We start from the raw sequence: 72,089 nt of genomic DNA on the forward strand, positions 1-72,089 counted from the left end.
TACTCAAAGCAATGTTTTGATAAACTCTGGACTTAAGCTCTTAAAAGAAAAAAAAACAAAAGTATTTGTGCACCAGGAGGCAGAACATGTGTTTTAGTAGTTATCCTCTTCTAGCATTTTAGAGGTCTTGTAGTTTTGCTTATCTGTTGAGCTACATCCAGGAAAGAGAAACAAACGGTACTTTCTAGATAGCCTATTATTACGTGAACAAATATCAGAAGGAGAAGGAAAGATTAAGTCTGCTTCTAATCTTTTACAGTGATCATGCTTTCTATCAAAGCTGTTGTAAGAGGAAGTTTCTGATGATACTGGTTTGGTTATCGGGTATATAGCTATGGTTATATATGGTTCTGTGAGAGGCATCTGCAGCTACAGCAAGCTCGGTAGACGACTGGGCCTTTATAAAACATAAATGTTTGTGCCTTGTGCATGCACATGGATGTATGTATGGGGAAAAATATTCTTTTAAGTAAATGCATTTCAAGGCCATTCTGGTAATGCCGTCTTACCAAATAAATTTTTTTATCCGCAAGACTGAAATCAAACCATTTTAATAATTTTCCTGTAAATCTCTCCTTTTAGGAATGGACATTGAGACTATAGAGAAGAAGGTTAAACGTGTACAATGATACCCTATTAAGACTGGACCATCTGCTGTACTTCAAAACCAAGCTATTTTAAAACTGAATAACATTCTAAAAAAAAAATCTGTCAAAATGTTTTCACCTGACTACATGTAAAAATTGCTGCAAAAGGGGTCGTATTACTGTTTTCAGTATTTCAAAGGGGCTTTTAGGCATTTAGATGTGCATCTTCTGCTTTTAGTTATATTTAGGAACTGATGGAAAGAAATGTGTATTTGTTTGTATAGTTTGCTGTGGTACCAATCATGGTACCAATTGTGGTATCAATTGGGATTTCACATTTGAGTACTTTGCTGAATCAAATCTTTTAAAGTAGCTTATCTTTTCTAAAATGCTAGCAAATGCTAGCTTTGTGCTAATGAAAGCTAGATGTTTGATTAACAGGTTTTCAGGAAAGTAAAGTGTTAACACTTTTCTGTGGCTTTATTGAGGTATAAAGTCAGATCTGACGTTATAACTGCAGCATAAAATCAGAGACTTTTTTTTTTTTTAAGCTGCATTTGTTGTTTAGGTATTCTGAAGATGATCTGTCTCCAATAAAACTGTCTAGTATTGTGGAGGAAAAATAAGTATCCATAATTATTTAGGCATATATGAGTGAGATTAATTACAGATTGTAAATGTAGAGCAGTTGGTCTGAGTGTCCTCTTGCTTTTCACCTGTCTTGAAAACGGCTTTTCCTGTACTGACAGAGCATCAGCATCTCCAATATCCCGTTAGTGTTCTCCATCTTTTCTGCTTCCTTTTCTGGGCATTTGAGTACATTCAAGTATGAGTAGCTTATGTCTATTTTGTAAACTCTTGGAACTGAGTCTATTATAAAAGCTTTTGTTATTGACATGGTTTAATGTTGCTTTTAAATATTTTAAGAAGTATCTCTGCATTAGAGGTGCACTAGAGCAACACTGAAAATATTTTATATAGTCAATCAGCTATAGAATATGTTTAATTCTTATTAAATACTCAGATTTTATTGCAGAATAAAAAGTCTTAATAGTGTAGTTTGTCTATACCTACTGTATCTGTGACAAAATCTAAAAATCCTTAAAAGATTGTTTAGATCAGCATATTTTTGAGAGATGTAAAGGAACTGCCTATACTGAAAGCTAAGCAGATTCCTATTGTTTGAAATATCTTTTTTTTTTTTCTTCTACTATGCAGAAGTTCAAAGGTGTTATACAGACAGGGCAATCATTTTGGGATGAGCCTGTCTCCTGAAATTCTTGGTATCTTTCCCTCTCTTATAGAAATGAAAGTTTTCTCCCCTTTCACATTACATCTACCAGCCTGCAGGCATGTGGTTTCTACATGACTTGTTTCTCAAGTAGTGTAGTCAATGTTGCCTGTCCCAAAGGGTGTGTGAGGAGGGGGCAGTGAGGAGGGCAGTCTAAAACTGGTGGAGAGACAGGAAAAAGAGGGTAACAAGTCTTATAGATCTGTTCCCCTCCATTCTCCCTTCTCTCTGTCTCCACAGTGTCCATTAGGACCCTTCACCATTAAGAAATGTTGACTGCTTAAGGTTGTGTTTCCTACTACACTAGGGCTATTTTCTTCTTCCAAAAACACACAGTGATTTTGGGAACTTGCTGTGTTTTTCAGGTGGGCAGTGAGAAACTGAAGTTTCAGTGGACAGTGGCATTCAGGCTTTTTAGTGCACTGTCCTCTAAAGGTACCAGAGTTAGCTCAAAGTTGTCTTTTGTGCTGGTAGCAGTCATGGTGTCAGCATTTGAGCTAACTACTCTAAAGAGAAGCTTCCTTTGGGTGTCATGGTTGTTGGTTCTTCTGCTTCCAAAACCTAGACTAGTATTTTGGAGACATACCAGGCAATTTGGGGACTTTGACAAATGGACTTTGGTGATTTACTGGGAGCACTTAGGAGTTCTGCTGTCACCCTTCTGCATTCCAGAGCTTGCCAGAAGTTCCCGCCCCAGAAGAGTAAGCTGTGTGCCAGTGCTTCTGCCACTCTCATTCACAGCTTAGCATTTCAGTTGATGCTAAGTTGGTACTAATATGCTGTGCGGTGAACTTGGGGAGCAGGGTTGCATGCATGTACCCTGCTGTGCTCTAGTGAGGGGGCAGTAATTTCCTGCAAAGGGGTGAGATGGACAACTGGGAACCTAATGTCTTTTGAAAGTGGTACTTACCCACTTCAGTTGCTTAGCTGGAAAGCTCTTGCAAAATATTTATCCAAGTGACAATATATCATAGTGCTTATTGTGTGTTCACTATTGCTGTCTTGTGGGTTAATAAGCAATAAGAGAGAGAAAGTGGGGGAAAAGAAAAAAGGATTGGAGCCGGAGAGAAAATGGAATGCTGATAAGGACAAATGCTGATGTTGGCAAAGAGGTGATGTAATTGCTCTTTGATAAGTGACATTTATGGGTTATGAAATAGCTGCAGAAAATCTCAGAGAAATAATTGAACCAGACATCTTTCAGTTCTGGTGATCTGTGAGCAAAAGATCCAATACTCCATGGTTTATACAAAAATAAGTTTATGCTTCATTTTATAATACAGATCTAATGATGAGCTGACTTTCAAATTATACAACATGCACTTTTGATATATAGCTATACAGACTGAGAGTTTTTTATTCTGAATTTTAAATTTCTAGTAGCTTTGGATTCCTTCCTATCCTTGTCCCTGTGTAATTCATGTTGTTTCCTTCCCCCATAGAGACTTATTCCTTATTAAAGAAGATAAAAGACCCAGAAAGATTCACATATGCCTAGCTCCTTGGAGGGGATGAAATAAGAACAAGATAAGTGGAAAGATTTCTTTATCAAACTAAGTAACAGCCAGACTCAAATTAAGAATTGGAAATTATTTTCTAGAAACTTGCTGCACTGAGCTGTTGATGGTCTGGACCCACGAGCTCCCTGCTCGTGGGCAGTAATGGCAGCAGAAATTTTAGAATTGGCATGAATGAAATGAAGAAAGTTCCCAACCAATTACCAGAGAAAAATGCAAAAGCACATGTGCCTTTTCCATCTGCATTATTTCAGACTCATATGTTTTCTTGGTATAACATTTCCATTTGATTGCATGGTAACATGAATTCTCTTTCCTTCCTCTCCTTACAGTTTATAGTTAATTCTAAAGTTATAATTACACTTCTTTTAAATGCCTCTGGACAAATCTTCTAGATTTGGATGAGAATCAAATACAATTATTGTTGAATTCAGTCTGTGGGAGCAAATCTTTATAATAAATACTTTACTGATGACACAAGCTTGATTACTTTCTTTTTTTTTTTTCTTTTTCTTTTCAGTGCTAATTGTAGTTGACCACAACTAGTTGGTCAAAAGGAGCACTGTTTCTCACTGTTTTCAGGAATTGGAATCTATTCCTTATTTGCTAAGGGATGAAAATTACAACAAAGTGATAGGTCTGGAATACTGTCCTATGTGCAGTAAATTTGTACAAGGGAGCTATAGAGCTATGGAGAAGCTTTTATGAAAGCCCTGAATTTAGTTTCTGTGTTCTCAGCCGTTCCTTGTTTCTGGGATTCATTTAAAAACAGTATATATCTTCACCCTTCTATTGGTTTAAGAAATGCTTCTGTACCAAAGTCTATATATGACATGGGAAGCATGCATTTCCTTCACAGTCATAACAGCAGGAAGTCATTTACATGGTTGTTCCTGATAGGGTGTTCAGTATTATTTTGGAAATGTAAAGGAGTCATCTGGTTACGTGCAATTTTGTTGATACTGATGGAACATGCCCTTTTCCAAGACAGATTATGCCTTCTTGCTTGTACACCTGTTAATGTCCCCTCAGTCTTCCCTTGGTGTAGTTTCACTGTATTACTCTAATCAGGAACCTTTCATTTTGCCCCTGGCAGTGCTGAGAAATGCAAATATTCAAATTTGATGTTGCAGCTTGGTTACCTGCCTGTTGCTAAGGTCTTAGGATATAGCCCATAGGCCTGTCTGAACACTGAGGTTAACACAGGAAAGAAAACGTAGGTGCGTTGAGTGCACATCTGGAGAGTTCTGGAGGAGTAAGTACTGTGATTTGCCACTGCTTGCTGTAACTCAGTATATCATTCAAAGAAACATTATTTGTGTTTAAACCTTGCTACAAATGGGTTTGCTGTTTTACCCACGGAAGCAGTTTAGCCATATACTGTTCTGACACTTTTCTTCTTCACAAACTAAAACTCCTGATAGCTCTAAGATATTTTTTATGCTTTTCCCTAAGCTCTTTAAAATTGATCCATTTCTACTCTGTGATCAGATCCATAAAATGGTGTATAACTGAAACCATAGCTGGGTGTTCAGAACTGAACCAGTTTATAGGTTTTCAAAAGCTATATATATTTACCATCTTCTGTTGACTTGTGAATCATTAGTCCCAACGCACTTCTGAGAAGTTGAACATCAGCTGCTTATTTCATACATATACCACTGTAGATCAGTCTATGCTTATTTGTAGACAAACCCATGGGTTTTTCTGTTTAGTTTTGTTTTGAGATTTTTTTCAGTTATAATTTTAGAGGTATGTAGGGCTGAGCAAATAATCTGTTTCCAAAGATGTTAAAAGTTTTCCAGTGTGGGGAAAATGAAGGACAAAGGCAGTATATAATCTTTGTGAGATGAATTGTAACAATGGAAAAAATAATTACACCAGAAAGTAAGATACAAAACAAAGCGAATGCAAGGACTTGTAATTATCTAATTATCTAATGATTGAACCAAGGTCCTAATGGTAGAGAAACAACAAAGATTGAGGTAAATCATAGAATTTATTTATTTATGTTCCTAGCTCATGTTGCAAAATGTACCTCCTTTGCTGTCCCATTGATGTGGTTGATCTGCAGTGGAAACCTGTGCTCTTGTCGAGCAGAATGTCAGCTCATGCGGATGTTGCAGGGCAATGGTATAGGAAAGTAGCTTAGACACTGTTCCTGCTGGTGATTTGCTTCAAAAATGGTGTAGAAGAAAGCTACTGTCTAACAAAGCCAGCGGAGAGCTATGAAGTTTTAAAGAACTGTAAATACAAATTTTAAAAAATGAGTATTCTGTATTTTGAGTGGCTATTTTGGATTTCTTTGGCTCAGATGCCCTTGTGCTGATTACTGATACTGTAAATGGGAAGAACAGGGAATGACCAGTAATTCAAGTTAAGGCACATACAAAAGGTCACAGTAATAAACTTTACTGCCATCTTTCAGAGGTAAACGAGGCACTAAAATGTTGGCTCCTCTTTCTTGTGGCAAAGATAGAAACAAATGTAGGATGTGCCCTTTCTGGTTCTGATTTGTTTGACATGAACACAAGCTTATTTAATTAGCACCTTCTAAACATGTACTTATCAGTGGCTCTTTTTAAAAGAAAAGATTAGTTTAAAAAAATTTGGCTGTCGGTCCTTCAAGCTAGTAAACTGCTAAGTAAAGACAAGAAAGACAAGGGAAAGCTGCTTAAATATATTCATGAAGGAAAAGCTAAAGAAATCTGGGACTAGGAAGCTGACTAAGGGAGAATAGCACTTAGTTAAATACTCATATGGTTCCCACAGATTATTAAAAAGCATATGGCTTTGTGAGCTAACAGTCTGGGTCCTGTGGGTTTGTGCTATTAAGCAAAAGTGTCCTGGGAAAGGGAAGGGAAACTGAAGGTTCTTTTCCCCAGACTGCAACTGCTTGCCACTGAGCAAAGCTTGATTTTATTCAATCTGAGTACTGGCTTGGATTTCCGAGAAGGAAATTTTGGAAGCCTGCCTCGTTCATCAACGATAATTTAAGGTGCCACCACAGAGGCAAGAGGGCTTCTCATTATTGTTTCCTGTATTTTATGATGTTGGCACTATTCCTGAAATAATTTGAGAATTTCAGATATAATAATATTTTGGATTGTAGAAAAGTAGATCTCAGCAATGAAATTCATATTTTATTTTATCTAGGTTTTGGTAATGTGCCTCTCCCTCAGTAAATACAACTTTTTCTGGAAAGGAAATCCTTACTCTGAACAATAGCATCATTATGTCAAGTACTTCTGTACAAAACTAAAGTATAGCGATTAGTGAGAAGTGAAACAAATAATGTGAATGCTCTTATAAACTTCTATGGACTATCAGCAAAGGACTTTAAAAGCACAACCTACTGAACTGCAGGTTCTTAAAATAAACAACTTGAACATTTCTGTGTGACAAAACCCAATTTTGTTCTCTGTAGACATTTTCCAACTGAGCTTGCCAGTGAGAATTCAAGGAAATATTTAGGAGATGGGCAGATATAGAAACATAGAACCATTTAGGTTGGAAAAGGCTTCTAAGATTGAGTCCAACTGTTAACCTCACACAGCCAAGTCTACCACTAAACCATGTCCCTAAGTGCCACATCTACACGTCTTTTAAATACCTCCAGGGATGGTGACTCAACCACTTCTCTAGGCAGCTTATTCCAATGCTTGATAACCCTTTCAGTGAACAAATTTTCCTAATATCCAATCTAAACCTCCCCTGGTACGACTTGAGGCCATTTCCTCTTGCTTGCCAATATGATGCCCATTTACAAGAAGGGTCGGAGGGAGGATCCAGGGAACTATAGGCCTGTCAGCCTGACCTTGGTACCGGGGAAGATTACGGAGTGGTTCATCTTGAGTGCGCTCACACGGCAGGTCCTGCTTGACCAACCTGATCTCCTTCTATGACCAGGTGACCTGCCTAGTGGATGAGGGAAAGGCTGTGGATGTTGTCTACCTGGACTTTAGTAAGGCCTTTGACACTGTCTTTCATGGCATACTCCTTGAGAAGCTGGCAGCTCATGGCTTAGACAAGTGTACTCTTTGCTGGGTAAAAAACTGGCTGGCTGGACGAGCCTAGAGAGTTGTGGTAAATGGAGTTAAATCCAGTTGGCAGCCGGTCACAAGTGGTGTTCCCCAGGGCTCGGTGTTGGGCCCTGTTCTGTTTAATATCTTTATCAATGATCTGGACAAGGGGGTCGAGCGCACTCTCGGTAAGTTCGCAGATGACACCAAGTTGGGAGGCAGGGTCGATCTGCTTGAGGGTAGGGAGGCTCTACAGAGAGATCTGGACAGGCTGGATCGATGGGCTGAGGCCAATCGTATGAAGTTTAACAAGGCCAAGTGCTGGGTCCTGCACTTCGGTCACGGCAACCCCATGCGGCGCTACAGGCTTGGGGAAGAGTGGCTGGAAAGCTGCCCGGCAGAGAAAAGGACCTGGGAGTGTTGGTCGACAGCTGGCTGAATATGAGCCAGCAGTGTGCCCAGGTGGCCAAGAAGGCCAACGGCATCCTGGCCTGTATCAGAAATAGTGTGGCCAGCAGGAAGAGGGAGGTGGTTGTTCCCCTGTACTGGGCACTGGTGAGGCCGCACCTCGAGTCCTGTGTTCAGTTTTGGGCCCCTCACTACAGGAAAGACATTGAGTTGCTGGAACATGTCCAGAGAAGGGCAGCCAAGCTGGTGAGGGACCTTGAGCACAAGTCTTATGAGGAGCGGCTGAGGGAGCTGGGGCTGTTTAGCCTGGAGAAAAGGAGGCTGAGGGGAGACCTTATCACTCTCTACAACTGCCTGAAAGGGGGTTGTAGTGAGGTGGGTGCTGGTCTCTTCTGTCAGGTGTCTGGAGATAGGACAAGAGGAAATGGCCTCAAGTTGCTGCAGGGGAGGTTTAGATTGGATATTAGGAAAAATTTTTTTACTGGGAGGGTTGTCAGGCATTGGAACAGGCTGCCCAGGGAAGTGGTGGCGTCATCATCCCTGGAGGTGTTCAAAAAGCACGTAGACAAGGCCCTTCAGGACATGGTTTAGTGGGCATGGTGGTGTTGGGTTGATGGTTGGACTTGATGATCTTAAAGGTCTTTTCCAACCTAAACAATTCTATGATTGTCTTGTCCTCTTACTTGTTATGTGGGAAAAAAGACTGACTCTCACCTCACTACAACCTCCTTTCAGGTAGTTACAGAGAGCAATAAGGTCTCCCCTCAGCCTCCTTTTCTCCAGGCTAAACAACCCCAGCTCCCTCAGCCGCTCCTCATAAGACTTGTGCTCCAGGCCCCTCACCAGCTTTGTTGCCCTTCTCTGGACACGCTCTAGCAGCTCAATGTCTTTCCTGTAGTGAGGGGCCCAAAACTGAACACAGGACTCGAGGTGCGGCCTCACCAGTGCCGAATACAGGGGAACAACCACCTCCCTGTTCCTGCTGGCCACACTATTTCTGATACAGGCCAGGATGCCGTTGGCCTTCTTGGCCACCTGGGCACACTGCTGGCTCGTATTCAGCCAGCTGTCAACCAGCAGCCCCAGGTCCTTTTCCTGTATATAGCTTCATCCCTAGATACATAGCTGCTTTGGGGAGAGGGAGCCTGACAAATGCAGTCTTTTTAAGTGTTTCCTTTTCTGATTCTACAGCTGTGACTCATACTAAGAAGCTCAATTAGAAATAAAAAAAATCTTGCTGCATACTTTGCAACTGCCAGTAGTCTGAGAGTGAAGCTATTTAACTTAATCACAACAGGCCTGAGTATTTTAATTATGAGCGGTCAGCAGCTGAAAATAAAGCATGGAAAGCAGCAGTAGGGCAAACTCTAAATGCTTTAAGCTTAAATGGTAGAATTATTTAGAATCTCTTTTCCCCTGACTGAGAGTGTCAACCTTTTTAAAAATTGAACTGAAACTGGAATTTTGGGAGATCTGGGAGTAAGACACTGATCAGTGATTCAGTGATGAGTCCTGGGGCAATAAAAGGGAGCAACGTTTTCATTCTTTGTCCATGTCATGATTAATAGTAGAGAATATATAATCAAGTAAACTTCAGAAATTCCTGAGAAAGAGTTAAAAAAAGGAATTGTTCTGAACATCTTTGTTAGATCCATGAAGTTCTACTCTATTTTTAAGTACCACTTTTATTGAGAACGCTAATATGTTTTAAATAACCCCTGGAAGTCCTCAGTTAATTTGTCACTAAGAGTGGTCCTGGTTTCCATTTTGGGTGAGGCAGTTTGCCATTCTGACATCTATAATAGAGCCAGACGTGAGGTGTTATTCTAAAATTATTCATCTCTCTTGAACAAAGTGATAGTGCTAAACTTGTTAAGGGGACAATTTGGAATTTCTTGAATATAATATTACAAGAAAACCACTTCCCTTGTTTTTTACTGCAGGTCTATTTACCATCTTACATGTTAGAGGTCCTTTGGAACATCAAACTATTTCTCACCTGATTCAATCTGACAAAGTTGAAACATCACTGCCCTGCCATCATCTAGGATCCAAACTGCATCACAGCAGAAGTTGAGTTTATAGGTATGCTAAGAAAAGCCTGCAGAAGATGGGTAGTAGCTCAGCACTGAGCAACAACAAGCATTTAAAATAACAGAAATTCAGCATCTCTTATTCCTTTGCACAGTTTAACCAGCTAACTTTACTATACTTCATCGATATATAAATTAGCTAAACAGAAATGTCTTTCAATGTTAAACCTAGCTGATTATGGCTAATTAAATGTCGTCTATGTTAGGGGAATTCTCTGGGAGCACAGAAAATACAAATTACTTAGTTCTTGCTGTGTTTATTACAGAGGAACCATAGGATTTTGGGCAAAAATAAGAAGAAAACTCATGCTCATTCTTAATTTAGAAAGAACAGTGCACTTTAAAATATGCTTATTCATGACAAAAGAAGACTAATGAAATTTAATTTGGTCCTATCTTAATTCTTATGGCTAGAAGATGTTGATTCATGAAATGTTTTGTGATTTAGAGTAAGAAATCCTTCAAAACCTTACAGATGCCTTAATCATATCCTAATGAAGACAGTCTCTGGGTAGGTTTGAAATTTTCTTGGTTACTTAAAGACATTTACTGGTCATTCATTTTCATTAATATATTTAGTGTATAATGATCACAGGAAGGAAACCTGGACAGGCACTTGTGGATTCCTTCAGTTCAAGGATTTATCATTCAGACTTTGTCTCTGTCTCACCCTGTGTGTATTATGATTACAACACTCCACTGCTTTTTGCTTGTTATTGTTAATGTTGTAAAACAGACTCCTGGGAAGAGAAGCTAGAGCAAGTGTCTTGTTAAAAATAGCTCTTGGGGCAATCAGGCCCCAGAAAATAAAAGAAAGAAGAAACGAGGGAAAAAGCAGAAAAGACACATTCAGGACCAGTAATATAATCATAGTGTGAAATGGAAATGAAACCTAGCATTTTAACTGAAGTTCCGTTTTGTTTTCTGTTTTCCTGCCTGCAATTTTCATCTTTATCATCAAAACGTCAAACATGCTGCTCTTCAGTCACTCTGTAACTGTGATAGCCAAGGGATGGTGTCTTTTTAAACAAAAATAGCAAACGGATTGGTTTTGATACATCATTGGAGCTGGAATAATTCATCAAAGAGTGAACCTGTTGGCCTCAAACAGTAAGTAGTCTGCGTGATTTGGTGACCGTTCTATTCTGTACCTCATGAAGGTCAATAATACTGAATCATTTGTTTCTGAAAACGTATAAAGGACACGGAGTTCAGTATATAGACAATAGTACAAGCGGCAAGCATAATCATAACATAAAACCAAACGGCATAAAAAGGTTGTAACAGATTGTAGCCTAGCTGCTGAAATATCAAAAGTTAATTGTAAGAAACCTTCTTGTGCCTAGGTTTACTCAGTATGCGGAACTTGGGAGATTAAGGAAATTAAGTCAGATGTAGTACCTGTAAAGTCTTGTGACTTTTAGATTTTGAATTAGATTTTTTCCTAAATAGACTAGCAATAACTATTCTCCACTGCAGTTGGGTAAATTAATGGATTCTCCCACTCAATAATTCAAAACAGCATAATCCCACCACCATCGTTCATGAGTTAGTTTTGCACACTGGATTATTCAGATACAGTAGATGACAACCTCTCTCGACTGATGAAATACACTGTCATGTAGGAGTGGGCCCTATCAATTTATGACCTTACTATGCAGGTTTATAATCCGTATTTTGGTTTTTCAGGATCTTTCTGCTCTCTGTAATACTTTATGCTGGGGGTTCCCTTAATCAGGAATTCCTTTTCTCATGTTCAGAGCAATAATAAATGTTTCAGTAGGACTAGATGAAGTGGATGGATTTGTTTGGAGCCAGATTTGATGATGGCACTCCAGATAATACAGTTTTCATCCAGTTTTTCTTTGTTAAGACATTTTTAAGTAAATATGTTAAAACAGACTTTCTTCATAAGAAAAGCCTATTAAGATTAGAAAGCTGGAATTCTGAGGATGCTTTGTGTTTTGTTCTCTACCCCTTTCAAGATGTTGACGATAAGCTGTCTTAAGTCAACTGTCTACAATAAAATTCTGTCTTAACTTTAAGATTCATAGTGGTGTATACACATTATGAACCTGTGATTGTCAGATGTTATGTTAAAGCATTGAAGTAACAGTTTAAATCTCATCTTCTAAAGTGACATTGGCAATGACCTTGTATCTCCTTGTCTTTCACTGAGACTCAGAACTCATCTGTAGCTGTGTAAAAGCTATGTGGTGGCATAATGGCTAACTTACAAAGTCATATGTGGTAAAGAGTCTAATTTTCATAAGATCTACAACAGTCAGCACTGTGGCATAGAGCTCTATTAAATCCCCTTGTCGGTGTCTCTGTCGGTGAGGTGGGTTAATGGGTGGCAGAAGGAAGAATCCTGCATATTTGCAGGATGTAAAGTTCTTGGGATGCAGTTGTTTCTGGTATTCACCTCGCATTGCACTGCAGGAAAAATCATATAATACATATGGTTCAGCAGTAGGTGTAGGGAGCACAGGGTACTCACCCACGATGCTGTGATTTAGATGAAGGTCTGCCATGTGGAAACAAAGATTCACAGGAAACACCTAATGCTCTTGAAATATATTTGGAATGATATTTGTGTCAACTAAAGTCATCTACCATTTTGAGTCCCCATTGAGCAAAATTGTGTATCCTAACATAAACCATTTGACTGATTAATTTTACAACTCCATTTACTCTTTGTTTCTTTGCATTTCATTTTGTTTCTTTGCCTCTCCTGGACAATCATAGGTTTCCCTGCCTATGAAATTCCAATATTAAGTTTTTTGATGAAATGGGGAGAATTTTAAGGTTTTTGAGAGTAAAGCATAACATCACCTTAAATAGATGCTTCTGAAAAACAAATTACATAGTTATTTTAACTGTAATTAATGACATATGTGCTTTTCACATCAGCTTATTATTTAGATTTCTAAGTAAAACAGCAAATTCTAGTCAGGAGTCAGTTTTATTCTTTTTGACTCCTGAGGGATGGATTTTGCTGTGTAAAAACTTCCATGAGCTGTTATACAAACAAACCAGATGACATGCTTACGATATGCCAGTATTGCCTGGTAAGTTCTTGCATTTCATATCTGTCAAGATTCCTGCCTTCCTCTTCAGTTGGCAGCCTGCATTACAATTGCAATGCTTGAAGGAAAACTCTTCCATTTCTACCCTGGAGCCATAATTACATTTAGGCCTTGAGCCAGAGATAAGCCTATGCTAGCACAATGTGTGTATCTTGGAAATATAATATCAGAATGATGTTAACTGGGTTCATGTATTACGTGTGATACAGGCAAACCCAGCAGCCTTGTTCTTTCCCAGAGCAAGTGATTATCTTTATCTGATTTATTCTCTAAAGAATTGCCAGATTCAAGAGCTATTTGATAACCAGTGAAAGGGATGTTGATGACAAAATTAAGTTACAAGCCCAAGTTTCCAATCCAAGAAAAGATGTCTAACATGTATAATTAAAATAAATGGGACAGTTCCTATGTTGTAAACGTGTTTGCTGGATTGAGGCTCAAAAGCTTAAGCAAATATTTTGAAAGGTGTGAATTTTACTCTGACTCGTATGAATTATGTGGGGAAAAAGATTACTATTTAAGTTTTAATGGCCATATGAACTTAGTCATCATGTGCAGATATTATATATTCTGATTATTCTTGATAGCAGCATAACAATATATTGCTACTTAAGCTGTAAAAAAGGGAAATTTCATTGCTTAAGCTTTATTTCTGTTTTTGTCAGAAAAAAGTACTTCAGAGTCTATAGAGGTTGTAGTGAACCACACTGTGGTTACAAATGTCAATTATAGAGAGTTTCATCTCTAAGCACTTACAGAAGTGGCAAGACTATATATGGACAGTTCTTACCAAATACTGCTTTTCCATCTTAGTTGGAATAAGACTGATGGATGGACATAATAAAGTGAAGAGAAAACTGGTTTCTCCCATGCACTCACCAACTTTTCTGTCCATCAGAGCAGACAGAGGAAAAAAATAGTTCAGACCAATGTTATCTTGCCATCCCCAAAGTGGAAGGTGGCACATGACAGAAAAAGATGGACTGCAATCATAAAGCCTGCTCAGGTTTCTGGATACTAAATGATGGGGAGATGGGAGAGGGAGAAGACTGGAAGGCAGAGAAATTTTATTTTAATTCTACCAAAAACAGATAAAATTTAGGCTGTTTGGTCTGAACTGTTTTCCATTAATGTAGGTGGAAGGCATAGGACTGGATGTATATCACAGCCTTCAGCTAGGAATTATATGAAGTATCTGTTAGCATATTAACTAAATTTTGCAGGGTAAGAGAAGGCTAGTGATCTAACTTAAGCCTATCTATAAGTGCTTGTAAAACATGTGATTTTTCCCTTTCTTTGTTTCCCAGCTAATGTGATGATTGTTATCTGTTCTTAAAAATATAATGTTTTATTTGCCTTCAGTTTGCCCAGACCTGTGTTATAAGCAATGTCAGAACAACTGATTGAACCTGAAGTGTTCCATTCTGTCAAGCAGTGATTCCAAATACGGTATGACTGTATTTTCTTGAGATGACTGGCCTTCTCATTTCTCTTCGTCAGGACAACCAAAAGGTAAGAAAGGCTATCTTCACATAGCTGCCCAACTGACGCGTGAAATTGGTAGTTTAGGGGTTGACAAAGGAGAAAATGACTTTCACTGTTAGCCAGGAAAGCTTTTTGTGTGTCTTAAGATATATGTGGAAGTACACGGTCAGACTCAGGATTGTAGAATGATGTTTAATGTAGGGTGTTCACTGAAAGAAATGAAAACTAGAGAACATTCCTCCACTGTGCCCTAGAATACGTTTTTTGTATTTCCTGCTCCCTCTGAAGGGCTTTTCAAAGAAAAGAAGTAATTTGACACAAAGGAAAACTGGGATGAGAGAATTACTAGAGGAAAAAGGATGGATTCACTAATGTTTTGATTTAAATCGGAAAATGAAATCCTAATTTATTTTCCAGTACTTAATTTTAAACCCAGTTATGATTTTCCTGGCAGAACAGCAGTGCCTTGAAAAATGTTGATTTAACAGACACGTATTTTATGTCAATTCATCAGTATTTGAAGGGAAACTGGACAGGTGAGCCAGCTGGCATGAAACAAGGATGTCAAGCTGGTTGGCTGGGAGGTTCTGTCATTATCCAGAACTCAGAGTTCCCTAACTAGCAGCTGTGCAGGCTGTCCTGTACTGCAAGTTGTCTTGTGTGCTGGCTGCCCGTCTGGTAGGGGCTGTGTGGCTGCCCAGTTGCACAGCAATGAGGCTTATCAAAGGGATAATTTTTTGTACCTAAAATTTTCTTTGTCTGAGGGATTCTTTTGAATACAAAACCAGTAGGTGCATGCTTAAAATGCAGTAAAATTAAATCTATTTTTAAAAGCTGATAGATGAAAGCCAAATAAAAATATAGGAACAGCATAAAAAATAAGTAGTTTTTTCAATTAGAAATACCTTCAGTGGGTATGATGAATTTTGCTTATTCTGGCATTGTGCTTTTCTGGTGTCATTAGACTTCTTGTGGCTAAGACCACAATATATTTATCTAGTAACTGGAGTTACTAGAAAAGACATTACACGAATGTATGACTAGTACCATTGAAACCAATACAATGAGTCATAATCTCACAATATCTGCACATATATTAGTGCTTGCTTGTGTTAGATTAGGGAATTCAAATTAAATAACAGGTGTAAGTGATACACGAAAAAAAATGATCCTAAACCTTGTAAGCTGAAAGCATATAGGGTGCATAGGAAAGTCTTTGAGAAAGAAACAGTATTTATGCTGTTCTTTTTACTGTATTATTTTGTCCCACTAAAAAAAAAAAAATCACATGGCTTGTAGTGAACATTTGGAAAAGGTAAAAGTAGAATTCTTTCAATACAGGCTAAAATTTCCTAATATTACATTAAAAAAAATGTAGTTAAAATTGATTGTGCTTTTCTCTGCTTGGTTAAATTTTTGAAATTGAATATATATGCCTGTGTTTTTGCGTTAAAACGGAGATACGTGTGTGTGTGTGTGTATATACATATGCTCTTTCTGCTGGAATAGCTTTCAAAGAAAATTGTGCATGTTCTTGTTTAATATACAAATTAGATTCTATTTCCTTTCAATTTGAAGAAATTAGTGCTGCTCCAGTAGTCATAGAAACTGCACACAAGAACAGACTGGTGAATATAACGATGGGCAGAAATTCTGAATATTGAATACAGTTTTCTTAAGTTTCTACCCACACAGGAAGCTAAAAGAACATTTCAGAAGAAAACTTTGTCAGCAATCTATCAAATATAGCAGCAGCAATTTGATTGTACTTAAGTCTTAATGGTAGCAATTGTTAGGACTTAAATAAAAGGCTATTCTGCATTTGCTATCCATCCTCTCTGAAATGAATATTGAAACATGTTATCTGACATTAACAAAAATCCCTCTAATTTGTAACACACTGCCATTTATGCCTTACAAACCAAAGAAAGATAGAAGTTGCAAGTACTCTCCTACAGTTAGATGAAAACTTTTCTTAAGAGCATATGGCCTTATCGTAATATCTGAAGTATAAAAACTGGGTATTAAAACTCTATATTAAGTATCTACATAGACTCTAAAAATGTATTAGCTGTATGTAAAATATGTAAACAAGAATATATCAAATTTGTACTTCTAAATACTTCAACTACAGACACCAATGAAGTAATTGCATATGAAATTAGTATTCATATGATTGTGTGGAATTACCTGATCTGATTTGCGTGCTTGACTGTGAAGATTTATGCACATAAATAAAGCTTAATAAATAATTCATACCTTATCCTATAGCTAACTAATTTAATGTCATTTTTCTTTTTTGCGCTTTGTGTAGGAATGCAGTATTTTCTTGAAATTAGCAGTCTTTCAATAATAATTACCAATATCTAGGAATAAGCTCTGGTTCGCAAACTTTTCAGTGCATACTAACTATTACTTATTTAATATTTGAATAGTGTTGGTTAGTTCTAATTGGTCACACAAACCTCCTTCTTCTTCTGTTTTTCTCACCTGATTAAAATAACGCTTGGATGTAGAGTACTGGTGTGAGTACATGCTTTAAAAACAGGTTTTCTGCATATATTTAATATGCTCCCCTTGCCTCTAAATCACAGCCTTTCATGTCCTAGAGAGTAAAAATAATTGATAGTGAGGAGGGGAACTGAAGATCAGCAGCTTGGTTATTGGCCATAGCAAATACCTACAGTGAAAATTAGTACTGGAAAAATGTTTTCATGGGTTTAACAGTAGAATTTGGCTTCAGGTAAATAGTTAGATACCAGTAAGGTTCACAGTATTTTAGGGGACCTACTGCTATAAATTGGGAAATTACTGGCATCTAATGATATTGCAGAAACAGCAGCAAATTTATTAATAGGGTATAGGGTTGACTACTGGGACTTGTCAATAAAAGAGAAAGCTAAATGAGGCAGTTCACTAGCAAAGTGAAGGAAAGTGTGTGAAAGGCCTTTCCACGTCTATATTTGCTACACCCTTCAGAACCTTGGGGCAAAATGAAAAAAATACTAAATATTGTAAAGGAATACATTTCTATTCCAGAAGGCTTGAAATGTAAAACTCAGCAGCCTTTTGAGAAACTCCTTGTAGTATGGTACAGAGTCCTTAAACTTTTGAAAGCAGTTGCAGGAGTTTGGATTACTATCTGGATTATTTACAAGATTTTCATAACCAGGAAATATGTCAAAATAGAATTTGGTGACAGGCAAGTAAGTAGCAGGATGTTAATTTCTCCCTTACTTTGATATTCCATGAAATGAGAACTGTATAATCTTTTCATCTTGGAATTCTCTACTTATTTCAGAGGTTATCTAGCTAGAAGAAATGTGTTCCTGATAATCTTTTTAAACTCATCCAGAACACAGTCATCTTTTCATGGGCTGAGACTCTCCCCACAGATTAAAACTCTTAGTATCACAAACTAGGGCTAATTCTGTACCAACAAGATAGTGTGTCAAGCATACTTGAATTTCCCAGTGTAAATGCAGCCAGCAGTCAGCTTCTAATGGTCTGCAATTTGTCAATGCTGTTAAATTGGGGTTTGACTCCTGTTTATGTTGGTCTGGGAGCAGAGTTCAATCTGAACAACTGGAAGTATGACAAATGCTGAATGTTTATTGACAAAAGTAGTCTCTAGCACTGAGTACCTCTCTAGTACCTGCTTTCCTGGCTTGCAAAAAGGGATGCATAGACCTCAGTGTCCTTTAGAGGGCTTGGATGGGATGACTTTGTAGTACTTTGGGTCTGGAATAGGTTGGGATATGCCAAAAAGGATATGTATCCCCACAAGCCATAGATATTTCTTTTTTATAAGACAGCTGATATAGTTGCAATAATTTCCCTGATTAACAATGAAAAAAACCCCATAAAGTGTTACCAGTATAGAATTTCTCTGACAAGAGAGGGACCAGTCTTTACTGGGAGAGAGATTTCAAGTGAAATCAACATTCAAACAAAATCAACATTCTCTTAATGGAATGTATGTTAGCTTTCTAGAGGAATACGGATTTTTGAAAAAAAATTATAAGTAAGTTTTGAAATAACTTTAATCTCAAAGAAGAGGTGAAGGAATAATCCCAGCAAAATCTTCAGTTTTGCTGTTGCAGTTCAAATAGTGAAGAGACTAAAGAGCTTTTTATTGTGTATCAAAGGATTGACAGCTTGGTGTTCAGTCAGAGCTCCAAGTTCCAATCTAAGATTAATAAACATTCAAATGCTCAGTCTTAAATAGAAAACTTGTAAGAATCCAATACTTAGTTTATGTAATTGAATGTTTGTTTGAAATGACTAGTGTATTCCAATTTAGTAAGTTGTCGTGTTGTAAAAGTTGTCAAATTCAGACCACTTACAGGCTGTTGCAATTGGAAGATATTTCAGGAAACTACAAGTTACATACACATGCTCTTTTTGAGACAAAGAACCATTCTGAATATCAAGTGAAATAAAGTAGGTCATAAAGATGCAAAGTGCCAGTTATTTATGGCATACAATATTTTTGAAACAGTGGGTGCTCACAGCTGTGGCCTCACATATTTCTCTTCTCGAGTACTGTAGGTCACTATATTACATACAAAAGATGGGACTTAGCATTCACTGGTGGTCTAAAACTACAAATGGCTTTCCAAATGCTACACTAAGTCACACCAGTTCTCTGTGTGACTGTGTGTAAACATTTGTTTATTATTATCTCATTTGTGCAAGTAGGAAGGTTCAGTCACTCTTCGAGAGAGAAAAAAAGAGAATGACTTGGCCAAAATCACAGTGAGAGCTAGGTTAGTGGACAGTAGGACAGAGTGCCAATTTTCAATGCACTTTTTCTAGGATGATGCTCAGAGCTATATAAAATTGGGATGTCTTTTACATTAAGAAAATCTTATGCATAACATAGAAATTTAATTTGCATTTTACATTTTCTTTAAAATAAAATATCTGATGCAAAGTCATCCAGTACTAGATGTTTTTTTGCTTTTGAGTATGAATAGATCTATTTGTGAAGAAAGATGTCATGTATATTGAAAATATCTCCAAGCATTTTGTTGTCATAGCTGTTTAGCTTGAAAACAGGCATTTCGTTAACAGATTTTATCAACTCTCTAGGCTGCAGTCAGGAAGTTCAGCAGAATGCAACTGACAGTTATAGGTACTTTTTCTTGAGGGAATGTATTCTACCTGTAGGCTTCATTTCAAGGTGTCATTTAAGAAATTTCTTTAAATGTATGAAATATTTTAATGGTTTGAGTCCTGGTGTCCACTGAAATTGCACTCTTTCCTATGGTATAGTGGAAGGATGAAATACTTTAAGTATGGAGCATACATAGCACAAGCAGATTTGTAAAAATACTACAATGTTAAGAATATCGTAGTGCAATGTTTTGTTGTTTGGGATTCCCATAGAACAAGAGTTCTAACTACTTCCTTTAGTTTAAGAGGGAGGAAATACTTTCAATCTTCTCAGGTTTCCCAGTTCAGTAAAGTGTGTTCTTTCTTTAAATTTTTGAGGGGTTTTATTTGAATTTTTATGAAACCCCCCAAAGCTTCTGTGAGCTTGTCATGAAGGTTTTATTATTAATGCAAGTCTAATACTTTATTTATGTTGCCTTATTATAAAGCCACTTGAGGAACAAGATGTACATACATTCAGTGACAGTCTGGCTTGTTTATTTTGAATTTGTATCTTGAAAGGGAGGGTGAAGGGTGAAAAAGCAATTTGCAGACCTTTTCACTAAGAAAATACTGCAGAGAAATTATTCCACTGCAATCTACTGCTCATGAAGGGAAGCAGCTTAGAGAAATCTTTACAACCAAGGGAATCTTAAACCCAGTGAAGCAAGAGGCTATGAAATCATCCCTAGGTTAGAAAGGGAGGCTTATAAGATTGGAATTTTAGTTAAACAAGTTTGCTGTAAGTTAGCAGTTGAATAATTTTTCTGAGTTTATGCATTTTGGATGAAGAATATAAAAATTCCCAGTGACATAACGGCTGATACTGTAGATTTGGGTTTTTCTGTGTTCCCATTTTGCATTTTTAGAATTCCATTGGGATCTGCTGCTCTTGCTGATCAACACCCAAAACATCTGGGTAATATCAGTTCTGCCCCAAGAGATCTGCAGAACTGATTTTTGGCCTAAAATATAGATATCTCTCTAGCATGTTTCATGCTTAAAATGTGTGACATTACTGTAGCCCTTATAGTCAGAGGTATGAAAATGATATTGCTATCAGAAAGAATACTAAAAATGGGATTGAGTAGATTGACACTTGTCTAAGGACATCCGTTGTAGCTGTGTCAGACCAGATTAGGCTGTGCAGAATAGAGAAGTGATGATCAGTTGAATTAGTTATCCTCCCTCTGTTTTATAGAAAGGCTTAGGGCTGGAGGGGAACTGTAATACAACTGTGAAATGCAGAAATATTCTGGTTATGAATTGTCCAGTTAAAATTTAGATAGGTAACATTTCCAGTAAAAGCTTTTTCTTCCCCTTCCAGTACCATCAAACCTATAAAGACCTTTCAGACATGTTCCAAACACAAACCAAGTTATATTTAGTCTGGATCATTTCAATCATCTGATTTACAGTTTGGCTTCAGAAGCAGCTGCATCACTGCAGCTAAGAGGAGGGAACTGAAATGCAATGGGAGGAATGAGGGCTCAGGCACAGGAATAGCAGGGGCTTCTTACCCAAACTCTAGGCACTGGAATCAATGTCTCAAGACACCACAGCTGTCATGTTTTGTAAATCACTTGATTTCACAGTACATCTGTTTTTCTTAATATATGTAAGTGGGGTGGGGTGAGAATCCTGACCCATATCCTGCCCTCTCTCCTACAGAGATTGATCTCTTTAGAGAAGGATTTTCTTTCACTGTGTGCTTAGAACAAATTGGGAGCTCAGTCTTCTCTGGAGCCTCTGTGAATTTTAACAGATCAAGAACATTTATCTAGGATGATAGATATTTGGGAAATGTTAAACATAATTTTAATAAACCTGCTTATATAACTGTTGTGGTAGCTTTTTCCTTAAAGGAAAACCCTTTATTTAAATTCCAAATTTATGGGGAAATCTTTCATAACTGCCTAATCACACCTCCAGTTGATTTCTGCTGCCATTTTCAATGTCTGTTATTGTCATACCTGTTCTTAGAAAATGACACAGTGATTGAATATAATCTTGTTTTAACAAATAGTGTTTCTGTTGATACCTTTATTCCATATTTTTTGGTTTTGCAAAAACATGCACCAATGTTTTAGGAAATGTTAGGTTCCTTGTTACAAAATCTTCTGTCTACTTCACTCCAGAAATGTTTGTAAGGGAACCAACACAGCTACCTATGTGCTCCATAGAGAGATCATTTGAGTTCTGTTAGTTTGGGCATAATTTGTTAGAAACAAAGCTAGTTTTCTGCCTGTCTTTCTTTGATCTCTAAGGAGAAAATGATGTATGCAGACAAGCATTTCCAATTATAAATTATTCCAGGTTTTCAACTGACTGGTTTGAGGCTTCATATTCTGTCGTGATTCAAAGATGAGAGGATTAGGTTAGAAAAACCTTTCTTTTAACAGCAGGTAAGCAGATAAGCAGTACAGTAAAGTAAGATGGTTACTGCAACTTAAGTGGGATTTTGCATGTGGTGAAATAATTTTTTGACAGTTACTCTGAATTTGAGACACAGGTCAGAGAAATAGTGGCAAAAATATTAAGCTTTTTCTATCTACTTTCTTGTCAGTGAAGAAGGTATTCCTTATCATAGTTGGAAAAAAAGTTTTCCTCCACAAATTTAGGCATTTGAAATTGAACATGAATTTTGAATAAACAAACGTGCAAATGCTTAATCTTAAATAGAAGACTTACTTGTGAGAATCCAATCCTTAGCTTACGTAATTGAATGTTTGTTTGAAATGACTAGTGTGTTCCAACCTGTAAGATGCGTTTTGCTGTGCTAAATTAAACAAGCAATGAAATAAGTGAGATGAGATAATGCAGGACCACTGGTAAATGAAGGCAGACAAAAATATTTTTCATATGTTGTGAATATTTTCAAGATGCTAAATATTTTTTATACTACATCAGGCTGATATTTTCAACATATGAGTGAGAGGGTATAGCCAGAATATGGTGCAATGGGGATTTGAACTCCATAGTTCAAGGGGGATTGCTCTAAGGTAGCCCAAGACTTTTAAAATACTTTTTTTCCTGGCTATCCTGAGGGAAGCAGAGGGACAAGGGGAAAGATAGGGCCTGACATATTCATGCTAGTGCTGAGGGATGGAATGGGAGGGTAACTTTTACTGGTGGAAGAAGTCTTTTCTTTCAATCCCACCTCCTTGATGAGCTCCTGTTTCACTCGTAGCTTTTCCTTCCCTGGCAGCAAAGGCAAGAGCGGGGAGAGATTCAGCTAGGGCTGTGGTGGAGGGGGCTTGGGCCCTGGGCCCTTAGTGGTGTGTTGCTCCCATCACTCCATAGCACCAGGCCAGAACCTGCTTTGTCCGCCCCTAGAACCAGCCTTGGTTGTACCAACCAGGTGCTTTTCTCCCCACTCCTGCAGATAGGTATCTTTCTATATGACCACACATGGGTTATTCACTGACTTTTACCTTTAGTAAATTGAAAAAAAAAAAAAAAATTCTTAAAAAGCAGCACAATCCAGTATTTTCTGACAAATAAAACCAACCATCTCATTAAAGGGCTCCTGAGTGGCATGGACATGACATTATGTGAAAAGTGGGACCACATTGAAACCAAAGCTAAGGGGAGAAAAGGGACTGCTTGTAAGATCTCAGATGAGTGGTATTTGGCTCTGAGCTTATATGACTGTATTTTTAAAAAGGCAGACAGATTAGAAATGTTAGATTTAAAGCCTTAAATATATGCTTAGCTATCTTCATGATATCAGTATAGCCTTCTTTCTGTTTGCTGATGAATTACATGAGTAATCAACATAGGACCTATTTCTAATACCATACTGAAGTTTTATTTCACAAGTTTGCTGTTGACCATAGACAGTTTGTGAGCAGAAGAGAGTTCAGTGTTTTAGCAATATCTTCTTAAATCTTAAGTTTAAATCTACATATTTGTGTTGTGGAGTCAGCATATTAGTTTTGTGAAATCTGCATAAAACTGGTGTAACAGAGTGACAGTCAGGCCTATTAACATCAGCCAGAGATTTAATCTTTTCTTTTACAGAGATTTTTATATGGAGAGGTCTAGGCTTTCACACTACTCTTTTCTCTAAATTTTGGGACGAATCACAGTAAGAAATGTATTCACTCGTTTCAGTCAAAAGGATTCAGTAAGAGATCCATTAATTTATTTTCTGAATCCCACTATTTCATACTAACCCTAACCATCTAACAAAAATGTAACATTGCCTTAGAGTTAAAGCTATTGGTACATAAATGAGAAAGGTGAAAAAGAACTGTATGTTTTCTTGCAACATAGCCTTGTTTGAACTTCGTTGTCTTGTGGTACCACACCTAGTTTATCATGTACATTGGTATTAACTAAATCTGCAGCCAGGAGAAACTTACATAGTCATCAGCAATAATTTGCAGAATTGCCTGAAAATGAACTTTCTTAGGAGTTTGCTTTAATTTGGTCATTTGCATGAAGCAGTTTCAACGATGCTTGCATTAAGGAAGTGGTATTTATCTCCCATCCTGTTCTGGACAGATTATTGTGCAGTTTGACTAATTTTGTAATTCATGTCTCTCACACCCATCTTGTGTGAAGATCAGCAAATATTCTTTAGGAAGAACTCAGATGTGATAAGAGCCAACAAAGCTGAAAAGGATAGGCTGTGAAATAGCAATGTGATAAGTACGCTTAATTTTCAACTATTGCTTATAATCCTGTGGCATTCCATAAATACTAAGAGCTGATTATGAGTTTGTCACTTACTGTTTTGGATTCTAATTAATGTAAGCCAATATATTCAGTGTGCTAACCTAAAGGATAATATGAACAAGAACTGAAATACTCTCTATAGCTGCGGGGATAAGAACCGCCCCCCCTCCCCAGCCTTCTAGTAGTTTGCAAAATTTCCAGAGGCTGTAGGATAAAGCCAAACCTCCATAGATGTTCTTCATGGAGGCTGTCTATGAAGAGACTAAACCACTTGAATTGGACTGTTTCCAATATGTTGAAGGAAATGAAATATTAAGGAGGACTCAAATGGTGGAAGTGACTCTACAACCATGAAAAAATAAGGAAACAAAACCAGAGTGAATACATGGCAACTCTCACCCCTTGAAAAGTTCTTTTTGTAGTACATCAGGGCAGTAGTACACTTCCTGGGGAAAAGGTGCATGTCAGGCTGAAAATGAACAATGTGGACCTGCGTTGTAAAGAGAGTGATTCCTTGACTTGCTGTAGAGGTGATCGGAATGTTTCCTGTGAACTTTTTTTCTCCTTTGCCAGTGGCCTTTTCATGAAAAATGTTAATATTTAACATTTTAACCATTTTCTTTTTTTCAAGTAATATTAGTTGAAAATTCATAGTCATTACCTCAACAGTGAGGGATGTTCTATGATTCAGTGCCAGTCAAAGCTTTTTTTTAATGTAATTTCTGACTTTAAAGTAATAATTCAAGACATAATTTTAATATCAATTTTCATACAAACACAAAATAATTTTATTACAGTGGCAATGTTTCAAAACATGTCTTTTTGTGAAAATTGTTTCTTTTGAAAAGAAACATTTCTTTTGAAAAGCCAATGGGTGACTGAGAACTGGCACAGGTTTCCCAGAGAGGTTGTAGAGTCTCTATCTTTGGAGATATTAAAAAGCTGTCTGGACATGGTCCTGGGCAACCTTTTCTAGGTGAACCTGCTTGAGCAAGTGGGTGACAAGAAGACAGCCAGAGGTCACTCTCTACCTCAGCCATTCAGTAATTCTGTGAAAAGTCAATTAATTGGTCAGCATTGTTTCAGAGTACTCAAAGCAACAATGCTTAAGTACACACTGATCCTGTAGTATAGTTCTTCTCTCTGCTTTTCACAGGCCACTTAAAGTTTTGTTTTCTTCTTCTTTCATTTGTTCATCTCTTTTTGTCTCCATTTTTTCTGTGTGCACATCATTTTCATTTCATTTCTGTTTCCTATTTTTCTTTTTTGTTTGTTTTTATTGAAATGTATCTTCTCTCTTGTTCTGAATGCAGTAAGTCTGTCTTGTGGGTCTCCTCTGATAAAGAATTTAAAAGCTTCCTGCTGTGAAAAACCAGTCCCATCCTTGCAAATTTCATTCTTGACTGTGAAGAGCTTCAGGGTTTGTTGCTTTGGGAAATAAGGTCTATGCCAAGCTCACTGAAAATTAGTGACAAAGTTTAATGACTTCAGATGCAGGATGAATCCATCACAAAAGGCAGAGAGAGAGTGATACAGTGTAGCTATCTCACTCCAAAAAGCAAAATTTGATTTAGCGTAAATCCCTCTTTTTTTTTTTTTTTTTTTCCCCCCCTTATTTTTTTTTTCTTCCAGGACATCCTTAAAATTAGAAAAAAAGAAACACACAGTGGTCAACTTCCCAGAAAGCCTAACAAAGCTTGCTATTGAATAATTAATGAAAATGACTGGTGTCAAAGCTTGTCAAAATTATTAGCCTCCATTCCAGGCTTGGTATACCTTCAAATAATTGAAAATAATATCAGACTTTGCAACTATAGTTTAATTATGCTATTAATATTACCATAGCTTTACTACTTTATCAGTATAGACTTGTTGGTCTTAGAAGTAAAATTAATTTGTTTATGCTTTCCTTCTGATTCTGTTTGTTTCAATAAATTGCAAAATGGGAGCCTAATCAACCATGAGGCAGTCAGCTCAACTGCATTTAATTTCTTCAGTAGAGCAAGCACCCTATGATATCTGATGGACCAAAATAGACATTTTATTAGTTTACATTCTGAATGCACACACGATAAATAGTTATAAACTCAGTATAGTGTGAAATATCTAACAAAAAGTGTCATTTCCCAAAGAATTTTGGAAGAAGCAGTATAATATACTTGCAAATTTATTCCAAGAACTGGATTTTTTTGTGTACTGTAAAAGGATGAAGAGTTGGAAGAGAAAGCTGTAAGAATTGTTCCATATTTACTTCCCTTTTCCATCTACATGGCTAATATGACAACAGAACATACTCAGATATGAAGAATATGCCTTGAAAATTATATAAATGCAACCAAGATAAGGCAAAACATACCTTTGTGAAACAAGATTCTGTTTATTTTCCTCAAACTGCTCTGCATACTGGCACAACACGATGTTAGAGATTATTTGTTCTAGAAAATTTCTGTAGTAGTTTCTGCAATGAAATCTATGCAAAAGACTTATTATTTTAAGGCAGATATATCAGATAATTTAGTCTGCTGGTCTTTATAGGTTTTAATCATTTTACAGGCATCTGCCTATTCTAACTTTTAGAAATTTACATAGACTGTTATGACATTTAGGTAGCTAATGATCACAGTATGATCCAGTGCTGCTTTTAATGAAGACTTCTTTCAGTATTCCAATTTCCTTACTTTATGCCATTTTAGGATCTTTAGTGACTCATTGTTTCCTGCAGAAAAGCACTGAATCACGTTTATACTATCCAGAAATAGACCCACTAAGGTCACTCTAAGCAGCCAATAGATTTGTCAGCACTGAGTAAGTACTTAGAAAAGCAAGACCTTTCAAATAAGGGTTCAGAGTCTGCTGTAACTCTTCATTCTTGTGCCTAGCAACTCTTAAGAAGTTTTAAACAGCAAATACCCTTTAGCAATATGCAATCTACAGGTTAGGCAAAGAAAAACAGGATGGGTTGAAGTTTGTTTCATTCAGTCTTGCTGTGGCGGGACTGGATTCTTTGGAGCGTTTTGTTTATATTGTGTTATCTTTGGAGGTAGTCAGCTTCCTTTTGCTTGTAAGTCACTTCTCTATGCGGCTGCTATCTCTATATAGGGGCCAAGCTGGATAAAGAGCAGATACTCTGGCTTTGAGACTGGTAGGAAATGGGTTGATAAGAACTTTCTCTAAATTTTTCCCTCAGTATTTAAGACTTATGTGCACACAAATGCACCTTAGCTTTCATAGAATATATAAATGTATACTGTGTCAATTAGTCCGTGATAACTATGTACATATATACTCTGACCTCTGGGTAAATGCAACGTCACTATCACTGTGGTTGAGCTGCTTCACATTTTCTGTGGTACTAGAATATGAACACAGACTGTTACTGTCAAGTTGTTGATGTGCTGTCAGTTGACATCCTAGCTTTCCCTAGGGGGTCAAGGACAATGTATGTTTGGAACCTGTGCCCCTACTGATACTAGGTTAAAAGCAGTTGAGAGCTGCTTTAACCTTGGCTGGGGCTGGGCTATACACCATCAGTGACCTGCTGTCAAAGACTTTCTGATCTCAGCTGGTGCTGAGTAGCACTTGACTACAGGAGAGAATCTTCTGAATTTCCAAACCTGAAGGACGTATGGCTCTTTTGGCATTACTGTTTTAAAACTTTTTCTTTGTTTACTTAGCAGACTGAGACAATCCAGTGTAGTTTCTACAGATGACTGCCCACTGAAATGAAAAATAACAAGTTGTGGGGCATTTGAGAGCCTTACATTGGTATGACAGTGTTTGCCACTGACTCATCTTCTCCAGGAGGTTTGTTAGCTGAGTCCTGTTTCTGACTTTGAGGACACGTTCATTTTATTTGTTTACAGTTGTAGCTTGTTAATGGACCAAATTTTGTCCCTGTTCAAATTAGTGAGAGTTTTGCCATTAGCTTAAAAGTATCAGGATTTGGTGCTGTGCAAATTATACAGTAACTCTGGAGCTTTGTGTGTGGTGGGGGTGGGAAGAGGGAGAGTGAAGTCTCTTGCATAACAATAATTTGGTAGCTTTAAAAATATCAGAGCAAAAAAGTACCGTGTGTACTTGTCTTTACTCTTCTGATTCTCCAAAGAGGCAGACTGAATCCTTCAACAGTCACCCTAGTGCAGACACATATACCCAATACAACCTTCATTGTCATCTTCCAAAGCTGAATCTTAAACAACTGTTAAGACTTGTACAGTTCTTGGTAGAATTCCAGTCAATTTCAGCAAAGTGGTTTCTTTCTTTTTTCTTCTAATTTATTTAAATATCAGTCTCTCTGCATTGTTCTCTGTCATGGGTCTGGAAGGTTCAAATTGGGTAAAGTAGCAATGAACAACATGTACTGTATTTATTTTAACCTAATAGTTTTACTGTGTGACAGAACTTGTCATTACAATTTCTAAAGTTTGTGCAACCAGTTGTAGTAGTACATATGTATCTGTGTGCATGTACATATAAATTCGTAGACCCAGGCTGGCGCTTTATGCATAAAAAATTATTTTTCTCTTACCCGTGTGGTTATTTGACAGATTATTTATGTACGTTTAGACTGAAAACAGTAAGCAGAGTGTATGTCTTCTCTTCCCTTTATAAGTGCCTACAGCATGAAAGATACTGTAATGGATGATGTTTGTGCTTTGCAAGATGCAGTATAAAGTAAATCCTTAACTGTCTTTGTAGATCCACATTTTTTTTAATGTTTTTACAAAACTGCAGCATCATCTATTGTGTGCACATCCAGAGAATTAAGACAAAAATAACCTCTTAATTACACTTTCACTGAATCTTTTACAGTGTATTTATAAACTGCAGGGGGATAAGGTGTCTCTGTATCTTCTGTTCTCTGCATAAAAGCTGGTAGAAATGTCCTGCATGATTAGCCACTCCAGCACTGCATTTACACTGTAATTTATTTTCAGCTGAGAGAAGGTAGATGATTGTCCTGGTTTTGGCTGGGATAGAGTTAATTTTCTTTCTAGTAGCTGGTATAGTGTTACTGTTTGGGTTCAGTATGAGAAGAATGTTGGTAACACACTGATGTTTTCAGTTGTTGCTAAGTAGTTTTTAGACTAAAAGTCAAGGATTTTTCAGCTTCTCATGCCCAGCCAGCAAGAAGGCTGGAGGGGCACAAGAAGTTGGGAGGGGACACAGCCAGGACAGCTGACCCAGACTGGCCAAAGGGGTATTCCATGCTGTGTGACATCATGCCCAGTATATAAACGGGGGAGTTGGGCAGGGAGGGATCGCTGCTCGGGAACTAACTGGGCATCGGTCAGCGGGTGGTGAGCAATTGCATTGTGCATCACTTGCTTTCTATATTCCAATCCTTTTATTATGATTATTGTCATTTTAATATTGTTATTACTATCATTATTAGTTTCTTCTTTTCTGTTCTCTTAAACTGTTCTTATCTCAACCCACGAGTTCTACTTTTTTTCCGATTCTCTCCCCCATCCCACTGGGGAGCGGGGAGTGAGTGAATGACTGTGTGGTGCTTAGTTGCTGGCTGGGGTTAAGCAGGATTTTATTTTCAATTTGTCAGTCTTACTGGTCAATTTGACAGTGGGAGAAAAACTTCCCTTACTCTTCTTCTATTACCGTGTTCAAGGCTTTACGGTGAAATAATGCTTCTAATGCAGCTAGAGCCCTGTGCATTATATTCATGTTACATTTGTTTAACTCCTTGATGTGAAGTGGGGTTAGGACCTGATTTTCCTGTAAATCAAAACGTTGTTATATTGCTAGAGAGATGTAAAATACCATTCATCCTGGATGAATGTTCTCTTTGGCATCTGTCTAGACTTCCATACTTTAGACATCCTTATAGCAGAACAGAGAGAAGTTATGATTAACAGTTGGACTCACATTCTGTTGCTGAGGAGGGCAAAACTCTGGAAAACTGCTATCTCATCATTACTGCCTTGCAGGTGCAAGAAGGCCATGGCTAGGCATGCACAGCTGCATCTTACGTTTATTTTGTTGTGCTTTGCACTTGCATTCTGTCATTCTTGGCTGTCATCCTAGCTGAAGTAGATCAGACAGAGAATGATAAATTTCATATTAAACATAGCGCTCAGACTGCAGGTGAGGAAAAAAACTGTACACTGTTCCAAGATGTTCACAAGGCATATGCCAAACTAATGTAGGAATGGCATGCATGGATATGAAAACATATTTTTACTCTGCTGCTTTTTGCTTCAAAAAACTTTGTGCAATCTCCTTTAGAAGGGTGAAAAGTCTTTGAACTTAAAAGACTGGTTTTTGGGAGAAAATGTTATTATAAGGAGGAGTAAACTTAAACTTCCCATAGGATTTCTTGATGTAAATGATTTGAATTAAAATTTTGAAATATTCTGTCTCAGTCCAAAGGAGAATGATGACACTAATATAGGTGAAGTAGCACAGAAGTAATGATAATACTTCTTGGCTAAGATTAGGGCTTTATTTAACTCTGTTTTGCACATACATGCTTTATGATAGTTTTTTAGCTTGCTGTTTCATTTAGCTACACGTGCTATTTGGCATTCTTAGCTGAGTACTATAAGAATTTAGTGGGAAAACAATTTTTAGTTTTATGAAGTCAAAACCAGTTTTTTTTCTGAACGTTTGAAGGAACTTTTCTTCTGAAAAAGTAGTTTTCAGGCCAGATTTCTGCTTTCCAGTTCTCTGTCATTTTAGCTTCAGAGTGATCTGAAATCATAGCCATTATTGATTTGTTTTAAGAAATATTCTTTATAGTCATAAATGTTCAAATTCTCTAAATCAATTCATTGATGAAAACATGCATTGTTTTATTCAATACTTTTAGGAAATATGCTGAACAATTTTCTTAAGCAGTATGTGACAAAGGCTTAAGATGAAAAATACTCATACATACTTAAATTTTCAATCTTGCCATAATAGCTGCTACATTCTGTGTGTACTAGTAGAAGCGTATGCAATCCTGCAAGTCATTAAGCACATACACAACTTTATACATTTAAGTAATTGTATTTGCTACAGTGGGGCCATTACGTTACATGAGTCAGACTATTTGGCTTCTGTAAAAGTCTCTGCAGGACTTTGATCAGCCCTCAGTGAAGTCTTTATAGCGTGGTTAGCATTGAAATTAGTGGACATTTTACTTTCAGCATAGATTTAAAAAAAAAATTGGGATGAAATTTCTTGGGATCCCAAGAGATTATAATGGTCTGCGTTTTAAAATCTTGCCCTGGAATCTGCACTGCAGAAGAAATGATACTATATCTACTCTGACATAGAGCCCTGAACAGAAGTATACATGCATAGAATTACAGTGAGGAGACTGCAAAAACCTAAGCTGCATCTAGGATATCGGAGGAGGCAGAGGGGAGGGGCACATAAGGTCCTTGATTCAATAGTACTGATTCCAAACATGAACATCCATTGAGCCAATCTTAAGTCTCTTAAATATTCTCAGCTCTTTAGCTGCCACATTAATAGCTTATGTTGCCTAGTACTGCAGTACAGTGACTCATAGTTCCCCTTCCTTGTAGATACATTCCACTTGACCTGAATTAAATGATCCTGAATTTGACTGCATAAAAAATTTCAATACTCATGCCATAATCATATCTGGATGTAATTAAACTAGTTCAAATTTTTATATTCTCAATGAAGCAACAATATTGTTCTCCATGTGTGATTTTCTTGTTATGCACAAATGTTCATGCATTTCTAGGTGTATTAAATAAATTCCAAAGTCATTACAAAGATTAGGCTAACAACAAACTTGAATCCCACTACTGTACATTGTGGTACTGAAGAAAAGTTTGCATAGGACGAGAGAGGAAGAAGAGAATAAGTAGGATAAGAAAAAATGTCTTCTAACTGGATTGACAAGTAAGATGATGTTCTGATGGGAAAACTAATATTCTAATGACAGACTCTCGGTGGGATGCTTACCATATGTAAGGAAAGCATTAGTCATAGTTTAGACACTTTTTTTGCCCTAATCAAGGGTGATATTGGTGGAGACAGGAGAAGGAACATTGCACAGAGCTAATACATTTGGTGCTGTCTTAAGTGCTTAGAACATGGGGCTACACTGAACTCCTAAGCTCCCTCTGTAAAGAAACCCCTTTTCAAAATTAACATGATGAAGAGTAACTAGAAGTGTTTATAATTTCTTAAGGTTCTAAGGAGAGACTGGATTTTGGTCTGGCTGGTTTTCTTGTTTTACAATTGCCTGAATCAAAAGGAAATAGTAAATATTTACTGCATGGGGGCATTGTCTTGACAGCACATGTTGCTTTTCCTATGTTCAAAGAGTGCTGTAGCCTAATCTATGCCTCAGAGTTTAAAGGGAAGATTTCAGTGATCATGCCCCTTACTGGTGGACTGGAAGTGGAGAGTTAAGTAATTTATTCAATATTTTGGATAGTTTAATATAACCTTAATGCCAATCCCATCTCAGGCCCTATGTTGGCAGAATCTGTCAGACTCTGCCTTATGAAAGTTCTGCAAAAGGGTAGTAAAAGATGGTGAGATTCCCTGCGTTGTATGATCTTAGGTGAAATATGTCTAGAAAAGACATCAAGAAATCATATAGCCTATACTTTTTCTTGAGCGCAAGATGAGCTATTCTTACAGAATTCGTGACAGAGATCTATCTGGTCTGCTCTGTAAAAACCTGTGGCTATGGAGAATCACAACCTTGCTGGGCAGTATTGTCTTGTACTTCCCTATTCTTTCTATTACTAAGTCTTTCATATAGCCTGATTTTAAACACACCCCTCACCCTTCTTGCATTTGAAAGACATTCTTTCCTGTCTATCTAAGCAGGACATGGAGAATTGTTAATTTCTTTTCATAAATTTGAAGTCTTGTCTTCTCTCCTTCTTTCCTGTTTAGACTATAGAAAGCCCAGTGCACTTAGTCTTTCCATGTGTCATGCATTGTCTCCTCTTGGGATTCCAGTGCTTACATCCATTTGTATTTTTTTGTCAAGTCTGGTTCTCCAAATGAAACATGTTACTGTGAACAGCTGGGTGGATTTAGCTGGCTGTGTTTAGTGTTCCAGTAAAGATCAGCTTAAAATTACATTTAGTGGGGTATATTCCATAGCTGGGGCAATGATTAGTGAAGGAAATGTGTCTGAAGTGGCTGTACCCTTTACTGGATTCTTTTCCACTTTTTACACTATTTTGTTGCTTCTACTGTTTTGAAATTTCCATTTAAAATAAAAAAGAAAAATGTGAATATTTTATTTTAGTTATTCTATTTAAATTATCTTTGAGTTTTTAACTGAACATTTTGCTTTTATTTCTGTGTAAAAGTGCCTATCGATGTGATATTCTAAATATTCTGAACTCCTTGTTCTATGTATTAAAAAGCAAATCCCTTTTTGGTCCCTTTTAATCTCTCATAATCTTATATCTTTCTTCCCAAATAGATGGAAGCATTTTTACTGGGTAATGTCTCCCTAGCCAGAGTATTTGATATTAAAGATTGATTCGATAGGTCTTCCGATGCGTCAGAGACAATGTGCCTCTGTTTAGCTTGCATACTTGTTTCATAAAATCTTCTTGTTGGAATGCATTTGCTTTTTCCCAGGTTTGACCTTAACAAGCAAGTATGTGAGATTACCTGGGGAAACAAAATGCAGATGTGCTGAAGTGTTTGACAAATAATCATATATCAAAGGAGGTAAACCCCCTCCTTCGCCCCCAAATCTTTCAGAAAGCTTGCAGATTGATACCACTGCAAAAATTAGCATGTCTATAAAGTTAGCACTTCTGTATAGTTCTGACAACACGCAGAAACAATGAAATTGAGTGAATGTTCAGATGTCTGGTAACTTCAGTAGATTTTCACAGAACGTGAAACTATTTTCTGTAGTGTCATAATTCAGGGTGAACCTGTATATTCTATCTTGATGGCAGTGCTATAACAAAGTAGAGACCTTTTATTAATTTTCCCTTGGGCAAAATTCATAATAGAATCTATAAACCACATTCAGCCAGAACAAGAGCCAACAGCATTGTCAGGAACAAATTCAGCCTGTTGTGTCCGTGGGTCTGTTGGCATTGCACTCTGGAGAATGTTCAAAGGACAGGTTTTCCCAAGAGCTAAGTACAGCCCAGCTCTTTACTCTTTTCTTACAACAAAACAGTGTGAAAGAAATAAAATGCCCTTCACATTCAGAGCTCAGCAGGTCAGTATGTTTTGTTTTGGCGTTGTCATTAACTGTTTCAAAATAAGCCAAGCAGTCTGTGCTAATGCTTTCACCTCTGAATACTTTGCTGCTTCCAAAGGAAACTTTTTTACAAGTTAGAGTTCATGAAAAACAAACTTCAGGTGGACAGAACAATTGTTTCCATGATGAACAACATTTCAAAAATTGCAAGTTTTTGGATGGCAGAAATTACATTTTCTTCCCTCCTTGATTTTTAATCTTTGTTTCAGTCACCCTGGAATTAAAGGAAAATTGGAAATGTTAGCAGGCTGGAACAGGATGGATGAAAGCAGTATACATTTCACTCCTTGTCTGTGTTATTTTACTCTTCAGTTTCCTTTGATTCTTCAGCAGATAGTGATGGAGATGTCAAATGTTTCTGCAGTTTATGTGGATCACAGAACTAACACAAGGGGTACCCAATAGATAATACTCAAGAAATTCCTCCTCCTCTTCACAGTAAAACAGTCTTATTTATCTTGATTGGTAGCACATTGTGTTCTAGTATGAAAGACAGGCTCTGTTCTGAAGAGATATTTAATTTTACTAAACTATATATTATATCATCAAAGTGACTTTGTGTTTTAAAGCAAAAAAACCAATTCAGAGCAGTAATTAACCACTTTATCATCAGACACTATAAATTATGTTATGCCTGATGTTGGATCTATTTGGTTTTGGGTTTGTTTTTTTTTACAATAGCTAATCCCACAAAATAGAGGTACTTCTGGACATATGTGCTTATACAGTTGTTTATCCCTTTTGTTAATTTCCAAGGGTCAAGACTCTATTGATCAACAGAAAGAATAGACTTAAAAGAATAGTAAATTTTTTCCACCGGAGGCTTAATAAAATGCATGTTTTTGGTTAACCCACAGCTCTAGGTAGTTGAAAGTAGCTTCCATTTAGAAGCATGTATGTGTTCAGGGAGTAAAGCAACAGCCCAGTTTTTACAAAGATAATATATAGTCTCTGGCCTACTTTAGAAATGGATAATATGAGTCAAGTCCTGCTGAGATCTTTCAGATGAGGAAGGGACACTGGTAATTTAATATTACAAGAAACACTAGAAATGGAGTCTATTGGATCTAATGGAGTGAAATTTGTCTATTGGATTTAGTAGCACTGATAGAAGCAGTCTATTGCCCAACCTAAAATCTTCATGAGTGCTAAAAAAACCAGGTGACCATAGATTTTCTTTTCCACGTCTATGTTGGCTTGGTTTTATAGACTTTTAAATTTCCATGGCCATTGTGGTAAGTATCATATTGAATGTTCCTGACGAATGCTATTGGCTTTCTAGTTACACAGCTTTTTACATGTGCTATATCTGCTGAACATATTGGCTGGTTTGATCCAAAGTTTAAGAACTTCTTTATTCAAGATATTTGTGATCCCAGTTATTTTAATTTCTAAAAAGATTAAAGCTTTAATAGGAATACCCTTAGAACTGAGAGCAGATAGTTCTCTATCATCTTCTCTATCTCTATACCTCTAGCAGCCAGAGCCCTAGGGAGAAGGTATAGTGTTGCACATGCCAGTTGGCTCTGAAGACTAAAGAGGGGCTGCAAGAAGGGGAAGCCACTTTAACCCTTTAACTGGTATTTTAATTCTTTTAGCTGGATGTCTCAGAACTCCATCCAGGTCAGGGGCCTGCATAGTTACGCACTAGACATATAAGGAAGAGTTTTCAGTCTTCAACAGATACAGTCTAAACAACTAGGCAGAGAAGGTAAATGAAACCAACAGATGGAAGGAAGTGTAGGAAGAGAACAAGTAACAGAAATAGCTGCATATTTTGCAATAAATGAATTGGATTCACTGTTCTTGACATATCACTGTCTATGACTACAATAGGACTATATGTTCAGTGTAAGTAATTAGCATCTCTTCAGCCACTAAACCAAGGTTCACATGGCATCTTTTGCTGAATACCATCCTTTAGTTTTACATTTTAAAATGTTGCTTTTATCGTCAGTACCAATGCAAGTTGCTGACTTTGAATGTAAAAAGTAACAATTGTGGAAATTTTTAGCACTAGCTTTTGATATACCTGAAAAATGTCAGCTTGTGTTCAGGAAGGAAAACTGTCTGTTTCCAGCTGAATTTGCAGTTCTGCTTTCAGTGTAGTAAGATACTGTCACAGGATACTGGATTCATGCCAGAGTTAAAGGTTTCCTAAAAAAAAAAAAAAAAAAAAAAGACCTGAACCACTGACAATACTTTTTTATTGAATGTATTATTATTTAAGATGACCGAAGAGCTGTAAATTGTTGTCTGATAAATAGGAACACACTAGAATGACAGATTTTTCAGTGTTAAGCCAATGTATCATAACAATGTGCAATAACCCAACTTAGGAAGTGATTGCGTCCAAGAAGTTCTTCTGAAGATATCAAGTACTGTTCTAATGGAAGAAAGACTGGATAGGCACATTGTTTTATAAGCAAGCCATGCTTATACATAGAAGCTAGTTTTGACTTCTATGTAGCCTTATATTACTGAATATTTAACTAGCCACAATAATGTCAGAGAAAGCTGGCATTAGACTTGCTCTGGAACTGTCTGGTTTTTTCTCTCTCTATTGACTAGAGAGGGAGATCTCCCTCCCTAAGCAGGAGCATCCAGTTTAGGCTAGATGTCTAAATTCTAGGTGTCAAATATTGGTCAAATGAATCCCTCACTTAAACTTTATAGTTAAAATGTAAGGATATCAGGAATTATCTTCAGCTGAACTCATAAATTGAGTTTAAGTTTAATGAAGCAAAAAGTGCCAAATCCTTAGGTATTCTGCAATTGCTTTATCTATATACTCAATCTGAAGCAAAATCTAAGTAGTCCAATGAGTTCTGGTCTATTAGGCTTCCCTTTGAAACCATGAAGAATATAAACCTATGTAGGAAGCAGATACTCCTGTTTGCAAGCGCTTACTTTTCAAGAGCAGTTTGTGTTTGGTTGGTTGGTTTTGCAGCTTTTGCAACAGGCACATAGGATTCCAAGTACATGGGCCTTCTGTTATCCTGATTGTAAGTCTTGCCTATGAAGTCAATAGGATTGTATGCATTTTCTAGGCTTAGTTCTTCATATATTTTTATGCTATGTCCTCTTGGAACTTCTCTTCAACTTAACACCCTTGCACCCTATTTATAAAAGTCCTTACATTTCTTTCCATTTTCATAAGTGTCCTGCATATAAAGGAAAATAATTGGCTGCCTTGGTCTGAACCTTTGCGTTAGTTTCCTTTCCAAGCTGTTATGAATAATTGTTCCTTCTTGGTGTTTAAACTAACATGCTGATATTTTTGGTTGTTGATTGATTAGTAACCTGTTTAATATCTCTTCATCATACGAACAGCTACACTCTTGATCTTAAGTCATACTTACCTTCCCTCTTTCCTGGAGCCTGCATAGTATTTTCAGACTCCTAAAGAAGGCAGTTCATCAGCAAGTATTGGCTCAATCTGCTTGAATTCATCCCATTATGAAAATGACACAGTGAAGGCATTACTTTTTCCATGGTCATGTTAAATAGTATCAAGGATAGGGGATCTCTCCTCATTATTTTCATACTGGTATTAAATGAGACAAATTTTTACTTTCTCATACACCAATTTTTATAAACAAGCAGTTGTGCTGTCTAAATATATAATAATGATCCTTTAATACTGTGCTATGATATAAGGACTATTTCACAATGTATTGGGGGGTGGTGGTGCCTGAAAAACTGTGTATTCTGACATGTTCCTTTCCTTCTTTGAATCATCATCAGTTTAAAATATTTTTTTCAGCACTGGACTAATATCTGTAGTCCAGACTGAGATTCCCTCTGTCTTTACTGCATACCTATTTATTCAGTTAGGATTTTAAAAGCTGCTGTAAGGAGAGGATGCCTCTGTAGTTTTACATTAAATGGGCCTGATTTCTGAAGTGTAGGGTGCCAGAATTAATTTGTGATTTTTTTTTTTTAACCTATTACTACTCATTATTACTACATATTATTTCTCCTTATTATTTTAATAATTTGGTGGAAACACTGTCAACAATGGATGCTTTTGTTATTTCTGATCATTCTAGAAACTCTTTGAAGCTGCATTTCCTGTAGATAATTAATTGAAAACCAACCACTTGTTCTTGCCCTGTAGCAATTTCAGCATTGAAGAACTCATTAAAGTACTAGATTGAGCTTTCTAGGGATGTATTTTTTGAAACTGAATTTTTCCCCTCATTTTCTACCAGTCTTCCTTTCAGTCAATGTAATTTCCTTCGTATATTAGTACCTTATATAATGCTTTACATTATTTTTCTTTCTGTTACACTTCATTTTTTCTAACAAGTCATGAAAATTCTGGATTTTGTGTGTTATTTTGTACTGTATTTGTGTAGCTTGATGCCTGCAACAGATCATGGCTAATTCTGTTCTGAGTGGGGCATGCCAACCTGACTGTATATTCACACTCGGTTCTTTTGTCAGTCTTAAACCGTGCCCGCTTATTTTTTTACTTGAAATTCTTGCAGTTGTCTCTTCTGTGGTTCTTCTGACTGTATCACTGATTATACTCCAACAATTTCATTATGTTTTTCATGTTACCATGTTTTTCATCTTCAGAGCTATTCTTTACTACTACCTGGAATTTGTATCTGTACATTGGCTTCCTCAGAAATTCACATTGCCTGTTCTTTCCATTGTTCTTGCGAGAGATAGCAGGAGTCGAAGCTGCCTTTCTGTTCTCTTTAAAGATTCTGGACAGTGCATTTGTATCCTGAGTCAATAATTAATTACTGTGGGATTTTCTGTGCATGCTTGTGAAAGTTTTAATCAGAGATAACGGTATTTTTTGTAAGTGTAACTTCAGCTACAGTAACACTAATCTTACCATGTTTTCCTTAAGTGCATCATGAAGGACCTTATTCCCTAAAGTTCATTTCCGCAAACAGAATTCCTGTATTCTTTTGCAATGTAGTCACTTGGAGTAATTCTTATGATGTATCCTGGGCACGTTCACTACCTTCATTCAAGTTTTCTACAAAGCATTATAGTGTATGGAGAATATGTCATCTCTTGTTTCTTCCCTGTAAACATATTGATGTCATCCCATCTTAATGGGTAGCATAATATCCTTCACTATAGAGCTTATGCTCCCTAATCTTTCGTCCCTAATAAAAGAGTCTAATTTTGCTAATTTTGAGAGGCTCAATTCTCCAAAATACTGCTTTTTTTTTTTTTTTTTTTTTGGCAAGGCTATGATATAATACATGTTGCCTCCAAATTTTGGAGGGATCAAAACATTGATACTAATATACTAATTGTCATCTCTTTGTTTCTGAGGCTTACTTAAACATTTCTTAACAGTTATGCTTTTCATAAAATAACCAGTCTCAATTTCTAAAGTGGGGGAGAGAGTAGATTTCTCCATAATCTTTCCTGTGTTGTTTCATCTATAAAAGAGGAAAATATCCATAGGCAGACCTCTTTAAGTTAGGAGAGAAAAAACCAGCATGTCCCATCCGTCAAGTATGTGCAGTTTCTTGAGAGATCCTGTGTAAAACACCAAGTATCTGCCAGTTTTCATGCTTACAATATCAGGAGTATACTCATGGACAGAGAAAATATGTAATTTCAGGGCTTCCAGAAGTTCATATACTGTTAATTAGGACCCGTACAAAAATGTGGCAATTCAATTAGAAATATAGCTGGATAAGTAAAAGCCTGGATGGCGAAGTAAAGCCACATTTCTGCAGTTGTTTCTTCACACAGATCCTTACGCCTGTGCCAAGATTCATGGAGGTCATTGAGGTTCTGTGTGTATTGAACAGCAACAGTCTCAAGCTCTAAAGACTTCTTTGATTCAGAGGTTTAGCAAAAAATTATGTGCGTGTGCATTTCTTGTTCATTTGAGTTAGAAAACTAAACATAAAGCCAATTCTTTCTAATTCTGAATCAAGTCAAGTGATGCAAACTCCGCTGAATGAATTTTCCATATAATTAGCTTTATGAGACTATAGTGTAACACTACTTTTTGTTATACTTAACAGTAAAATGTATCTACTTAATACATACGAGTTATGTAGTTTCAAAATGAACAGAGATAACTTAATTTTACAGAAATCCTGCTGTATTAGTTCTGTTTTGTGCAAGATGGCAAACAGTAATGTTAATTAAAATGCATCAATGACAAATAATATTTCTGTTAAATTTTATAGAAATAATTTCCTCAAATATATTTATAACTGAGATGTATACAAGCTAACAACTATGATTTCCAAACCCTTTGCTCTTCTGAAAGTGTCATAAACCTTACCGACAGGTTCTAAGCTTTATTAAAGTAATTGGCACCAAGCAATGCATAACATTCAGCTCAAGATCTTTGAGAGATCCAGGCTTGTAACATTATTTGTATGTAGAAAACATAATGACTGGCTGGAAGTGCCAGCTTCTAACTGGTTATAGTACATACATGTGTTACTAAGTGATTGTTGACTTCAGTGGGACAATCTGCATGCTTCAGGTGGGACATAAATGTGGTGTACAAAGTTTCTAGTGTACCATGAGAAACTAAGAAGTAAATGAGTATCTGAAGGTTAAAGACTAATGTAACAGCTAAACATGCACATCTCTGGGTTGCTCTTTTTTAGGTAGGAGAAATACATGTATGAAATACAGTTTCTTTTAAACCTTACTGGTTACTTTTTACCACCAGTAAATTATTTCACAGGCTCAAATTTTTCACATTTGCTTTTGGCCCAGGTATGCTATATAAAAAACTATCTTGTCTATCCTGTATCCTTTTTTTGCTGCATGAGTATTGAGACTAATGGGTCCAACCCCTGCATGTGTTTGGCTTTACTAGAAGCTTCCTCTGTTTTTCCAGACACAATTTTCTTTCCAGATGTTACTTTGTTGGAATTTATTTTCTGTTCCAGCTTCCTGTATGGATTTCATCAGCAGGACACCTGGTTTGAGTCAAATTATACATAAGCACGCAGTAGGCTTCTGATTTCCTGGAATAGCTCAAAGATGGTTTCGCTAAACAATAAAATCTTTAGGCTGTGAATGATTTGAGTTTTCTGCATTGATTAGAGACAGTGATTATTTTAATCAGTGAATTATAAGAGGCATTTGGCTGAGTTGATTGAAAAATATATTTAAATATCTCCTGCAAGGATATAGGGACATACCTCAAGATTCCTTTTGATAGATTTTTTTTTTTTTTTGAAGATGCAAGTAATAAGTAGTCATATTTTTAGTCAACATTTTAGTTATTTTTCTAGACATGAAAATAAAAGCATGTAGATAAAGTGCTCAGAGTGCAAAATAATGAGAAAATGATAAAATATGGACAATTACACAAGTACATACACTAGATAAGGGGAGTGGGTAGCTTAAAGTGAATGAACTATTTACCGCGAGGGCACTGAGCACTGGCTTCTGTGTAGTGGTAAATGCAGTTACAATATTGTTTGTGTAGCATTGAAAGAATTTAACCTTAGGAGTCACAAATGTATTCTAAAAAGAGTATTACCTGTGTTACTATGCCCTCAAAATTCTACAGCAAAAAGCAAGTCAAAATATGCCAAAAATAAATACCAGTCCTGAAGCACTTCACCACTGGATCTTGCCTGCTAATGTGTAGCAGCAGAATGGTGTGGTGATTAAAGCACAAGCTTAGGACTCAAGATATTTGAGGTTAAATGCTCAACCAGCATAGAAATTTCTTATATGACTTTGGGCAAACCTTTTAGTCTCTGTGTGCCTCAGTGTCCTTCCATGAAAGGGGTACAATGATTCTCTTACAATTTGTCTGTTCCACACATATGCATTATAAGCTTTTCAGTGTAGGGTCTGTCTCTTTCACATGTGCAGCATTTGGCACCATGATACACTGTTTTGTGAGACAAAAGGGCCCTGTGTGCACTTAAAGCCCAAAGACAATTCTCTAATAATGTTTTAGATGGAAAATCTTAATTCAGCTTAGCAATAAGACTTCACAGAGCCTTACTAAGGATTAGTCTTCCATGCAGTCTTCCCACATAAATGTATGTATGGAGGAGTCAGCACATCTGTGTTCTTTACATTCTTTGCATTGCTTACAGCCTTTGTCAACAGGCTCTGGGCAAATATGACACTGTATATCAAACTTGTTGTTTTTGATGATAGCCAGGAGTCGAAAGAGCTTTTGTAAGTGGCATGATGAAATGACGGAAAGTGAGGAAGCAGATCTGAGAAAGTGTATGTACCTGAAAATCTCATTGCTTTTTTCCAGCAGTTATCAATCAGTATAAGACAAGATACTGCCTCTTTTAATAAGTCTTGCCTAATTTTGTAGGTATTCTAATAAAAAAAAAAATGAATACCACCTTTTTTGGCAAAGTTGTTGTAGAAGCAGAAATACGTTTATCGAAAAATAGTTTGCAATGCCAGGAACATGAATCATGTTAGGAAAAGAATGATAGGTCAGCAAATTATCCCTTTCCACTGAGATGATTTCATGCTGACCCATTGACAATATTGTAACCATAGACTCACACGTTACTGGAGTACATTATGAGTTACAAGATGGATCAGAAATAAAAAACATCTATGACCTTATTTCTCTGCTGTGGTGGGAAAGAAAAGCTGCTTTCATTATATTGTTTCACTGTAGGTCAAATTCTCCTAGAGAAGATGTTCAGCAACCTGCAAAATGACAAGAAAGGTACTCTCAGGTACGCTTCTTGCACCAAATCTGAAGTATAACTTTAACCGTGTAGGAGCAGGTCCCATTCAGGTGATCGTATTTCAAAGCATTACAAGTTTGAAGCCAGATTTTGATTCCATATTCTGTTGGTTTACCCAGGATAGTTAATCTAAAAGGATATTGACTTTTAAAAGGTGCCAGCTGTTCCTCAACAGTTAAACCTGCTCAAAGGTATGAAACATTCAGAATGGCAGCATAAAAATAAGCCATATGTTTTGAAATGCAGCTGACTACACTGGCACTGCATGTTGTTATTGTCAGTTCTTAGGTGCTGGACATCCTGAATCACTTCTGAGTCATCATTGGCAGGGAGAAGGGATATCCCAACAGAGAACTTAAAGTTCCTCTGATACATACAGCAAGAATTTAATCTAAATTTGGTCAAGTAATTTCCATTCCGTAATTTTGCTTATGTGTTAGTTATTGCATTCTCTGGGTATGCAGTCTGCATCTCTACTTACATCCATTATCACAACATGGAGAATCTCTATTGAAAGACTTGCGGTTTCTTCCTTTATGAGCTTTATTGTTCATTCAAATATGCATATATAGAAGTAATAATAATACAGCATAACAGTGTAACATATGTTGAATACATTTTTACTTGTGTCCCTTTTTAATACAGAAAAGTTGTTTTTCATGCTAAGATTTGTCTTGTATCATATGTGTATGTCTACACAGCAGTGTCCTGAAACAGCACTGAAGGCCAGTAGTTTGTAAGTTAGTGTAACAGGTATGCTTCTGGCACACAAACTATTCCATGGAAGTGTTTTAGTAATCACTGGCTGCTCATGTAAATTCATGTTGTCAGTCCAGCAATGAAAGACAGCTGCGCAGAGCAAAGAGACTGCTACCAAGGCTGGCAGCATCTGGCCCTTTGCTCAAGAACCTACTGTTCAGGCATACTAAAGTGAAAAGCAGAAATGTTATTTCTTGCCCTATGCTTAAACTAAAACCTCAGTTATTCAGAACTGTGACACTCATAACTTGTGGTCACTAAATGATCTCTTTTCAGAGAGGTGAATATTACTTTGAAATGTGCTCACTGAATTAATATTATAATTATACAATTTTAAATTTACTATTACATTAATAGTGCAGTGACAAAATTATAAAGCAGAAGAGTTTATAAACTGAGAGCCAGACAAATCCATGTGCTTTGAGTGAGTTATTTTGCTTTTTGCAGACACCAAATGGTGGGGTTTTTTCTGACCTGGGGGGAAAAAAAAAAAAAAAAAGTCACAGATAAAGTCAAACTCCAGTTACAAAGAACCTAAACAATGTCATATATCTTATAGAACAGTAATATGTTGTAGTACTCCTGTACTTTTCACCTCTTCTCTGATGTAGCTGTTATGGCTTACAGAGCAGATCAGAGGTTGTACAAGTGCATTTTCCATGCTTTTTGTTTGACAGGCTGGTGTGCAGAATGAGAACATGTTGGGAAACCCATACTGTACGCTAGACATACTAGTGCATATGCCATTGCATTTTCAAACGGAGATATAACCCAAGCTGCAGGAATATGTTCTGGTGTTCGGTAATCAGCATGTATCCAGAATAATTCTACTGGAGTTAATTTTGACTAAAATCACAATTTGGCCCGTATATCTGGCACGACATTTTTAGTGGAAATATTTGATTTCATTTTCAGTAATTGTTTATTTTGAACCTGAGAAGCAGCTTGGTAAATATTTATGGTAAAAATTAAGGCCTATATCCTTGATAGCTGTCGATGGTTAAAATTATAAGAGCAATCTGTGGTCAGCTGAAGTGTTTAAACCAGTAGCGTTCAATACTGGTGTCAGAAGTGGCTTCTGCATAGTTGACCTTGCCTTCAGGCAGGGAGATGGTCTAGATGACTTCTTGAAATCAATTCCAGATTTTTTTTTCATGATCTGTTGCCTTCGTGTCTTCCCTGCAATGGCAGAAATGCATATTTGCTGCTACTTCTTACTGGGAGAACAGATGTTTTTCAAGAAGTTCTGATCTGGTATTTTGTAAGCTATCACACCAATGAAAAAAGTAGAGCTAGAGATATCTGTAACAGAAATAATAAGGATCCTAATTCTTGCATCTTTGCTTATAGATGTGGGATGGTCTCAAGGAATATAAGCTTCCCATCGCTGGATTCCAAAACTGGTATTTTAAGTTGTGAGTAATGTGATTGATCTCAGTATTAACACTGTGATCTGAAAAGTAGGCCCTTTTCAGGTACCGCAGGCTGGGCACCCAGAAAACTTTTGAATAATTTTACATAGGAGGTAAATGCATGCATTTTGAAATGGATGCTATTTTTTAAAACCCATTTAGAGCTAAACTGAGGAAAAAATGAGTCTGTGTTTTAATGAACTTTGAAGCAGTTGTTGCCCTGATTTGTGCTGTGAATGCGGCTAACGATATGTGGATTGACTGTGATATGTCTGATATTTTTGGTTTGTAGTAGGTAGAAGACTAGTGTATTTAAGAGTTCTGTTGGGCATGTTACAAATTAAAATCCAGTGTGTTTTCAGTTTACTAGCAAAGTTTCTAAGAACATATTTCATCAGGGTTTCTGCACTTTGTGTGCTCTAACATAAGCTCCTCAATGTTGTGACTGGGAAGAATGATGAGCAGAAGCAAGAAAAGGTGTGTGAGCCTTTACTTACCCTCTTTTGAGATCCTGTTTTTCAGCTTTGCCTTAGCTACTGGGCAGTCTCAGGAGAAAGCAGCAGGCTGTTGAGGCAGGCTTTGGATACTTAGTGTATAACTTTTGATGTAGCTCGCATACAGTTAGTAGCATATACAGAACATTTTTGAAAGCCCTGCACTACAGCAAACAATGTTATGGCCAAAGGGTCAGATTTTCAAAGGCTAAATATTAACCAGTCCATCTTTCACCATCTGACGTTCTTGCAAGGTACTCAGACTCTTGACAGTGAATTTATGTGGTGATCTGCTTGCTTTTACTTTGTTTCTTCAAGGGCAGCTTAGCTTTACTGAAATTCCAGGTCCTGGATATAAACATCTTTCTGAAGATCCCAGCTTAAGCCTTTCAACATACCAAGGATACCTCTTACTGTTCTGGGGTTTAAAAAGAAAAGAAAGTGAACTGCAGAGGAAGTAATTTGAGACAACAGTGAATTTGTATAGCCAAATGGAAATCTTATATGGCACTTAAAGAAATTACTAGTAGTAGATTAACTTTTTGTAACACTATACACAAAACCTGATTTTTAAAAAATTTTGTTGTTGCTGGTAGAAGGTAAAGAAAATCTGATAGGTGCTTGTGTGTGCATACATATATATATGCGCAAAATGCATCCTTTTTATGTTCTGAAAGTGATTCAGAATGTCAGCTGAGTCAGCACAGACTGAAAGAATATGATTAATATGCATCAGTGATATGTACCATATAGACAAGAAAATGTTCCTAATGTACTAGACTTTTTCAGAATTCCTTACTGAATCCCAAGTTTATATGTGTTAGTCCAAAAGCTAGTCAGAAGGAAGGAAAAACAGTGTCCCACCTCCCCTCCTCAACAAACCTGTGATAATTTATTTACATTTTGTTCACATAACTGAAAGATGTTTGTGTTCTGTTTTGAAGAAACCAGACACTCCTGCAGAATTTTTGAGAGAGAATTTGTGAGTAATCCCACTTAGTACCTCTGTTTTCAATGTGGAGCTAACAAATAATGTAATGATTCTATGTATTCCATAGTTTTTAGAAGGGTTTACACAGACTAAGTGTACACCTGAGAGTGCATGCAGTCTACATGTACATCTAATTAGCAACTCAGGGTGAAGTAGGGATATTTTTTGGTACAACTTTGTGCTGTGCCAGTACTGGGATATGCACTCAGCTGTGTCAGTGGTGTGCTCAAAGTGGTTTAATTCCTGGTAGAACTGAGATTGAAATTGTGTACCTGGTTGCCACCTGGAGTACCCACTTGAAATGTGGATGTGGGGTTCTGCAGCAGTTAGCTCTCATGCATGGTGTGCACTCAGGCATGCAGCATTCAGTCTACACTCATTGCTAGTAATGACACAACGTGGACACTTTGTCCTGCAATTGTGGCAGATTGCAACAAAATGAACTCTGATCCTTCCCTTTTTGGATACCTCAGTCAGTTATGTGGATGCACCTTATGTGATATTTAAGTCCCTTGATGGCCATTACTGGCTACTCTAAAACACTCCATGGCTAATAAGAGAGGTGTTAATGTAGCAGAGTCCAAGATCAAGGGAGGATAAGCAGCATAAACAAGTAGCCATTTTCTAAACATTATCCTCATAAGCTTTTGAATTTAGTTCAATAAGCTTGTTAATGAAGACAGTAGCTTACAGCACTTTAGAATTAAGTAATATGAAAAATCAAATTGAATCAATTAAAAGCCTGCGGTAAACGCAATAAGCTACTGTAGAGTTAATATAGTTTTGAGGAAAAGTGACTACATTCAACATGCCTAAGATGAAATGGCGAGGAAAATTTCAGTTCTAATGTTCTTTTCAAAGTTTCAAATATGGTCAGAGCTAGTTGTTTAGATATTTAGTAGGAGATAGTAGAGGTCTGTCCTCTGTTATTCTGAGTGACATTTGTGTAATGGATATGTCAAAGTAAAGATGAAATGGTAATTAGAGGAAGAGAGAAAGGAAAAGAGAGAAGGAGCAGGCCAAGCAGGTGCCAATAGCACAAAGAAACACATAAAAACCTAGTAAATGCACAACATGGCTGTTGCAACTATGCTCTGCTACTTCAGGGCTAAAAATATGTTGGGAATTAATATTCTTGTTCCTAAAAAACTGTATAAGGATTATTTTTTGTACCACTTGCTTATTTAAAAGAAGGAATTCTGACAATGATAGGTGAAAATGCACAATAAAAGCTCACATTTAGTGAAAATACTTCTACTGATTTCTTCTTGCTTCTGGAAAAGGGACAGTTAGATATCACTCTGAGGGAAGTAAGAGTCCTTAGCTCTAATAGTGTGAGATAAATGACATGCAAAGTGTTGTACACCCTCAAAAGCTTTACTTCCCATCACCTTCGCTGCAGATGGTAGAAAGGTTCTTTTTCCCAGCAGGGTTACTTCCAGCCAGCAAAGAGAATGAGACACACCCCCACCTGCCTTTTAAAAAAAAAAAAAAAAAATCAGTGGAGCTAGGTAAACATTAGGGAGTTTACCACTTCAAACCTGTAACCATACACAGACAGTCATTATCAACAGAAACCCTCCTTCCTTTAACATACTCCATCTGCAGACCAGCCCTTAAACCTCTGTTGGCCTCTGCCTCTTTCTCCAGTTATCTACCATAACCCCCTTCTTTCTTTTTTCTGTTTGGCTTTTTATCTTCCTCTTGTCATTCCAAGATTTATTCCAGCTGCCATTTTCTCTCCTTTTTTTCTTACAAATCTTCCTCTAATCTTCATCTCTCACATCTTCTGTTTTTCTTTTTCCTTCTCATATATGGATTTGCTTATAAGGATTTTTCACTAGCTTTATCACCATAAAAACCTGCTGTGATTGTAGCTGGTACACACTAGTATCTGTCTCCCCATGTTATCTTTGATACTGCTGTGTGATAATCAAGGCTAGATGTTGAGATTTAAGAGATCATTGTGCCTCATGACAGGCTACTAAACTGCTGTTTCAGGAAGGACTGACACATGCTTCTGTTTCTACACATGGTTGTCAAAGCTGTGGGACACTGGTAGGTATTCAGATGAGAACGACTGGAGGAATCAAGCCCTTCCCATTAAGTATATTGGGATGGTTTCAGAGTCATCCTCCCTATTTTAAGGAAGGAAAAGAAATCTATTTCCAAGTGTTTTTTAAAAATCTTTACTCTTAAGATAATTGTAGCAGTTTATCCGTTCAGGGAGGTTCAAAGAGAGGATCTGTGAAATGTGTTCTTAGGATTCAAAATAATTACATGGTAAAACTTTTGGTATCTCTATGTTGTGGCATCCTGGGACAGGTCTGCAAACTTCACTGTATTCATTCATTAATTACGTTGTGATCTATCACTCTTATCAAAAGAAACAGGATGAGGACATGTCTGTTAACTAAACAAAAGCACAGTATCAGACAAAACAGTTCCCTGAGAAGAAATGCATTTGGCAATCCAAAGGATAGCATGGAATTCATAGTAAACAGAGCACACATTTCTCAGCAATAAATTAGCCTAAATGTACATAGGCAATTCACATTTCACTTTGTAAGTGTTATTGTAGCTGTGCAAACTATTATGCAGAAAAAGACAACACTATCTTGCTGCAGACTGAACTAAATAAAGCATTTACTTTGGCTGCTTCTAAAAAAATGTTGCTAGATTTCCCCAATGCATTTTCAGAGTTTATTTCTAGAAGGTGGTTTGGTTTTTTTGTTTGTTTGTTTATTTTTACTGATTAATGTTAGTACTGGGATTGGAGATGGTACTTTATTGTCACAGAAAAATACCTTGAGCACCTTGTAGTCCGGGGGCTGCACTGATGAATTAGTTTAGGAGTCTTGGGATCTTTTTAATCATTCATCTGCTGTTTGGCTTCAGTAAGTCTCTTCTGTTTTCTACATTGAGCCTGGTTTTGCTAATTAGGGAGAGTGAGGACTGTCTTCTGTGAGGTGTTAATGTATTACTTCTACAGGGCAATGCTTATCTTGGTTGTGACCTTAGTGCAATAAAATAAACAATAATCAATTAATCAGTCCATTTACCAGTTAACTAAAGTAGAAGATCACCAACTAATGCTATTTTTTCTAGTCATTATCCTGCCGTAAAACTTGGCAGATGATCATTGTTCTGACTAGTTAGATGCTCAAGGTATAGTAAGGCTGATAAGCACTTAAGTCTAAGTTAGAGCTTTGACTTGCACATTGTTGGACCATCCTGGCTTCTGTTGTTTAAAAGTTTCTCATTCTAATGGCTATGACATATATAATGTAGACACTTGAATGTATCTTCACCTTAAAATAAACGTGCAGAGAAGGAAAATGTGGAGACCAGATAAGGAAATGTTATTTTACAATTTGTGACTTAAGACAGGAAGACCACAGTCCTTAGCTAGTGTAGTAATTGAGTAAAAATGTTGAGAAAATAGTCTAATATTGTGTCTTTTCATGCTGCATCTCTGTAAAAATATCATCATTATTATAGTAATCATAAAAATAAATGCAGTGTTGTCACTGTTTAGTAGCTTTACTATCTGCAAGAACTAGGCAATACCACAAATCTAATCTGAGGTAAAATTCTTTGCACAGTGAATACAAGCATTTCCATTAAGGCTGAAGATGGGCTACTGTGAACTCCGTTTTAAAATATAGATTACAGCTTATGCTAAATTCTTTTGCTTTTACACTTTTTGTTTTCCATTTCTTAGAACCTGACAGATGTGCATCAGGGCAGAATGCCCTGTGAAACTTCCTGCTTTGAGAATTCTTGATGGAGTTGTTCCAGTTCTGCCTGTGCAGTTTCAAATACATGTATTTTCTAGCTGATTTTAAGACCAGATCACAAAGAGCTAAGCCAAGTGCAGTAGAAAGCAAATTTAGGACTACGTCCTACCCAGCTGGTGACTGGATATCCAGCTGTACAAAAGAAAGTGAGATATACTTTCTTAAAGACTTAGGTCGTAGTTCTAATATATTTATCAGTATGTGATTTCTGTATTTGGTAGACTCTGCAAGAATACATTAGGATGTAGGGATGTCCTTGGAACATGCACAGCAGCTGGCCAGGAGGGTTGATTGGTATAAGTGGCCTCGGTTTGAATCCACTGAGGACTAGCTCCATGAATGACTGACATGGAGTTCAAGGTAAACGTATCCCAAAATGTAGAAGGCAAAGAATATAAGAAACCTGTGATAGGCATCCCCCACCAGTGCCCACCTTCTTCCATTCTAATTTTGGAAGAAAGATTGAATATGCATTCTTTCTTTTGGGCCAGCATTGAGTTATGAAGATAAAGGAAAGCATAGAGAGCACACTGGCAGTAAAACTGAATGGAATGTACCATTTTTTTCATTATAGTATGATGATGGTAGAGGCTGGAAAACAATACTGAAAATAAGGGCATGCAAAAGCAATTTTTAGGTGGCAGAGATCTACTTCATGCCAGAGTTTTAACTAACCGATGCTGTGTATCCTGTGCAGTCAGTGCTGGTTAGTATGTGTTGCAAAGCTCTTTAGGAAGGTACTGCCTCCCACTATTAGGTAAAATACTATTCTTCTCAACTTAGGAAAGCTCAGCTGTATGTTCAAGTAAGTGTTGGAGCTTCCAGCTGTTCCTCTGATTCCATTATAGTATCATACATATAATTTTTCAGCTATCTATGAAATTCTATGTAAGACCTGGATCTGCTATGCATTCTGAATGCATTTGCATGTTAAAATACAGCAGGGGAAATTGTGGTGACACAGCAAGCAAGAAAAATTTAAGTAACCTAACTTGGCATGAAAATAGTAAGACCTGATATATCTTTAAATACAGTGATTTATATCTCTAATAGCATTATTTGATAAAAAACTACCCTAACACAATAGTTTCAAACTTTTTTGGTGTACATACCTCCGAACATTTTTCAGTGATGGTCTGGGTCCTAATTAGGTAACTTGTATTGGCATAGGCTTGTTTCCTTTGGTAGTATGTCTTGTAGACATGAAAAGTAGTCCATGGATCCTCAAATGTCTTCAGACTATAGGTTTTCCACCTATTTGTTGGTATTTTATAAAAGCATTTGGAAAATAAATTTGTAATTAGATTTAAGGATGAGTTTTTCTTGGTGTTTCCCTTCAGTGATTGTTACTATTATCTCTGATCATGCTAGGTGGAAGCAAGCCTGGACCTAACCTTCATGATCATGAAGGTTCTCACTTTCATGAGTGGGAAAACAGTTGTTGTGTCTATAGTCTAGACAACTAGAACAACTATTTCTTGTTAAAGAGAAGTGAAATCCATGAAAGAGTGATCACACTTTTGTCTATTTAGGGCAATATGATAAACAATTAGTTTGATATGCCCTCCAACACCCTCAGGTGCCTTTTCACAACCTCCTGCTGGAGGGCTGAGTGCCTGTGATGGAAGTTCTGACTGAGCATCTATATGCCGGAAGAAGGTGAATCTCAGCTCTTACTCTTTTCTTCCTGCTGTGAGGCAGAAGTTGTAGTTTAGGCAGGCAAAATTGGCTTCCACTTGCAATTTTTTTTCTATCTGTGCAAAGACTATGATTCAGGATAGAACAGTGAAAAATTGTGCCCTTCTCCCTGTTCCCCTTCTTCCCTTACAACTGGCAGGCAAGATTTCACATGTGTGTGTTAGCAACTGCCTTTTTCTGAACAGGAGGTTAGCATGATGGACCATAGATTCTCAGAACTGTGAATTGCACAGTTATCTTCATTTTTTATCTTTCAAAATATTGCAACCAGGTAATATTTAAGGATTCTCAAGTATTTCCTCAGTACTGATGCACTTTGAATTATTAAAATATTCTTGAGCTGCAATGGATTCACTGTGTTCCTAGAGAAGGCACAGCTGAGTTTTTCTCTTTGATGTTCAGCGAAGCAACATTTATCTGTGTTTTAAAAGATGGCAAAACAGAGCTGGTGCTCCAAATGCTCAGAGCCTTTTGTTTTATTTCCCTACCTATTTATTACTACGAACTGCATTGGGAAGAGAGGAAGAATAAGAATCCCATCTTTATACCAGTTGTGCTGGCTCTTAGCAAAGCAAAGGAAAACAGCAGAACTTCAAACGAAGCAAAACGTTCTCTAGCTCAAGGATGCATGGGCAGTCTTACTCTCTCTGAACCTCTGAACTGTGCTCTTACAGCTTCTCTGTGCCTCTATTTCTGTAATGATTTTAATTGGCAGATACTAATACTTTCCTGCCCACAGGAGGAATATGAAGATTATTCAATGTTTCTAAAAAGCTTTGAAGATGAACAAAGTTGCCCCTGCAGAGCTGTCTGTGGTTTCATTAGGGAAGGTGCAGCAGGGCTGAAAAACTTACTGGTTTATTTTGCTGGCAGTTAGAATAATTTTTTCTGCTCACTGGAGGAAAAGTTGTTTTTCTTCACTATTTGATAGGCTGGATTGTCCTGTGAGGCTTGAACCAAACCAGGAGGTGTGTGATGCGTGAGCTGTGGTATACAGCAGGTCTGCCAGACAAACTGCATGTTCTCTGAAGAACCAGTCCTGGCTCCCTACATGACCCATTCATTCCTGGCCTGTAACATCAGCAAATTAGGACATTTCTGTCCTAGTCTGTGCAATGGGAAGATGAAGTTAAGGCTCTAATCTTTTCCCTTTCCTGACCACTGGTCTTTTCTTGGGGGAAAGTTAAGTAGCAGTTCATATCTAACCATTCCTGTAGTCATGCACAAACTCCATGTGTTTGTCAAAAAAAAAAAAAAAAAAAGTGTTCTGCTTTTTTCCATCAAGAGATAGACCAGGTTATAATCGGAGCCAAAGTGATTTGCAAATATCTATCACCTCTTAGTAATGGAGAAAATTACCACCCAAGTGAAATATTGAGTCGCTAGAATTCCTGCTGTTGGCTGTGCTAGACAACCTTGTACTTGCTCATTCTTTCTTTTGTTTATAAAACTCTTGTATGATCATCACTAAGCCAGAATCAGATCCTATATTACCTCAGCCAAACTAGCCATGCTGGTTGGATTGGTGGCTACTTGGAAGTACTTATCATAATTGCTCCAAGAGATACAAATGTTGCTTGTTTTATATTTCAGGTAGTTGAAGTTTATTACTTGGGTTGATGGAAGTGAAGAGTATGAAGTATCAGTGCAGAAGAATATAGTACAGAAAAATATGCTAGCACATAAAGGTTTCAAGCAGCTGTTAGTTTATGGATATGAAAAGAGGCAGCATAGTTATCAAGAAGACTACTTCAAGGATAACGCTGAAGGCAGTTCCGATTCATACAATCACAGAATCATTTAGGTTGGAAAAGACCTTTAAAATCATCGAGTCCAACCGTTAACCTCACACTCCCAAGTCCACCACTAAACCATGTCCCTAAGTGCCACATCTACACATCTCTTAAATTCCTCCAGGGATGGAGACTCAACCACTTCCCTGGGCAGCATGTTCCAATGCCTGACAACCCTTTTAGTAAAGAAATTTTTCCTAATATCCAATCTAAACCTCCCCTGCAGCAACTTGAGGCCATTTCCTCTCCTATTACTTGTTACATGGGAAAAGAGACCAACCCTCACCTCACTACAACCTCCTTTCAGGTAGCTGTAGAGAGCGATAAGGTCTCCCCTCAGCCTCCTTTTCTCCAGGCTAAAACAACGCCAGTTCCCTCAGCCGCTCCTCATAAGACTTGTGCTCCAGGCCCCTCACCAGCTTTGTTGTCCTTCTCTGGACATGCTCCCGCACCTCAATGTCTTTCCTGTAGTGGGGGGCCCAAAACTGAACACAGTATTTGAGGTACAGCCTCATCTGTGCCAAGGACAGGGGGACAATTGCTTCCCTAGTCCTGCTGGCCACACTATTTCTGATACAAGCCAGGATGCTGTTGGCCTTCTTGGCCACCTGGGCACACTGCTGGCTCATACTTAGCTGGCTGTCCACCCACAGCCCCAGGTCTTTTTCCACCAGGCAGCTTTCCAGCCACTCTTCCCCAAGCCTGTAGCATTGCATGGAATTGTTGAGACCAAGTGCAGGACCCAGCACTTGGCCTTGTTGAACCTCATACAGTTGGCCTTGGCCCATCGATCCAGCCTGTCCAGATCCCTCTGTAGAACCCTCCTACCCTCCAGCAGATCAACACTCCGTCCCAACTTGGTGTCATCAGCAAACTTGCTGAGGGTGCACTTGATCCCCTTGTCCAGATCATTGATAAAGAACTTAATAATAATAAACATAATAATAATAATGATAAACGGAACTGGCCCCAATACTGAGCTCTGGGAACACCACTTGTGACTGGTTGCCAACTGGATTTAACTACATTCACCACCACTCTTTGGGCCCAGCTATCCAGGCAGTTTTTTACCCAGTGAAGAGATTGAGGGCAAACTTCTGGTTAACATTTTGTACTCATAGCTACCAACAGGCAGCAAAGTGCCAGTGTTAGTGTTAGAGACAGCATAGTAAACCTTTTTCAATGGCAGTAGCTTGTTTTGTCCAAGAAAGAGGCTTTGGTGAAGAATGAAGCCACAGACCTGCTCAAGAGGTGAATATCACTGTGCATCTGGCAAAAGTTTTGTATCACTTCTACCTATAAGGACAATCTTGTATTTCTCAGGCTCATCTGCCTCCACTATGGGCTACTGTACTTAATGCTAAAGGACTGACAGCGACAACGGTGATTATTCCATTTCTTTTGAGCCTTTTTGTGTGGAAAGTAGAACAAATAAATTCTTGTTGTGTGTTTTTTTCATGTTTCTGCATTCAGTTACAGTATACATCTTAATTTAGAAACTCAGTATTCAAGAGACACCAGCTTTTAACACAGCTATCTGCAGAACTGCAACGTTGCAATAAAACAATGGGTAGCATTTATTCTACACTACAGTGTTTTTACTCAGCAAAGTATCAGAACCTTCTTGCTCAGAGTAACATCATGTTTTGGAGTTTGAGTAATGTTACCACATAAAAACATGCATTAAGAATCAGTTAGCTTACAACTAGGGAATAAAGTAGAGATCCATTAGTATATTAACTCATTGGCAGTAATAACAAATAATTATTCATTATTGCAATCTTTTCTTGACATTTCTGCTGCTGAAATTTTTAGTGGAACTACAAAATGTTCTTAGATATATTAGCAATCTATTGATGGATCTTCAGTTGGTATCAAGGTCTTAGAGCAAACTGCTCTTCTGAATTGCTGCCTAGTTAATCGGTGATTAATGAATGCTACCATTTTGTATATGAATTTGGAAGCCTCTGTTCTTGGCATTGTTGAAGTATGTAAATGTCTTTCTCAGATAAAACATGACAGACAACACCTAAAATACAAGTGCTTTGTTCTGCTACCTGTCAGATCAAGGATAAAGGTCTGGATTCTTAAAGCTATGAATTTAATTGGGAGAGGAGATGAACTGGCAATTACTCTGTACTCAGTTCTTTTTGTGACATCCTCCTGAGTCATTTTGCATAATGAAGGGCAAAACCAGTAGGTGAGATATATGGATGTCATTGTCCAAAAAAATAGTGTATTTGTAAATAAAGACCTGCAGGCTGTTTAAAGTAAACATTTTTAAAAAGCAAGTACACCTTTTAAAAAAAAAAAAAAAAAAGACAAATGACCTTATCAGGTGCTGTACCACAGGTATGGCTGGATATCTAAAACTCCAGAAGTATTGGTTTAAAAAATCCAATTACAATTAATGTGTGAAATCCTGGGTGGTGATAAATGCTGGCAAGGTCCTCTGAAATTAATGGGAATTGTGGGTACTTAACACTTCCTAGAATTTGACCCAGAGTCTGTAGGAACAGCCTCTTTTAACTGTTGGTAATTAAATGGTTATTCTTGCAATGGAACTGCAAGCTGCGCTAACCATAGTGCTGCAATTGTTACCTTGCAATTAATTCTTCTTCAGGGCTTTCAGAAGTAGCTCTTGAAACTGACAGCTGCAGCCTGCAACATATCAAGTGCTTTATATAGCTACTTTAATGAAAACTCAGATGAGTGTAAGGTCAGTCTCTCTACAGTATGTTCTAATTACATTTCCACTTTCCTTTAAAAAGCAGATCACATCTAGCCCAAAGACAGAAGCCTATTGTACCAGACGTAATAGAATAGGTGTTGTTTTGTACTTCTCATCTCTGAAAGATAATGACGTGGAAAATTCATTTTCTTCTACTCTTTAGTAATCTTCCATCTGTTACTGTATTTGCGTGTGCAACTGGATGCAAAAGCTAATCACAAACCCCTGATTTAAAAGAGTATTTTGTTAGCTCCAATGTCAACATGAGCTTATGCAGACGAGGTTGTTGAAGCAGAAATGTTGCAAAGCAGTGTGGAACATTGCTCAACTGTATATGCAAGACTGGATTATTAATATCACAGCATCCATGTAAAGGAGTTGCTACAAATTTCCAGGACATTTTCATAGCTTATTGTCCACTTTATTATGTTCTAGGTGAGTCCTAGGAAAGCTGTCTTTACACTTGGAGCAGAACGTCAATATTTCTATCTCATGGAATTTAATCTGAACTCAAGGAAGAATTTGGCCCAGTGGATTTCTAATATTCTTTTCTGAGATGAGCAATTTGGAGACAGTATTTTTGTCACTTCTGGAGTAGCATATATTCTAACCCACAAAAGAACAAAACCTGCTTTTCTAATTTTGGAGGAGGGGGTGGAAGCATGGAGATGATATCCAGAGCAGGATATCACAGTTTTGCTGGTGGATCCTGGCGTACCAGAGCAAAAACCAGGTGTGTACCAGACGTTTGGCTTAGTAACATATGCATGGCCAGACATCAATATATGGGGGTGGAGGGAACAAATCTGTGTAAAGTCTTGATTCCTTTAAAGTGCCCATAATTTCAGAAGGGCAGAATTTCGCTATAATATTTTCAAAGAAATTGAAATTACTTGAAGGGGAAATGACAGCTGTAGAGGAAACAGTCAATCCCTCCATTCTTTTATATGTAAAATGTACTTGATGCTCTTACTCATTTACTGCTACATTGTGTCTCAATAGGACCAAAGGTAGTGATTTCTCTCTTGAGCTGTTGGTCAGAAAGGCAAACCCAAGTGAACTTTCAAGAACGATCTTAAAATCAGCAATGTTACCATGAAGGTACAACAGATGCACCGTGACTGGACATTTGCTTATAACGGATGCAGAACATAAGCAAACTCTACAACAGCAGGCTGAAATGCAGAGTTGAGTTGACTGGCAAGCACACTGAGACAAGAAATCAAAGGCTGTTCTTCAGGAAAAGAACAATTAATGCTTCCATATACTGACATGAGTGTACTCTTTGCTTGTCCATTCTGACCTAGGAGCCTTAAGATACTGTATTCTAAGCAGTTAATAAATACTGTCTTTCCTGAAAAGGCTATCCTGTGTCACTGTAAAATGTCTCCTACTGCATCTGAGTTGTGAGAAGGCTAATTCTCAGTGGAGATCCATCCTCTAAGTGAAAGAAGCCAAAGTAAGAAGTAGGGTATATGCAAGGAATCCAGTCATAATTGATCAAAAAAGTTTTGCAAAAAGTAAAAGGAGTGATGATGAGTTGCTTTAAGCTCAGGGGGGTGAGATTGCTGTATTGCTCCTTGAGGCCAGCCAATTGCAGAAGCTGCAACAGCAAAATACTAGTTTAATGAGTTTTGTGAACAACTGATGCTCTGGAAGGCAGTGATTTTTTTTTTTTTTTAATTTCCTTTTACTTTGTGTAAACATAGTGTCATTCAGGAAGCCTAATTGAAGCATGTGAATAGTTCCATTGAAAGTAATAAGATTAATCATGCTGCAAGCCAACCACATGGTTAAGTATCTTGAACAGTGACTCCAGCATCTAGAACAACATTGGCTCAGGCTTCCTTGTGGCCCTTTTGTTTTGCTGTAGTACCTCCAGTGGGAAAAATATGCACAGTAAATTACTAATCTGATAAATCTTTTTGCTTCCCATGAATGCTGTCCTTAAGTCCCCTAAACATCAAAACTTTGTTAGCCTTTTTGATTTTATTTTTCTGTACATCCATCTCCTTCATTATTTTATCCATATTTTTAAATAGATTCCAAAGCTTATAGGAGTGTTTTATAGATAAATCATTAGTTATTTATAGGTAACAGTAAAAAATGGTGTAAAATATATATGTATATCAGAATACAGAAGATATAAGTAAAATGAATATGTTCCTATCTTTTAGTTGGGAAGGTAAGTAAACCTTTTACTCATCTCATACTAAGTTTTATTTTCCATATCTTTCCTCCTAGAATGTATGAGAATATAACTTAAGGTGTCAGTGTGAATAGCTTGTATCCTTTGGTAGAAGGATCTTCCTATCCTTTTTCATCCATTAGCTACGTGCATGACTGAGGAGATTGTTCATTCTGCCATGAACAGCCCTTTGGAGAAACACCACAGAACCACTTGTGTTGATGTGAAGCGTGTGTGTGTTCCAGATGCATGTAACAGAGAAAGTCATCAGGCTTAGTGTGAGCTGGATACTTTGACTATAGCCATCTCCCTTCAAATCTTAGTATTGTTTTTGTGAGCATATTCAGTGCATCTTTATTCTAACTTTGTGCCATGTGCCTTGATCTGTTTCCTAATCTCAGATTTACGTTCATTTTATTTGTACAGTACTAACCATTTAATGGAAGAGAACAAAAAATTCAGAGTTTAGGCCTGTGGTGAAAACTTCTAAACACCTGAAGTCCTTGCAGTATGTAGTCTCCTTCGTATGAACACCTTGCTATTAGCCATAATGGCAATGGTGTTCATGAATACTGTATGTCTGTTATACTTTAAGCAGATGTAGCACAGCTTTCAGTCTTTGCATATCTGCTAGATTTTCAAAAGAAAATATATACCTACTAAAATGAAAGTCCCGGGGTTTAAAGGACCAGCAAAGTGCATCAACTTCATTCTGTCTTTGAAGCCCATGAGGTGTGAATATTTCTAGGCAGCATTTCTGACCTGATGGCTTATGAGTCCCAAACTGGGGGTAAGGAAAGGGCATAATGTATTGAAAAATGATACCACATATGAAAAGATGCCCCTCTGTTTCTGGAAACTTTTTTACATAGGTATTTTCTATCACGTAAGTAACAGACTATTAAAATGTTTGACTGCTAAACAGGTAGTCGACCTGAAAACTGTGCAAACCATGCCTAAGCTGTACAAGGTATATGCTTTTTAGATTAAGTTTCATTCTAAGTGAAAGGAAAGCTGGTAGCCAGTTTGGAATTTGTATTTTTGGCAGCTTCACACAAGAGTTACAGTTTGTGGTCTGGGCTGAGCTCTCCAGAGGAGACAGACTGAAGATAGAGTCACAGTTTGTGATTCATTTCATTTCACGACATTCTTTTAGCCACATGAAAAATTTTCTGATGGTTGTTGTGCTTCAGTGTTTATGAATCTCACAGTGAGAAACATACCTAAGGAACCTACTGCCCATATTAAGCATAGGATCTAAGTGGCTCACAAGCAATGGATGAGCAATTAATTTGGAGTGAGAAGTAGTTATGGTGTAGGAGAGAAAGAACATAATTTGCAGCAAAGATTTTAATGCAATCCTGAGAATATTAAGTAGTCGTTTTGTTTTATTTGGCACTTTCAGAGGTCTCCTGGTGGAAGACTAATGTTCACAATTCAGCAAGGTTGTTGATCACCAGTGAGAAGAGCCAGTGGAATAATTAAAGCATAGGAAAAAAGGTATTAAAGAGGAAGAGTTCCAGGAGCTCAATCTACTTAATCTATCAAATTTAAGGTGAAAGGGTGGTTGTAGTAGTCATTATATGAGAAATATAATTTATATGTTCTCATAATGTATGAGATATATAATTTTCCTATGGAGGGCTTTCTGAAATCTATCAGATGAAAATAAAGCAAGTTCTGATGTTTGAAATTGACAAATTGAGAATCAGGGGATTAAATTTTTTTTTAACAATTCGACCCCCATTTGCCAGGGAAGCCATGGATTATGCTTCCCTGGACACATCTTAAATCAAGAATAGATATTGCTTCATAAAATATGAATTGCTGGAATGAGTTTTGCCTTTGACTCTCAACTTCGTACCCCTGCTTTTTCAGTTTTGTGTTATTCTTGACAAGAAAGTAAGTGTTACAGGTTGGCTGCAATGGTTTTGGATGTGGACTAATGGCCTTTAATGCATGCTTGTTTTTCCCTTAGGACCTACTAGGATTTTAAAAGTCTATTTATAGAAACAAATAGCTAAAGCATTTCCTTTTCCTACTTAGGAGCCAAAACACAATTGCACACAGTTATCTGTATTCACTGAAGGTTATGCTAGATGTTTGACAATTTTAATTTAAAGTGGGTTAAACTTTAGCATATTGTTTACAAATTAGGTTCTATAAAACATCCTGACTACATGGAGATGACAGTGATTGATGTGAAGTAACATACACACAATTAATACTGACTGAATTGCTAATTACAGGATTGACATCTCATTTGCAATGAGATGCCGCAGGTCTCGCAAAAAGAACTGGCAGTGTTGTCATGTTATTCCTCTGTTTCCCTCAGCTTGTAGTTTCATGCCCTGTAGTTAAAGTTCAACTAAAGATTCATTCTCATCTTGTAAAAATCTCTTGCAATGTAAGAAAAGCCTTAGGATGAAAAGCAAAATGGTCACCACTCCCCAAGAATTAAATCTCTCCTGACACTTTCTCCTATCAAAGGAGATAAATTGTGCTATGCTATGTTACTTTTTTTATTAGTTACACTAGCTTTCTTACCCTTTCTACTTTATTTCCCTGGCATGCAGAAAAAGCAAACAGTGCTGTTACAGAGGTAAGTTACACAGGAATCTGGCTTGAAAAGAAGGTGCATTTGAAATAGTACATTTTTATTAAGGAAACCCTTGTATCTGGAAAAACCAAAATACTAAATTTCAGAAGCTACTTAAAATGGTGGTTACACATAACAAATGCCAGGGTTCACAGAAATGGACTGGGCTGATGCAGCCTCACATATTTAGCACAGCTGAGCATCTGCTGATTGAGATAATCCAGTCACCTTGCCTGGCCACATGTATACAAAGAACAGTGTGGCTGTTCAATGACTAGAGCAGGATTATTGCTTACAAGGTGAGTAAGGTTTGAAAGGGTTTTAAAATAAATGCTGTGGTCTGGCATGTGCTGATTAGTGGTGTAGGTAGAGAAGAGAGAACAGTAAGGAAGCAGAAACAACAGAATGACAGCACAAACACTGACAATAGAACCAGAAGCTGCACAGTAAAAAAAAGTGACTGTATGGGGTGTTTCCAATGCTAGAGAGCCGCTACTATTTCTCGACTGACTTAATGAATAAGGAAGCCAGTAGGGTGTATCCCCAGCAGACTTGCAGGTTTTGCTCCAGGCTTTCTCAGAAACAGAGACCCTATTTGTGTTAGGAAAGAGTCTTTTGGCTTAGGTGATTTCAGAGGTACATGTACACTTTTTGATATGATTCTACCATTCATCTGTTAACATAATTAATTTACAAGAGTGATGTATGAACTGTGCTCCCTGTGGCCTATAAGAAGGATGAAAAAGGGGCTCAGTCAAACTGAGCACAGTCCAGGAATGTCTAAGAGTCTGAAATATGAGGAGGCTCAAGTAGAAGCACAGAGGAGGCTGAGCTATGCATGGATATCTTAAGGCAGAAGCATTTCTTTACCTCCAGGAATAACACAGTGTGAAGGGAAGACTTCTGCATTCCCCCAAGCATTCTGCACATCTGCCCTGCCTGCAAGGAAGAAGATTGAAGCATGGCTTTTAATCACAAGACCTGCAAAATGAGAAGAGTAATTTTTTTTTTTTTCCAAGAGATAGAAAGAAGCAGCTGCATTATTATTTGCATGGCTTATTTGAGACATTTAGTTTCAATGAGAGCTGTAAGTGTACACTACCTAGTGGAACAGACAAAGATATGCTTTCTTCTGGTATTTTTTCGTGCTTGTAGCATTACAAACGATGTTGCAGAAGGATAGTCTTAGCTTGGACTGCATCCTCAACACGGGTGCTTCAGTTAAATGGCTAAAGTTAGTTAGGTGGGATGAATGAGTGGCCTCACAAGTAGGAAAAAAAACCCCAACTCTTTAAAAGAGTTGAGTGAGGTTTTTATAATTGAGGCAATAGAGTCAATAGGTGTTCAAGTTATGCCGTGCCTTACTGAGAATTGGTGGGAACAATGGGGGACAGAGATGTTGTCTCGTAAGTAACTATTCAAACAGTGGGTGATGTGTTAACAGCTTATCACCCTGATTGCACTATTTGCTTACAAAATCGATCCAAAATGGAACTGTGTTTTATACAGGAAGCATATACAGTGTCAGCCTCCCATGTCATATAATCTTCTACCTTTCAGGTTCAGTGGTGACAGGAATGGAAAAGAAAAACTTTGGCTTCTCAGAAGGTATTTCATTATTCTCTCTGACAGAAACTTAGTAACTCCAAAGTCTTTTGAGATAGAGAAGTAACTTAAAATATTTTTTACAGCATAAGGTTTGAAATAAGAACAGTGTCTAACAATTGTTATCCTTTACTGGTCTTCCTAGTAAGATATGATACGACAGGAATGCTAAGTGCCTTCAGCTTAGCAAATGGACCTCTAATTCCTTCTTTAAAAGTATCTGATTTACTCGTTCTGACAGCTTAAATGTGAAAATAGCTAGTAGGACATATACCCATATCATTAAAAAATGTCTGTCTTTCCCTAACAGCCAGGATCTGCCAGAAGAAGAATGTGCCCTGTATACATCAGTTCTTTTACTGTCCTTATTAATAGCATAAGGAATGGAAATACCTTGGAGTTCAGTGAATTTTCTAGATTAAAATATGCTTACATAGCTGACACAGACAAGAGGGATTTGCTAATGGTAGCGGAAGAAATACAACACACAAAGACTCTCAAGAGTTTTTGAGTAATTTTATGCTTACTCAACTTTATGTCCAGTCTTTCCCCAGATGAAGTCTAGTGGAAGACTGCCTTAAGATCAGAGGCAGGAGGATAAGGTACTTATGTTTGCTGACTAAAGTCGTGGATATTTTTAACGTGATAGACTGACATGTTCTAGCCAAAGTAGAGCATAGAAGCTCTGTTTTCCATATGTTAATGTTGCTGAACTCATAAAAGGCCTGTCAGGGATATCACCACTTTTTTTGTCCATACTTTCCCAACAGCAGCATGTCATTCTTTTAATCCCTGTAGGGGGATAAGTATTTTATGGCAGATTAGCTAACATGACATACCTAATAAGTTACTAGAAAACTCAGTCTGTGGTTGGCAATATTTATGCTAAGCATAGTATGGGTTTATGATAATGAAAGTGCCTGATGGTGTTGGCCCACTGCAAGGAAAGTTACTGTAAGGCTAGCAGTGATGGCTGAAGGTGGAAGAGATGATGTTGAAGAAGTAGAACTGATTGCTTGACCTGAAAACAAACATACCTCCATCCCATAGAAGTGAAATGTTTTTCTGCTAGGGCCAGCAAACATAGAATGATAAAGTTTTCCTGGTAGAGGCAGTTTATTATGGTGATAAAAGGAACATAAGAATAACAGTAATAATAAGAAAAAAAAACTTCACATGGAAAAATATGTGACAAATAGCAGACGTGTGAGTGATCATTCTTCATGTTATTTTTGCTAAGTACTTGTATGCATTACATGTATGCATTAGATTATTAATGTATGCATTACACATTGTCTTTATAGGCTTGATTTTCCTAAGAGTCATGTGAAAATACCTGCAATTTTAACGGAAGTTAATAAGTAAACTGGATGAAGCTGAATGTGAGTTTGTGGTTGGAAGATGAGATAAAACAGTGAAGAAAGAGAACTAACAGTTTTCTTTATTCCGTTCGGAGAGGGCAAGAACCAGTTTTCTGCTACATAGCTCATGTTTGAGGAGAATGGAGGACACAAGTAGTTTCTACCTGAAGCTGTGCTTGTATGTGTGTTTGTATGTGAGTATGTGTCTGTGTGCAGACACAGACAGAAACCCCATGTTTTCATTCAGTCTAGCTTAATAAACTAGACTGCCACTTTTGTCAGTTGGAGTAGTGGTAGTAATGAACTTGTCTTGAAATTAGACTGATAGCTCCAGAGAACTTGGTGATTTTTTTGTATGCTAATACTTGCAAATATGCAGTATACTGAATTTATATACACAATTTTTATGTACTGATGAGTAAAGATGGTATCCCGACAATATGTAAACTGGAGTCTTAATTAATAAATAATTAATAATTAATAATTCAACTCTATCTTTAATCCTGTCTCACTTCTTTGAGCAAGGAGGCATTCCAAGTCATCCAGTTTAAATGGGGATATACTGGAATTAGAGGGTTCACATCTTTCAGTGCTACCCTAATTACTGGCAATACGCAGTTCTGGATGCAGAACCATAAAAGGCAATGAGGCCACCTTGTGCACACTTTTCATAGAATACATCATACATACACTCATAGAAAAACACACAGAAAAAGCATATGTACAGCAGGTGTAATGTAAGGGAGAACCAGGATGTGATAGAATTTAGCTGTTTGGCATTGTGTTGAATCATAAAACTGCTTCAAAACACACTGTTCTTTACTTATTTATTAAAAATAATTGCCTTTGAGGATCACACCCCTCCTTTCTTTGCTCATTCAAATTTAAGACCTAACTGTGAAGAAAGACTATGGCCTAGGTCATCAACTGGTAAATCAAATCTGTTCACGTCTAATAAGGAACCAACATATTTTATGGAAATTAAAAATATATTAATAAATTTAAAATTATTAAATTATTAAAAATTACTGGAATTAGCAAATCATTATTTATTATTGCTATTCTTGAAATATCATTATAAAATTATTACAGTTATTTTATAACATTTAGCTAATGATGTAATGGTCATGTACAGCTTCTAAAAGGGTATTTCTGATTAGACTCTGGAAAAAGTGCGTTTCTACTAGCAGATTTTCCTGGGCAGCATACTTTCTCTCAGAGAACATATTTCCAAAGCTTGAAAAGTTACTGAACAAAAAAATGGTAGGATGACAAAGGGGGCTGCTGTCTACCATCACTGGTACATTTCTCTCTGGGAACAGGATTAGGGGCTTACATACAAGAATGATGGGGAAGCTGCTTCTGTGATATGGGGGGTAAATAAAGCATTAGGTGCCAGCTCCAGACTTCTGTGAATAAAACAAGCTTCCTTCATACCAGAAGGATGGAGTGTTGAAATGCATATGCCAATGAAAAATGAACACACTGGTGAACAGATTTGTTCCTGAAAAGAATTTCTTTATACATACTATGTAGTAGAAGAAAAATGAAAGACAGCACACTTTGTCAAGCAGTATTAAAATACGTATTCATCTAGCTGAGAGTTTTAGGGATGCATTTTTTTAATAGCTATTTCAGTATTTTATCATTTTACCACTGGCTGGTTTGATTTGCCTAACAGGTTTATTCTTTATCTGGTTTTCTTTTAGCAGGTTTTCACTGTATAGCTTTGATCTGGAATAACTGGGACAGAGGAAAGTTTTTAGCAGTTCTTTTCTTACATTGTAAATGGCATTTCTTTACAGATATTACATTCACAGATATATTAAGACACCATTTTTATTAGGCCTAGTCACATAACAGAACTGGAAGTGCAACTACTCAAACTCTATAAATTATGTAGATACAAGGACCAACTTTTCTTTCAGTTTCCTGAGAATGACTATTTTGGATAGGAATGGCTAATGAGCCAGTGCAGCTTACAGGAAAATGTACTTAGCTACGTGCTATGAGTGGTTAAGTATATCCATACGTATAGTACTTCAGGTCTATGCTTGATTCCTGTTGTCCTCAGTGAGCCAAAAATATGTTATTCAGTGTTTTGCAGAACTGGGCCCAGCTTCATTGAAGTGCTTTAGCTCCAAGTTTTTGTGTAGGTTATAACTTAGTGTTGATATCAAAAGGAGTAGGGGGCTAAATATTTTGTTGAATCTGAACTATAATGCATTTGATTATGAAAGCATTTCAGGGACCTTTTCTTAGTAAGGCTACAGTTGAAAGGAACACAGGATATTCCCAGTAAAATGGAAGTAGGTCTTAAAGAACCAAGTACTGTTTCTTGTTTATAAACAGAAGACTGTGAACGTTTCAAAGTTTAAAAACTAATTCTAAGGGCAGAAAATAAGTATTTCCATTTTCTCTTTCCTAAAGTGCTAGTTCAGATATAGCACAAAATTGCTGTGGGAGCAGAAAAAAACACTGGCTGCATATAAAAGCAGGTATTCCTTTGCAACCCTGTAAATGGATTTTTGCGAAATGGAGAAACAGTCAGAGCATACTTTATCTAACAATTCCCAGTTTGATGCTTAGCTAGGCCATTTAACTTTTTTTAAAAAGTCATGATTAAAATAATAACTAGAAAGGACTGAAAAGTAGAATCTTTCCTGAGGGAAATGCTATTTCAACATTGTTTTCACCCTGAACTAACAAAAAAGTCCAAGTATCAAAACTTTTTGCTGAAAGGCTCGGAAAAATCTCAAATTGACAGTATAAGGATAAAAACCTCTAAACTGAAATGTTTTAGTCTCTAAGTTGGTGTCCGCATAGGGCTGAATGGAAACTGCAGTTTTGGGCGTTAAGCCTGATGGCTTCAAGAGTTTAACCTTGCCTGGTGGGTTATTCTGAGGGAGCCAGGTGAGGGAGCCCGCAGGCCCGCAGCGCGGCTGGCTGGCTGGCAGGCGTGAGAGGTTACCTGGGACACGGTGCTGAGGTGCAGGGGACAGGCTCAGCGCCGGTACGTCGTCAGCTGGCTCAGGAGAGTAGGCAGGCCGGCCCACAGGGTGGGCAGGTAGTCCTTGCTAGGCCCTGAAATGGAATAGTTCTTGGGGCCAGGAAATGTTTTGGCCAGTGCATGACCAACGGACGGCTGAAAGCCCTCCAGCAGGCAGGAGATACAGCTCTGAATCCAAATATCCCCCAGTGTGCGCACGTAAAACTGGTTTCTCAACAAAAACAAAACTGTGGAACCAACTAACAGAAATTTTGTTCTATAGAGGCTTTTTACAAAGGGGTTACTACAGATTTAAATGTCTTTGCAAATAACACTTCCCAGTTGTTATTCTGAATAAAAACATGTAATTCATGAGGTGATTACCAACATAAAACCAGTGATAACTGCTTAAACTCTTACCACAGATCACTGGTGGTATCACTGACTTTATAAAAAATATTTTATGAACGGGCACTGTTTGGATATAAAGGTTACCTAGACATGTTTATTTTTGTCATGGTCTGTTGGAGTTCAGACAAATGGATGGGGATTTAAGCTGCAGCTGGATGTGGGATGCAGAGAGCCTCCAAGCCTCCAGCGAAGCAGCTGCGGCCAGCACCATTCTTTGCTGCTTTTGGGAGGAGACACAGGTCCCGAAATGCAGCTCCAGCTCCCCTGCGGCCTCCCCCGCTGCCTGGTGTACGTCGCTCCCATCAGCCTCCGTGGCGGGCAGAAGGGAGCACGCAGGCTGCCTCGCCGTCGTGCGCGGGTAATACCAAGGGCCGCAAGCTCTTTTGTTACTAGGCCCATACGTGTTATTGTACGAGATTTAGGCGTAGACAGAGATAGGAAGCAGCTTTGTGTTACTGCGCCCGCAGGGCTGACCATCACCTGTGTAGCGAGCCTAGCAGAGCAGCAGCTGTGAGGGGACCAGGCAGATGGGCAGACGGGGAATCGACAGCAGGCGCGGCTCCCACCTGAGTGCTGTCCTCCTCAGGCGAGCCACTGGCCACTGCTCTGCCTCCTGGAGACCGTTCCCGAAGGTTCCAACAAGGGACGTTCCACCTCAGGTGGGGACGGACTGCCCTGTGCTGCTCGACCCAGGGGCCAGAGGTGAGTGCTGATCATTTTGTGGCTCTTCAGCCTTTCAAAAGGCTGAGAGCAACCCAGGGAAGTGGGTTCAAGCCTGATTTTTTTAATCTGAGAAGCAAGCAAGCATGCTGCCCACACCAGTATGTAAAGTCAGGGTTTGTATTAAGAGCACTCAGGAAATTACTGTAGGAGCAATCAGTTCCTGCATCAGTGTATTAAAGTGGGACACAGTGGATAAGTAAGGCAGCCTTCAGCATGCCGTGAGGTGCAGTGAGTCTGTATACTGTGTGTGCTCCAGGTGTAGGTACAAAGGATTTCCTGTTAATAAATCTTCCCTAAAAAAAAGCCACAGTGTGCCACCTCCTATCTTGTGCTGCCTCCTACCTGCCCTCAGTTATTGGAAGCTGGAGGTAGGCCATGGTTCAAAATAAATTTCTTGTAAATAGCCATATTCCTAAAAACTTCTTTGGTATTACTGGAAAACATGACTGTAAGAGTGCCCAGAGGTGGTGGGCTGGCAGTGTTCTTTCACTGAGCTGTCAGGGCCAGCAGTCCACACTGCTGTGTACTGTGGGCTGCCTTCTGCAGTCAGGCTTGGTCAGAGAAGTTAATGCTGTATACACTCTCAGTCCCACCATGTATTTCTCTTTGAAAAGGCCCATTCCTTTGGTAATCACAACCCTTTTTTTAGACTCCTTTATATAGCAAAGACTATTAATTAGCCTGCATTCCTCTTTTGCAGCATACAGTGTGGCTGTAATTGCATGTATGTAGTAGATAGGTTACTTGTAATTTTATTGGAATTACATATATGAAATACAGAAATGCTGCTTGGTTATATCTGTGGAGCTATGTTAATGTCTTTGTGGAGTGACATAGTGGCATCCTGGACGTAACCTACTGCCATGCTGGGATTCAAGGTGTGAGCTTATAGAATGGTCTGCAGTTGAATAGTCTCTGAAGAGAAGGGGCGGTGTGAAGCTGAGCTGTCTCTAGAGATATCTGTGATAGTGAGAGAGGGACTTTTTTTTACGAAGAACTAGAACAGCAACTAATTTTCCTGTAACTGTTGTAGAATTGTCCTCTATAGAGTTGCTGAAAGTATGATTTCTATTCTGGAATAAATATTTTATTTTAACCTCAAATTTGAGATGTGGTTTAAATGTATTTTTATTCATGGGAGCTATTTCAATTTTAGCTGCACCATTAAAGCAGAATAAAGATAGCAGTATAGTATTTTGCTATAGCTGTACAGGGAGACAGTCTCTATGTAGACAGAAGTCTTCCTCTCAAATGATAGTAGTTCCTTCTGGCCTGCTTACCCAAAGATGATGAAAAGCTGCAGAAACAATTGTATTTACTGCTTCTTGAATACATAGTGATTTGTTGCTAATTGTTGTTAATTGGAAGTGTATCGGAAGGTGTGGGATCTGGGCATGATGTAAATGGTATAGGATGAGGGGTGGGTATTGTCCTGGTTTCGGCTGGGATGGATAGAGTTAATTTTCCCTTAGTAGCTGGTATAGTGTTATGTTTTGGATTTAGTGCCAGAATAATGTTGATAGCACACTGATGTTTTAGTTGTTGCTAAGTAGCACTTATAAGTTAAGGATTTTTCAGTTTCCCATGCTCTGCCAGCAAGCAGGTGTACAAGAAGCTGGGAGGGAGCACAGCCAGGACAGCTGACCCGAACTAGCCAAAGGGATATCCCATACCATAGAACTTCATGCTCAGTATATAAACTGGGGGGAGTTGGCCGGGAGGGGAGGATCGCTGCTCAGGCATCAGTCAGCAGGTGGTGAGCGATTGCACTGTGCACCACTTATCTTTTCTTGGGTTTTATTTCTCTCTCTTTTTTTGTTACATTCCTTTTTGTTACTATTATTGTTATTATATTTTATTATTATTATTGTTAGTATTACGTTTCATTTTACTTTAGCTATGAAATCGTTCTTATCTCAACCCATGAGTTTTACTTTTTTTTTCAATTCTCCTCCCCATCCCACTGGGAGGGGGGAGGAGTGAGCAAGCAGCTGTGTGGTGCTTAGTTGCTGGATGGGGTTAAACTATGACACTAAGACAAGAGCCAATAACAAGAAGACATTATAAATAGGTTACCATGTGGGTTTTCTTAATACTTAATAAAAGCTGTTTATGATAATGTCAAAATGATAATTCAAGAAGGATTGCAATATTTTTGAATGGAAAAAACACAGTTCTGAGAGCACTTTAGAAAGTGACAAATGTATATTTCTTTTTTTTTAATATAAGGATAAAAAAATTCTCACTCCCAAAATATCTTTGGGAACATCTTTTCAAGTGTTCTTACAGGGGTTCTTGAGTACTGCTCTGCGGAAGTGGGAGCTCCATTTTGGACAATACTCAACCTTTTATCTGAAAGGCACACAACAAAATTCTGGCACTTAAGCAGAAGAATATAATAGCCCACATAGCTTTTATGAGGATGGACAGTTGCTCTGTCGTCTTTGTCAAGAAAAAAGTTCCTCAAACCACTCGATTTGGAGTTGGCAGATCTCCAGCTTGTGCTGTGTGGCATAAGACTGTACTAGGGATACATATTTAAAAAAATACAAGTTGCTGCCAGGTAGAATAATGAATGGATCCACAGTAAAATAAGCACAACATGCCTTTCATCTGATGATGTATGATGGGAAGACTGCTGTATCTGTAATGTTAGAAAATTTCTGTGCTACTTTGTCTGGTTTTATCTCAGCTGTGCAGAAGGAAAAAATTAATAAAATGAAAGATGTGGCTTCACATTTAGTCACCCATCAGTCTTAGCTTCAGCTTGTGAATTTCACACATTCTGGAATTTTTTTTTCTACATCTTTTATGGAACATTTTTGTTTCCACAAAAAGCATTACTTCTTTGCAAAGTAGGTGTATTGATGTTTCATTTTAATATATCAGCACTTCTTGACCATGATTCTGTGACTATTTCTGGAAGGCACAAACAATGGGGTACTCCAGACGATAATTAAGCAATGAAAATTGAACTATTTTGCTCCGACTCCTTCATTTGTAGTTTAGCTGCCTTGCTTTTCTGCTGTGAAGAAGGCAGAAGCTGAAGGGAGCTAGTGCTATTGTGTCAGACATCTGTTTCTTCCTTTCAGAAGGGAACTTGACAGCTGATGCTGCGTAGTCCTGTCTCTGCAGTGCATCTCAGAACCTGGTAGGAGAGGTAAGGCAGAGTAGCTACTGATATTGTTTGGTACAAACACGCAAGTGACAAATGCACCTTGTGGTTATCATTTTGTCAGAGTCCAGAAGCTGATTCATGGACATTTCAAGTGCTGT

The 72,089-nt window shown here is 37.6% G+C and overlaps 1 long non-coding RNA gene across 2 annotated transcripts; it reads left to right on the forward strand.

The window, feature by feature from the left end:
* The first annotated feature begins 8,855 nt into the window (after nt 1-8,855).
* Nucleotides 8,856-58,298, forward strand: LOC128153137 (uncharacterized). Of its 2 annotated transcripts, XR_008238847.1 has the most exons (6): nt 8,856-11,028; nt 14,370-14,519; nt 43,187-43,247; nt 45,369-45,433; nt 57,373-57,670; nt 57,940-58,298. It is a non-coding gene; the product is annotated as an uncharacterized LOC128153137 (long non-coding RNA). The 2 variants fall into 2 exon arrangements; XR_008238848.1 differs by lacking the exons at nt 43,187-43,247; nt 45,369-45,433.
* The last annotated feature ends 13,791 nt before the right edge of the window (nt 58,299-72,089 follow it).

This window comes from Harpia harpyja, chromosome 16 (assembly GCF_026419915.1).
Source record: "Harpia harpyja isolate bHarHar1 chromosome 16, bHarHar1 primary haplotype, whole genome shotgun sequence".
Taxonomy (NCBI): domain Eukaryota; kingdom Metazoa; phylum Chordata; class Aves; order Accipitriformes; family Accipitridae; genus Harpia; species Harpia harpyja.